This window comes from Silene latifolia, unplaced genomic scaffold (assembly GCF_048544455.1).
Source record: "Silene latifolia isolate original U9 population unplaced genomic scaffold, ASM4854445v1 scaffold_429, whole genome shotgun sequence".
Taxonomy (NCBI): domain Eukaryota; kingdom Viridiplantae; phylum Streptophyta; class Magnoliopsida; order Caryophyllales; family Caryophyllaceae; genus Silene; species Silene latifolia.
In genome coordinates this window covers 2564-74652 of record NW_027413350.1, presented here as the reverse complement: position 1 = coordinate 74652, position 72089 = coordinate 2564, and the positions used below count along the sequence as shown (strand labels likewise).

Genomic DNA, 72089 nt, shown 5'->3' with positions numbered 1-72089 from the left:
CGGGTAAAACCGAGTGCTATTCTCCTTCCTTTACTATAAATACTTTGCACTTTGGAACATTTAAAAGCAAGACCTTTAAGCATAATTTGATTTTATTTTTAACAGCAAAAACCGTGTGTTTCAAAACAAGAAAACCGTTTTGCAATTTTCGAAAAAGGTTGTGTGTTTATAAACTTGTGCATTCGTTCTTTCGTTATCGTTATAAGATAATAATGCTTAATTGATTTCGTACTCGTTCATTAACGTAAACTTTTAGAAGAATCATTAGTGCTTTCTTATTAGCATAAGTTAGTCACTCGAGTATTTAACGGTACTCACTTGAGTTACAACTAGGGTTAGTTGTACGAGTTGGGTTAGTAAATTTTTAATCCGTAGAAAGGTACTAAATTTATTAATCGAGAATAGTGGACGTAGGTTTCGATTTGTGAAACTGAACCACTTCAAAAATCGGTGTGTCTCTTTCTCTCTTTCGTTTATATTCGTTAATTAGTTAATTAGTTAATTAGTCAAAGTTTAATCAATAAACTTTAAATAATTAATTATACAATTACAATCGAAAAAGTAGGTTAAAGTTTTTAATCCTCAATTCACGCCCCCCCCCCCATCTTTAGTATTTCGGATCGATAGACCTAGATTGTGATGCTTCCTCGAGAATGTCATTTATCAACACGGATTGCTCATAGGTGATCTCTTTGTTGGCTAGAGCGGCTTCAAGGTGATCTACTTCCAATTCCCAATGCTTGTTTTTGGCCTCACTTTCTTCTAAGGCTTTCAATGCTTGCAAAGGATCTTTGATGAAAGTGGTACTCATATGGTCCTTACACAAAAATCTATAATATCCATCTTGCAAAGTACACTAAGAGAAAAAGGTGAGAAGTACCTTGAGGAAGTGCTCTCCCCCAAGGTAAAGAAAGACACAACTAAAAAGAATTAATGAAAATCAAATCAATTTAATACCGTCCCCGGCAACGGCGCCATTTTTGTTGTAGATTAAAATTGATGCGTGTCTATAATATGATGTTTTACATCTTTATTTCCATGCATTTTATGTCTATTATTAGTAGTTTATTCTACTATTTGCCCCTTTTCGTCGACTTCCGCCTTTTTATGTAATATTGCAGATTATTGCGGAATTGAGTAGATAATGAGCCAAATCCGTCCCAAAGTGTTTAGCATAGGATTTTACATGGAGTAGAGACTCGAGAAGTGAGCTTGGTGCGTGTTTCAAGGCCCTGGAGATAGCAAAAGCATGGGTGCGTACAAGTTACAAGAAGTTATCAAGCAAAGAATCGCTTCACATTACTGCAGCCTGCTTCAAATGGCTATATCTCAAGTGCTATAGCCTATAATCGAGAGATTCCAATTGAAGGTGAAAGCTTATCCTCTTAGCGTTCCAACGCCGCAAGAATCGCTTTATTCCGATAAGTAACGAATAAATGGCAGCTGTTTTAAGATCGGCGCGCTGCAGAATTCGTCAAAATGCACTACTGTACAGCACCCTTGGTCGATCGACTGACCTACTTGGTCGATCGACCAGAGCGCGAATTCCAGAAGCTACTATTCAGCTATGCCCATTCGATCGACTGGGTCTTGTGGTCGATCGACCAGTTTATGTTGCAGCGAGATTTGTTTGCGCGTGACTTAATAATTAGTCTTATCTTTTATTATTTTAGGAAATAATAATTAGCTCTTGAGTATAAATAAGAGACGAATTTAGACCTAGAGAAAAATTCCCCTTTGCTCAGTTTTGGGGTGATGTTACGTTGCTTATTTCGTTCGGCGTTGCTCTTTCTTTTCTTTCTAGATTCAATTGTAAACTTCTTCTTCCCTTAATCTTGTTCTTAATTTACTTCTTGTTCTTAATCTCTTCTTAATTACTGTTTTATTCTTAATTTCTTGTTCTCCTTTAATTAATTTATGCAATTAGTTTAGTTAATTCCTTTCGTTATGCTTTATTTAATTAATCGTTTCATTATTATTGTTATTAGATTTATCGTTATGCTTAGGTAATTCGTTGCCAGGATTAGGGGAATTGATGGAATATTGATTTTTGCTAATTAGGTTTAAGATCTGTTGATTAGATCATTTCTATGTTGTTCATCGTTGTTTTGATTACAATTAGTCGCTTGAGTTAACGTTATTCGACTGATTAGTTTCGTAAGCCTTGACCTGGATCTGACGATTGGGAAGGGTGAGACCTGCAGTGAACAATAGAATACTTTAGTAAGGGCGGAAGCTAGACTAATAGTGTTTTAGGGCGAATTGAGACCGTTAGGAGATATTCGTTGCCCCTTAGACTGATTTATGAGACTTATCTGTGACCTTAACTGCTTTTATCTGTTTCTTTTGATGACCTGAAATCCTACTTTCCTTCTCTTATTGTCAATCATTTATTTTATCTCCTTGCTTTAGTTAGTTTTAGTCCTTTATCTTATAAAACCCCCAACTGTGACAAATCCGACAGACCGAGTTAAGCAGATAGATAGCAACCTAGCCTCCCTGTGGAGATCGACCCTACTTACCGCTGACTTCTGTTAGTAGTACTTAGGTATTTTATTTTTGGTACTAAACGACGGTATCAAATTTTGGCGCCATTGCCGGGGAGGCGACGCATTTCTGTTTGCTTTTATTTAGTCTGTTTTTATGTCTTTTGCTTAGATACTCACCGTCATGACCATCTTCTCTTTCCCACAATTTGAACATGAACTGTTGCATATTTATTGGGATAGACTAACTTCTTTCATCTCTCAGTTTGGCTACTATTTATTGGGATAGACTAACCTTGTTTCTTTTAGGGGGGTAGGAGATGATCGCGAACAGTTTTTAAGAGTATTATACCCTTTTTGTATGTTGTGTTGGTATGTTTGTCGGGATGAGTTGGGTTAGTAACATGTTTTATGTTGAGTTTTGTTTTGGTTGTAGAGTCGGAAGTGTTGTGGGAGTACCTTTGTTTAGTAGTGGTTTGAACTTCGGGGACGAAGTTCTTTTTAAGGAGGGAAGACTATAATACTCCATATTTGTGAGTCTTTGGGTACTCTATCGAGTAGGCCCTACTCTGTCGAGTAAGGGTAAGTTGCGTTTTTAAATAGTTTCTGACCTGTTGGGTACTCGATCGAGTAACTAGGATACTCGATCGAGTAAGGGGGTACTCGATCGAGTACCTTAGATACTCGATCGAGTAGCCGGTTTACGGGGAGTTTTTCTCGGGTTTTGTTAATTATGCGATTAAGATATATAATCTTTTCCGTCATCATTCTAAACAATTTTGCAAAACCTAATTTACTGTCAAAGAGAGAAAGCAAGTACGTTCATCATCTTAATCTCATTGTTAGCAAATCCCGGAGTTTGGAAGGTCGGTTTTCATCGTTTGTTATACCGTTGAGATCCTTGCGTCGAGGGTAAGATCTATGTACCCTTTTTGTTGTCTTTCCTTTAAGTTGGTTAAACCCTAATCTAGGGATTTGGGGGTTTTTGAGTAGTTTGTGATTTGGTAGCGTTTGTATGTTGTGTGATAGGAGGAGGTTTCGTAGAAGAAGCTTTTTGATATAGCTGTAGAGACCGTCTGATAGTTGTGCTTTCCAGGTAGGATTTCCTACTCAGTATTAGTCCCATAATGGGATGATTGTTGATGTGTTGAGATTGATTGTTTGATATAGTAATTGAATTGTGACAGCTGTGATTGTGATTGTGATTAATTGTTCTCTGGTTCTCGAGATGCGTTCTCGGCTGAGTGGAGTCACTTGCGGGAGTGGCTTCACGCCCTAGTTCCGCCCTTCGTGGAACCCGCCACGGAAGGGGATGTGCACATTAATGGACAGGGTTATCGCTCGGTATGATTAGCGGGGCTTAGGTGGGAACGGCTCCGGTCCCCCACTGGCAGGGCTGGTCCAGTGGACAATCGGTGATTGAGATTGTTGGATTGGTGTGGATGTGTGTGTGTGTGTGACGGTTAAGCTGTCTGTTTATCTTATTGTTGGTATATTGAGTTGTGTGATTAGTCGACCCGGTTGTTGTTTTGTAAACATACGGTGATCTATTCGGGGATGGTGAGCAGAAATTGAGCAGGTTTGAGTTGAGTACGGGATAGGCTGGGAGGTGCCACCGTCGACGATAGAAGTCTTCCGCTTGTAGTCTTTTAGTTTTATGACATTTCAAGATTTCAAGACATCGTTTTAAGAACTTGTACCCGTATTTTGGGATTTGGTTTCAGTTGTACTTTTCACTAAAGTTATATCATTTAAGTTGTTTCGTTATTGTCTTATGAATATCATGCCTCGGGCAACCGAGATGGTAATATCTTCATACCTGGGTGGTCCTGGTAAGGCACTTGAAGTATGGGGGTGTTACAAATGGTATCAGAGCGACGATCCTGAAACCTGTAACCAATGAACCTGATGAACATAGGGAGTCAATTAAAATGAACCCAGGGTAAAGGTTGTAGGAGCTAATGCAAAGGCTTGGGAGACGTCCTAAAGTCGCGAACTTGCCCTACAATTTTGAACCGGTCACATGGGGGGTGTATGTCAAGGTCGTATGCGCTGTTTGGTTAGCTTGTGTATGAATGTGATGAAGTGTGTGTAATTGTTGGATGTTTGAAGTAGAAAGTTGAGAATGTGAAAGAAAGGTTGAAGATATATGTAGAACTGTTGTTGGAATGAGGAACATGATGGATGTTTACAATGTGGCGTTTAATAACATGATATAATGATTTCGTAGATCGTATGAAAAGATGCGTAGCATTATATGCTTAGTTATGTTATAACGTTGGTTTTATAAAGTTTTTAGCATGTTAGCATATAATATAGCATGCGGGTAGCGTTTCTGAGTTAGCATGACTCGATCGAGTGGGACTGACTTGATCGGGTGGGTTTTTGACGATTTTGAGTCCAGAATCGTGTTTTTGGGCACTCGATCGAGTAGGGGGTCACTCGATCTCGGTCGAGTATGTTAGAGATCAGAAGGTCTGTTTGGGGTCTGATGTTGGGGCACTCGATCGAGTATGGTGGGCACTCGATCGAGTAGCCTGTTACTCGATCGAGTATATTTGGGAACTCGATCGAGTAGGGTCTGGGCAGCTTGTTTTCTTGTTTTGAGGTTTTGACGCGTATGTTTATATCCACCCCTTTTTCTGTTATAGTTTCAAGATGCCGCCCAAGAAGAATGCGTTGTATGCGAGAGCTGAGCTTATGAACATAGATGACATCGTTAAGATGTTGGAGCATCAAGACGCTCTTACTAAGGCTTTAAAGACTGTGGGGAAAGATAAGGATAAGGATAAGGAGAAGGAGGTTGATCATTCTAAAATCAGCCTCTATATAGCGAGGTTTAACCCGAAAGAGTACAAGGGAGTTGGGGAGCCTAACCTTCTTGATAGCTGGCTTAGAGAGATGGAGAACATATTAGATTTGGTTCACTGTCCTGATGAGATGAGAGTGGAACATGCTGCGTTCTATCTGAGGGAGGCAGCTGGCAAGTGGTGGGATACGGTGAAAGTGAGTGCTAAGGAGTTATATGCGAACCAAGGTTTACCTGCTATACCTTGGGAAGAGTTTCGTAGGGTTATGAGAAAAGAGTTTGTACCGGAGCATGTGAGGAGTAAGTTGAGAGAAGAGTTTGACAGTTTTAAGATGACCGCTGAGATGTCTGTGGCCGAGTACTACAGGCAGTTCAATTAGAAGTTTAGGTATGCTGAGGATATGGGTTTGAACGAGGAGAATCTGGCGCTGAGGTTTGAGAGGGGGTTGACCCCTAAGATTATGGATAAGTTACCCGTGGGAGTCCTTACTGATGTTAAGGAAGCTTATGAGAGGGCTGGGAGAGCTGAGAGGTTGGTGGAGATGGCTCAGGAGAGGTTAGGTGGCGAGAAAAGAAAGTCTGAGAGCGAGGGTGGTGGCCAATCTAATCACAAGAAAGGCAACCACAATCGATCTAGAGGGTTTTCTTCCTCGGGTCGTGGTTCGATCTTTGGGGTTTCCTTTGGGCGTGGCCGGGAGGTGGTAGTGGTAGTTGGGGGAGTGACTGCTTCGATTGTGGTGGTGTAGGCCACAAGAGACATGAGTGCACAAGTGCACCGAACTTTCCGGAGACTGCGCAGCTACGCGAGCAATAGACCAGCTGGGTCGTGGTCAAACCGGGGAAGTCAGAGTTACCAGAGTGGAGGCAACCGCAACGGCGATAATTCTTATCAGAAACCACCGACGAACAACAACAACAATCAAGGGTCGGGTGCTAAGCCGACCACATCAGCCAGTATTGTCCAGGGAGGTGGACAGAAGACCAGTGAAAAGTTATTCATGATGGAGAAGAAAGCAGCTGAGGAGGATGCACATGTTATCACCGGTACTTTCCTTGTTAATGGTATTCATACCTTTGTTTTGTTTGATTCAGGGGCTTCTCAGTCGTTTGTATCTTCGAGTCATGTTAAACGGCTAGGTTTGAGGGTGTATGAGTCTGTTAGTGAGCAAGTTTTTATACCTTCGAGTGAGTCTTTATCTTGTGGGAGGTTATATAGGGATGTACTTATGATAGTTGGACAAGTTGATTTCCCTGTAGACTTTTTAGAGTTTCCTTTTGACGGTTTTGAGATGATAGTTGGGATGGATTGGCTGGGAAAGTATAAAGCTAAGATAGACTGCCATCAAAAGAAAGTGTCTTTAAGAGGTCCTAAGGGTGTTAGTGTGTCTTATCGTGGGTTTCTAGTCAAACCCAAAGTTAAGTTGATTCTTGCAAACTTGTCACCTTGAAGTCTTACCTGAGGAAGGGATGTCCTTTGATCTTGTGTCATGTGAGAGATGACCGGATAGAGAGTCCGACAGTTGATCAGATACCGGTGGTGGGAGAGTTTGCAGATGTTTTTCCAGAGGAGATTCCGGGGTTGCCACCGAAGAGGGAGATAGATTTCACCGTTGAGTTGAAACCGGGGACGGGGCCAATCTCTGAGGCACCGTACCGGATGGGTCCTAAAGAGATGGAGGAGCTCAGGAAGCAGTTAGATGATCTGATAGAGAAGGGATACATTAGACTGAGTGTATCGCCGTGGGGAGCGCCGGTTCTTTTCGTAATGAAGAAAGATGGGAGTTTGAGGTTGTGCATAGCTTACAGGGAGCTGAACCGAGTGACGGTGAAGAACAAGTATCCTTTGCCAAGGATAGATGACCTGTTTGATCAGTTGAGTGGTGCATCGGTCTTTTTCAAGATTGATTTGAGGTCGGGGTACCATCAGGTGAAGATTAGAGAGGTGGACATACCAAAGACAGCTTTCACGTCGAGATATGGCCATTTTGGGTATGTAGTGATGCCGTTTGGGTTATCTAATGCACCGGCTGTGTTTATGGATTTGATGAACAGAATCTTCAGACAGTTTTTGGACTAGTTTGTGGTGGTATTTATTGATGACATCTTAGTCTACTCTAAGACTAAGGAGGAGCATGAGGAGCATCTGAGGATCGTGTTGCAAACTTTGAGGGAGCATGAGTTGTATGCTAAGCTGTCCAAGTGTGAGTTCTGGTTAGAGAAAGTTGCTTTTCTGGGGCATGTGATCTCTAAGGCGGGAGCAGCTGTGGATCCGGCGAAGATTGAGGCAGTGACAAAGTGGGAAGCACCAAAGAATGTTGCTGAGATTAGGAGTTTCTTGGGTTTAGCTGGATACTACAGACGGTTCAGGAAAGATTTCTCCAAGATAGCTAGACCTATGACAGCGTTGATGAGAAAAGAGAACAAGTTTCATTGGGATGAGAGTTGTGAGATGGCGTTCCAAACATTAAAGGAGTGTATGACCACAGCTCCTATCTTAGCATTGCCTGAAAGGATAGAGAACTTTGAGGTTTATACAGATGCCTCAAAGAATGGGTTGGGATGTGTGTTGATGCAGAATGGTAAAGTGATTGCCTATGCTTCTAGGCAATTGAAGCCTTATGAGGAGAACTACCCTACTCATGATCTGGAGTTAGGTGCAGTGGTGTTTGCTCTCAAGATTTGGAGACATTACCTTTATGGAGCAATCTTTAAGGTATTTTCTGACCACAAGAGTCTCAAGTACATCTTCACTCAAAAGGAGTTGAACATGAGACAAAGGAGGTGGATGGAGTTGATTGGCGATTATGACATGGAAATTATCTACCATGAAGGGAAGGCCAATGTAGTTGCTGATGCTTTGAGTAGGAAGAGTGTACATTCTCTGTGTACAGCTCTATCTTTGATGAGGCTGAGAGATGAGGTAGCGAGGTTTGGGATACATATGATGCAGAAAGGAGATGCCATGGGTGATATGACAGTGCAGCTCGAGTTTTATGATGACATTCGAGGTAAACAGGTGTTGGATCCTAAGATAGTGGAGTGGAGAGCTGGAGTAGAGAAAGGGACAGTGTCTCGATTCTCTATTCATACAGACGGTAGTTTGAGGTTTGATGGTAGGTGGTGTGTCCCTAATGATGAGGAGTTGAAAAAGACTATCATGATAGAGGCACATTGTACACCGTATTCAGTACATCCAGGTGGTGACAAGCTATATAAAGATTTAAAGAACACGTTTTGGTGGCCTGGGATGAAGAAAGAAACAACAGAGTTTGTGGCTCGTTGTTTGACATGCCAGAGAGTAAAAGGGGAACAGCAACGACCACAAGGTAAGATTCAGTCTTTATCGATACCTGAGTGGAAGTGGGAATCCATTTCCATGGATTTTATCGTGGGTTTGCCAAAGAGTCAACAAGGTAACAACATAATTTGGGTAATAGTGGATCGACTGACCAAGTCAGCTCACTTTGTTCCAATGAAAGATACATGGACTAAAGCTTAATTGGCTATGGCCTATCGAAAGAACGTGCTTAAGTTACATGGAGTCCCTAAGGACATAGTGTCTGGCAGAGATGCGAGATTTATATCAAGGTTTTGGAAAGAGTTGCAGGAATCGTTGGGAACAGCTTTGAAGATGAGTACAAAGATTTCATCCTGCGACAGACGGACCGACCGAGAGAACAATCAAGACTCTTGAGGATATGTTGCGAGCTTGTGTGATGGATTTTGGTGGTAGCTGGGAACAGAGGCTGGACTTGATAGAATTTTCTTACAATAACAGCTATCACACTAGTATTGGTATGGCACCGTTTGAGGCTTTGTATGGGAGGAGATGTAGGAGTCCGATTTGTTGGGACGATAGTCTTTGAGGCAAAGGGTTTTAGGACCAGAGATGGTGCATGAGATGGTGGAACAGATTAAGATGATCGGGGAACGGATGAGAGCAAACTCGGGATAGGCAAAAGAGTTATGCAGATCTACATCGCCGGGACATAGAGTTTCAAGTTGGGGATAAGGTTCTTTTGAAAGTGTCTCCTATGCGTGGGGTTATGAGATTTGGGAAGAAAGGCAAGCTAAGTCAGAAGTTCATTGGGCCTTATGAGATCTTAGAGCGAGTTGGGGAAGTTGCATATCGTCTGGCTTTACCAGCTGCGCTAGAGAGAGTGCATAATGTGTTTCATGTATCGCAGCTGCGGAAGTATGTGAGTGACCCGTCACATGTGTTAGAGGCAGAGAGCTTAGAGCTAGATGAGTCCTTATCATATCTTGAGGTGCCTAAGCAGATTCTTGACCGAAAGGTTAGGAAGTCTAGGAGTGGTGAGACAGTTTTTCTTAAGATCCTTTGGTCTAACCACGAGACTGAGGAAGCTACATGGGAGCCAGAGGAAGCTATGAAAGAGCGTTACCCTTTTCTTTTTGATCAGGTATGTATGGTTATAGGGACGTAACCTTGTTTCTTTTAGGGGGGTAGGAGACGATCGCGAACAGTTTTTAAGAGTATTATACCCTTTTTGTATGTTGTGTTGGTATGTTTGTCGGGATGAGTTGGGTTAGTAACATGTTTTATGTTGAGTTTTGTTTTGGTTGTAGAGTCGGAAGTGTTGTGGGAGTACCTTTGTTTAGTAGTGGTTTGAACTTCGGGGACGAAGTTCTTTTTAAGGAGGGAAGACTGTAATACTCCATATTTGTGAGTCTTTGGGTACTCTATCGAGTAGGCCCTACTCTGTCGAGTAAGGGTAAGTTGCGTTTTTAAATAGTTTCTGACCTGTTGGGTACTCGATCGAGTAACTAGGATACTCGATCGAGTAAGGGGGTACTCGATCGAGTACCTTAGATACTCGATCGAGTAGCCGGTTTACGGGGAGTTTTTCTCGGGTTTTGTTAATTATGCGATTAAGATATATAATCTTTTCCGTCATCATTCTAAACACTTTTGCAAAACCTAATTTATCACAAAGAGAGAAAGCAAGTACGTTCATCATCTTAATCGCATTGTTAGCAAATCCCGGAGTTTGGAAGGTCGGTTTTCATCGTTTGTTATACCGTTGAGATCCTTGCGTCGAGGGTAAGATCTATGTACCCTTTTTGTTGTCTTTCCTTTAAGTTGGTTAAACCCTAATCTAGGGATTTGGGGGTTTTTGAGTAGTTTGTGATTTGGTAGCATTTGTATGTTGTGTGATAGGAGGAGGTTTCGTAGAAGAAGCTTTTGATACAAATTTGTAGAGACCGTCTGATAGTTGTGCTTTCCAGGTAGGATTTCCCACTCAGTATTAGTCCCATAATGGGATGATTGTTGATGTGTTGAGATTGATTGTTTGATATAGTAATTGAATTGTGACAGCTGTGATTGTGATTGTGATTGATTGTTCTCTGGTTCTCGAGATGTGTTCTCGGCTAAGTGGAGTCACTTGCGGGAGTGGCTTCACGCCCTAGTTTCGCCCTTCGTGGAACCCGCCACGGAAGGGGATGTGCACATTAATGGACAAGGTTATCGCTCGGTATGATGAGCGGGGCTTAGGTGGGAACGGCTGCGGTCCCCCGCTGGCAGGGCTGGTTCAGTGGACAGTCGGTGATTGAGATTGTTGGATTGGTGTGGATGTGTGTGTGTGACGGTTAAGCTGTCTGTTTATCTTATTGTTGGTATATTGAGTTGTGTGATTAGTACTGACCCCGGTTGTTGTTTTGTAAACCTACGGTGATCCATTCGGGGATGGTGAGCAGTAATTGAGCAGGATTGAGTTGAGTACTGGGATAGCTGGGAGGTGCCACCGTCTGACGATAGAAGTCTTCCGCTGTAGTCTTTTAGTTTTATGACATTTCGATATTTCAATGAGACGTCGGTTTTAAGAACTTGTACCCGTATTTTGGGATTTGGTTTCAGTTGTACTTTTCACTAAAGTTATATCATTTAAGTTGTTTCGTTATTGTCTTATGAATATCCTGCCTCGGGCAACCGAGATGGTAATATCTTTATACCTGGGTGGTCCTGGTAAGGCACTTGGAGTATGGGGGTGTTACATTTGCTCCTTCTTGAAGAGGATGAGAATGACATGCTACCTCATCCTATTTCCCTATCTGTTGATGAAACTGATTTTGTTGCAGCTGATGATTTAGAGATTCATCCTTTGACTGACGAGCCTATTTCTATGGGTATTAGTGATGAACATATTTCTGATATGCTTGAACTTTCTAATAATGAGCCTAATGAGCCTTATTTTGAGGCAAATGTGCAGGATTCATTTATTGACGTTTCTAATGTTTTTGATAATATTAGTGAATGTTCTGCACAAGGGTCCTTTACAAAGGATCCTTCAGAGGCTTTGATGTGTTTTGAGACATGTACAGGTGAACCTCCTATTTGGAAAGCTGAACTAGACGCTCCAGAGGCTGCAATATATGGGACAGAGCCCATAATGGAGGGAAACAAGAAGGCACATGAGTCAGCAAATGCTCCTAGTACAGTCAAGGTATTATATTCTTTTGCCATTGACTAAGACATTAGGAGTGTTAGACCTCCTGACCAATCTGAGGTAATTATTGACAATAATTTCATGAGAATTACTGGTATGGCGGTAGTGAACCATCTCGTATGGTTTATACTTTGTGTTTTGATGATCCACCCTCTCTCAGTTGGACGGAAAATCACGAGATTCCACCATAATTTTCATCAATAATTTGATAAGCTGAGACGGTCTTTAACTGTAATTTTATATGCTCCTTTAGTACTACGGTGCTACTTATGCTTTTGTGTAGCACATGCGCAGCTTGTTTGATCGATTCTTCGCGCTTTGTCCCGTTATGATTGGCCCTAATTAGGAGAAGTCGCTAAAGAGAAAAAAAAAAGGGGGTCGTATGGGACCTGTCTCGAAACCAAACTGCTACCCAAGAGGCAACCCGGATGTGATATTGTTTAGTTTTGCGAATAAGTTTTTTAGTTATTTCAAGAACTTGTTTGTTTAGCTTAGTTTTATTTCCGTCTTTAGACTTTACATTTGGGTTAGCGCAATTTTAGGCGCGTTATTATGTGCAATTGTAGGTATGTAGATCGAATTAACTCAATTCATTGAGTTAATTCGAAGAAAGCACTTATTCACGTCGAGTCTATCGATCGATCGATTTGGATGTGTGTCGATAGATCGCCCTTTGCGGCCACGAAGCTTATGTTCGATTCTGATTCGATCGACTGAGGTATGTGGTCGATCGACCGCTTCTTGCTGCTGTACCTATTCACGATCATTCCCCTGCTGTGTTTGATCGATTTGTGGAGCATGAAAGGGAGTTTTAGGGAGTTTTCTCTCTATCTTGTTTCTCTTTGCTACGTTATAGCTTTCTTCTGTTTAATTTATTTGCACATAATTACCGTTTCAATTTTGTTTCTCGGATAATGCGCGGTATTTTCTATCTTTTTCAGGTACTTATGGTAGCATTGATGGCTACTAAAACCTCCTAGCTCATGCTGGTTTGGGGAGGTTTCCTTGCGCTTAAATCTTGTGAGTTCCCGAGCTTCTTTCTTCATGTCTTATTTAGTTATTTATCGCAAATCCCATTTCCTTTGTTATTTATATACATGATTTTGTACAATGAAGACATTGTGTGATTTGGTGGGGAAGGGTTTTGCGTCGCATTTGCATCCGTTTTTATTGCATTTCTGTTGCACGTTTATTGCATTTCAGTTTGCATTGTTATTTCATTTCCCTTATATATACAAAAAAAAACAAAAAAAAAATTCAAAAATTCAAAAATATCACGTTTAATTTTGCATATTAGGTTGAGTCAGATTGGAGTATTCATTACTGATAGTTGTCATTTGCTTAAACCCTGCATTTTATCACATCTTTTAGCAAAAGTTTTTGCAATATCTCGAATTTCGTTTCAAAATTTGTTGAACAATTAGACTTGACTTAGAATTTTGGCAAACTACAAAACTTTCTAAGGAATTAGAGCTTTATAAACTGGTGTCATTCATGACCAGTTTAATTTAGGATTGTGAGTAGTTACTCCCTGCATATCGTGTAACATTAATTTGCACAAGTATGACATTTAATTTTTTTTTTGCCTGCATACATTCGGGTTAGTGGTTGGTATTGCATGTTTGGAGAATGCTTGCGAAAATCCCTTTTATTCATTTTACCCATTAGCATCACATTAGCCAAAAATTGCCAGTTGACCCTTTAACTACAATCCATAAACTAAGCCTACCCTTTGCTGAGCTAGTTTAGTAGTTTTAGTGGTATTCGTTGTATTGTATCAATTTTGGCTCGATTTGCACTCTATGAAATTGGTAATGAATGAAGGAGAAAAGAAAAAGAAAAATGAAAAAAAAATTGAAAAATAGTGACTGCCGAAAAAAAAAAACGGAAAAAATGAAAACAAAAGAAAAAGAAACGGCAAAGAAAAAAAAAAAGAAAAAAGTTTACTCCTATGTTTGCTTTATATTTTATGAGGAGTGTTATTTGTATTAGTGAAGTGTTTGCCTAATTCATTAAGGCATTTGAGCTTATTTCATTGAGTTAGAAGTGGATGTATTTATTCGGTTTGATAGGATGCTAGCTTGGCTATTTCCCTCTCATTCCCATATCGTTTTGCCTTTTCTTACCCATAGCCTCACTTATCCATATCTTTGCAAGTATTCGGCATGTAATGGACTTTGATTGGTTGGAATGTATGTGCACGGTAGCTAGAATTACTTATCATACTATATTGCATGAACGATTATGTCGGTCGTAGTTTAGGTGAGCGACTCTTATTTGCTTCTCTCTTACACATATTTTTGCTTACCATTTGCTTTGTTGAGAGAAGCGTGACCCGGGAGAGTCCAATTTTGAAAGTCTTGCAAGGTCAAAAGTTCAACATCTTTTTGGAATATGCATAAATTCGTTTGCTTTACATTGCGCTATTAGTAGTTGATTCATATGCATTAAATTGGTTTAAGTAGACGGTTTTTCAGTTTGTCCATGTTTTGCTCCTTTCTATCAAGATTTAGTTTTGCATTTAGTTTGCTTGGGGACAAGCAAAAGTTTGGTTTGGGGAAGTTTGATGCGTGTCTATAATATGATGTTTTACATCTTTATTTCCACGCATTTTATGTCTATTATTAGTAGTTTATTCTACTATTTGCCCCTTTTCGTCGACTTCCGCCTTTTTATGTAATATTGCAGATTATTGCGGAATTGAGTAGATAATGAGCCAAATCCGCCCCAAAGTGTTTGGCATAGGATTTTACATGGAGTAGAGACTCGAGAAGTGAGCTTGGCGCGTGTTTCAAGGCCCTCGAGATAGCAAAAGCATGGGTGCGTACAAGTTACAAGAAGTTATCAAGCAAAGAATCGCTTCACATTACTGCAGCCTGCTTCAAATGGCTATATCTCGAGTTCTAGAGCTGATAATCGAGTGATTCCAATTGAAGGTGAAAGCCTATCCTCTAAGATTTCCAACGCCGCAAGAATCGCTTTATTCCGATAAGTAACGAAGAAATGGCAGCTGTTTTAAGAACGGCGCGCGCTGCAGAATTCGTCAGAATGCACTACTGTACAACACCCTTAGTCGATCGACTGACCTACTTGGTCGATCGACCAGAGCGCGAATTCCAGAAGCTACTATTCAGCTATGCCCAGTCGATCGACTGGGTCTTGTGGTCGATCGACCAGTTTATGCTGCAGCGAGATTTGTTTGCGCGAGACTTAGTAATTAGTCTTATCTTTTATTATTTTAGGAAATAATAATTAGCTCTTGAGTATAAATAAGAGACGAATTTAGACCTAGAGAAAAATTCCCCTTTGCTCAGTTTTGGGGTGATGTTACTTTGCTTATTTCGTTCGGCGTTGCTCTTTCGTTTCTTTCTAGATTCAATTGTAAACTTCTTCTTCCCTTAATCTTGTTCTTAATTTACTTCTTGTTCTTAATCTCTTCTTAATTACTGTTTTATTCTTAATTTCTTGTTCTCCTTTAATTAATTTATGCAATTAGTTTAGTTAATTCCTTTCGTTATGCTTTATTTAATTAATCGTTTCATTATTATTGTTATTAGATTTATCGTTATGCTTAGGTAATTCGTTGCTAGGATTAGGGGAATTGATGGAATAACGATTTTTGCTAATTACGTTTAAGATCTGTTGATTAGATCGTTTCTATGTTGTTCACCGCTGTTTTGATTACAATTAGTCGCTTGAGTTAATGCTATTCGACTGATTAGTTTCGTAAGCCTTGACCTAGATCTGACGATTGGGAAGGGTGAGACCTGCAGTGAACAATAGAATACTTTAGTAAGGGCGGAAGCTAGACTAATAGTGTTTTAGGGCAAATTGAGACCGTTAGGAGATATTCGTTGCCCCTTAGACTGATTTTTGAGACTTATCTGTGACCTTAACTACTTTTATCTGTTTCTTTTGATGACCCGAAATCCTAGTTTCCTTCTCTTATTGTCAATCGTTTATTTTATCTCCTTGCTTTAGTTAGTTTTAGTCCTTTATCTTATAAAACCCCCAATTGTGACAAATCCGACAGACCGAGTTAAGCAGATAGATAACAACCTAGCCTCCCTGTGGTGACCGACCCTACTTACCGCTGACTTCTGTTAGTAGTACTTAGGTATTTTATTTTTGGTACTAAACGACGGTATCAAAACTCGTCGTCAAAAGCTACCAACCAAAACAATATTTATAACTTCACAAACTACTCTTAGTAAAGAGGCAAGTAAAGGTAGGATCCCAAGGGATGGGTATTGATGTAGGATTCTCAATTGTAAATAACTATATCTTAGGGTGTCACAAATTGGGTTGAGATGAAGTTGGTCTAAAGTAATTAACAAGATAAAAGTAAAGTAATGAAAACAAAGCAAGGTAATTAAAAGGAGATGTAAACAATTGATTAAAAGCACTAGAGTGTCATGGGTTCATAGGGGATTCATGGGAGTTGATCATACAAACATGTTGTCAACTAGATGCAAGCACGTATTGTTGTGACGGGGTCGAGTTAGTGTATATCTTACAATCCCTAAGAAGGTTTGGGTCCCGGGGCCGAATCGATTAGATTGTACAACACCTACAAGTCGACTTAATCCTTCTTATTCAACTTTATGCATGGTCTAATGAGGCTCGAGTTGGTTTATATGCTTACAAGCCTCATTGAAGAGATAGGTGATGGATCAAAAAATGCAAGGATAGTGAACTGCCTCTCCTAAAATGTGTCACCAACCACAGACCGAATGCATACAGGTATCAAGAAGACTTAATTCATGCTTATGCAAATTGATGTTACATGCCTTATAGAGAGTACTACTCACATCCTATATGAAACTGGTCATGAATGTCACCAGTTTATTAAGCTCTAACCTTAGAATGTAAATGTAGTTTGCCAATAAATGAGTCAAGTCTATTCGTTCAGACAAGAGAGAAACAAAAACTCGAAGATTATGAACATTACCATGCCAACAAAATGTCAAGAATATGCAAGGCAAGGGTAAAGACTCAAGGTAGCGTCAAAGTTCAATCGTTCCGACTCAAAATAAACGTGAATTTTCGAATTTTATGTGATTTTTCGAATTAAAACAACGATGCATGCGAAAATGAATAAACGTGCAAGCGGAAATGCAACAAAACATGCAGACACAGATATGGATGCATACCTCCCCAAACCAAACTGTACAATGCCCTCATTGTACCAAAAATAGCGAAATAAATGCAAACTAAGGAGAAAATAATAGCGGGAGTCAGAAAACTTACAAGACAGCGTAAGGAGGGACCTCCCCAAACCGACCATGAACTTGGGAGGTCACGTAAGGACTCCTAGCATTGCATCAGGCGAAAAATAGAAGCTGTACCATGCATGTACTCGATCGAGAGATTAAGAGTAGTTCGATCGAGTAGAAATGGTGCCAGAAGTGCTCGATCGAGAAGAAAAGGGGCTCGATCGAGGAAAGTGGTTTTGCAGGGTTTCGATCGAGAGCAGCAGATGCTCGATCGAGTGAAAATTTCAGCCAAAAGGTTCGATCGAGTAGAAATACCACTCGATCGAATCAAATCACCTGCAAAAACGTATAAAAGGAAGTACAAGACTAGGAGATGCATGATAGTTCAGCGTAGAAAGAGTTTTAAACACACAACATAAAAAGAAGAATAAGTTCATACAAAAGTACAATAAAACAGTCCGGGTTGCCTCCCGGATAGCGCAGGTTTAAGAGGTCCCGCAAGACCTTTCTGGCATCAATTAGCTGGCTCATCCGGATTGTCGAAGTACAATACTTCAACGCGGTTGTCTGCATTATTTGCCTCATGGTAATGCTTCACATATCGCTCATTCACCTTGAACCTATTTCCCTCGGAATTATCTAACTCAACGGACCCAAATTTAGTTACAGCTGTCACTGTATAAGGGCCACTTCATCTGGACTTCAGCTTGCCAGGAAATAAACGCAGTCGGGCATTAAACGGCAACACCTTCTGCCCGATATGAAATTCACGAGGTATGATCCGCTTGTCGTGCCATCTCTTCGTCTTCTCTTTGTAGATGCGTGAGCTATCATAGGCATTTAGCCTAAACTCCTCCAGTTCATCTAGCTGCAATAAACGATTCTGACCACACAACTTAGGATCAAAGTTAAGTTCAAGAATCGCCCACCAAGCCTTACATTCTAACTCAACAGGTAAATGGCAAGACTTCCCATAAACCAGCCGATATGGTGATGCACCAATCGGTGTTTTAAAGGAAGTCCTATAAGCCCATAATGTGTCTTCCAGTTTAAGACTTCAATCTTTCCGTGATTTAGAAACTACCTTAGCTAAGATCTCTTTAATCTCACGATTAGAGACCTCAACTTGACCACTAGTTTGGGGACGATACCCCAAACCACGCCGGTGTTGAACACCAATCTTAGACAAAATATAAGTTAGTTTCTTTTCCTTAAAATGCATTCCCCCATCACTAATGACGACCCTAGGGACACCAAATTGGGGAAATATAATTTTTTTAAACATTTTAATCACGGTCTTGGCATCACGATAGGGTGAAACAATTTCCTCTACCCACTTAGGCACATAATCTACAGCTACCAAGATATACCTATTACCTTTGCTAGACGGGAAGGGTCCTTGGAAATGTTCCAGACATCAAAAACCTCGACCTCTAGGATACCATTTTGTGACATCTCATGTCTCTTTGAAATGTTCCCAGACCGTTGGCTAGCATCACATGCTGAAACAAAAACTTTAGCATCGGTAAACAAAGTAGCCCAGTAAAAGCCAGATTGAAGTACCTTAGCCACGGTGCGCGATGGACCGTGGTGACCACCATAAGGAGATGAATGACAGCCCTCCAAGATTACATTGGTCTCCCACTATGGAATACACCGTCTGTAGAGACCGTCTGCACACTCCTTAAATAAATAAGGGTCATCCCAGAAGTACTGCTTAGCGTTATAAAGAAAACGCTTCCTCTGCTGATAAGAAAGGTCAGGTGGCAGCGTTCCACTAACAACGTAATTTCCTAAATCTGTATACCAAGGATCTTGGTTAATAATAGAAGACAGAACAGCAAATAAAGAATCATCAAGAAAAGAATCATCAATAGGTAAAGAGTCTTCTCCCTCTTGTTGTGACAGTCGCGACAGATGATCAGCTACTACGTTCTCAGCACCTTTCTTATCTTTTATATGCAAATCAAACTCCTAAAGGAGAAGTATCCATCTCAACCGCCATGGTTTAGCTTCCTTCTTAGAAAAAAGGTGTCGCAGCGCTGCATGGTCAGTAAAAACAGTAACTTCTGACCCTATCAAATAAGAACGAAATTTTTCTAACGCATATACCACAGCTAGCAGCTCTTTCTCAGTAGTGGTGTATTTCACTTGAGCCTCATCCAGAGTTCGGCTTGCATAGTAGATTGCATTCAAAGCTTTGTCTTTCCTTTGGCAAAGCACCGCTCTTAGTGCATAGTCACTAGCATCACACATAATCTCGAACGGCAAATTCCGAATGGGAGGTCAGTATAATCGGCGCCAAAATCAAGGCCTGCTTTAACTTTGTTAAAAGCATAAAGACACTCATCGGTAAATACAAAAGGGGCATCCTTAAGCAACAAATTGTATAAGTGGTTTAGCAATTTTTGAAAAGTCCTTGATAAACCGGCGATAAAAGCCAGCATGGCCAAGGAAACTCCTCACTCCCTTAACATTAATAGGAGGAGGTAATTGCTGAATCACTTGCACCTTTGCTTTGTCAACCTCAATACCCCTGTCAGAAACTAAGTGTCCTAAGACAACTCCCTCATTGACCATAAAGTGGCACTTCTCCCAATTAAGTACAAGATTAACCTCAATGCAAATACGAACACTTTATCAAGGTTAGACAGACAGTTAGCAAAATCACTTCCATAGACACTGAAATCGTCCATAAAGACTTCCATAATAGACTCAATACAGTTAGAAAATATCCCAATCATGCACCTTTTAAAGGTGGCAGGGGCATTACACAAACCAAAAGGCATTCTCGATAAGCAAAACCACCCTGTGGACAGGTAAAAGTAGTCTTTTCCTGATCATCCGGATGAATAGGGATTTGAAAGAACCCTGAGTACCCATCTAGATAACAGAAAAAATTATGAGAAGCTAACCTTTGTACCATTTGATCAATGAAAGGAAGAGTGATGTGGATGCGTGATGGTGTGGTTATGGTATGATGTCGTTGGGTCACGTCAAATCAAAACACAATTTATAGCTTCACAAACAACTCTTCAATTAGTAAAGAGGCAAGTAAAGGTCGGATCCCAAGGGACGGGAATTGAGATGAGATTTCTATTGAAACTAGTGGTGTCTTAGGGGTGTCACAATTTGGGTTGATGTAGAAGGTCACTAAACTAAAATAGCAATGGAAATAAACAAGCAAGATGAATTAAAAGGGTTGTAAACAATTGATAAAAAGCACTAGGGTGTCATGGGGTCATAGGGGAATCATGGGAATTGATCATACAAACATGTTCTCAAATTATAAGCAAGCAATTATTGTTGTGATGGATTGAGTTGAGTTATATCTTACCATCCTAGGAAAGTTTGGGTCCCGGAGCCGAATCGATTAGATTGTACAACACCTATAAGTCGACTTAATCTTCCCTACTCAACAACATGCATGGTCTAATGAGACTCGAGTTGGTTTATGTCTTACAAGTCTCATTGAAAAGATAGGTGATGGGTAAAAAATGCAAGGATTCATAGGCTCGCATTTCATCAAACATAACATGTGCATGAGTTGAGATCAAAACAAGCAAGCAAATAAATCATGAAAGCATATTATTTTAAGCATGAATCATTCCCCATGTTGGTTTCCCCTAATTACCCATTAACCCTAGCTAGGTGACTAGTCACTCATTATCATGTTGATCATGCTAGCAAGGTTGTCAATCATACCAACAAAATGAAACATGATGAACAAATGAAAGTAATTAACAATAATAAAGTAAAGATAAAAGAAGTACTTGATGCTTGATTGAGAGGTTGTCAATCTCCCAATAATAACCCAAATATTCTTCAATTACCCAAAATAAAGGATGAATAAAAGAGAGATTAAGGAAATAGAACTTGTATTAAAACTTGATTAATTGTTGATTACAAAACTAAAGAGAGATTTGATTGATATTAACTACTCTAAGAATTGATAAGAAGAACATGCTCTTCTAATTAGACTAATGGGGTATTTATAGTGGAAATTAGGTGGATGCATTAGGGTTAACTAAGGGCTAAACTAGTAATTACACTTTTTAGATTGAGCAGGGAGACGCCGGTATTTTTCGAAGGAAGGGCTTCTTTCTTTGTAGCTTGGAGAAGATGAAATTTCGCTGTACTGGAATCCGTGCGTTTTGGAGTTTGGACGGGCGGATTCAGGGCAGGGGAAGACGGGCGTCTTCAGGGGAATCCGGGCGTATTGTGTGGCTGCAGTACGGGCGTCTTTGAAGGAAGACGCACGGATTGTGCTTGTGGAGGACGGGCGGATTCAAGGCAATCCGCTCGGATGGTAGCTCAGCAATATTTCTTCTTCTTTTGTTCCCTTTTCTTCATAAAATCCTTGGGGATTTCCTCGGGGACTCAAGGATCCTTTCTCGCCATTTGCCCAACTACTATAATATGTACAAAGGCCTTCTAATCTTGTCTCTCCTTGATGCTTGGTCAATGGATTCGATCAATTTAGTCTCGTTTTTCCATGAAAATGCAAGATTCTTACTCCTTTCCTACCAAGGGATCAAAATCTCAAAGAATATGCAATACAAAGAACTAAAGATGATAAATGACCCAAATATGCACTAAAAAGCATGGGAACAAGGCTCATTCGGGGGCTAAATATGCACTAATTATGGTCACATCAAATATCCCCAAACCGAACCTTTGCTCGTCCCGAGTAAAGAGGTGATAAAGACTAGGACCATTATTTAAACTTACCTAATAACATAGCCGATATGAGACAATTAGCGGGTCTCACTCTGCCCCTTCAACTCACAACAAGACAACCATGAGGTAGGATGCCTTCTTGCAAGGCAAGGTGGGTCTTGCCAAAATGGCGACACATCCAAACATTAAGCACACAAAAATCAAATAATGGATGCATCTACAAAAGGAATAGCCACTTCCTCATCAAGCGGCGGAGGCACTAAAGAGGAACAAATTTAAGAGCATATAGTCCTTCACAAATACTAGTTCAATAAATTACTAAGGCTAAGAGAATGGCACTAAATCACCTCCAAATGGTGTTAAACTAGACTACTTTCGTCCTCAATTTCCAAATGCTTTCGTCAAGGGCGATCAGATGGTGGTGGAATGATGATCCCTATGATGCTAGTAGCATATGACATGACAAGTCTCGAATTCTCTACAAAAGTAAAGGTCATGGATCGTCCCAAGCTCGACAAAGTGGCTTGATATGACAAAAAGGCTTTTTGGGAATGAAATGCTCAAATCGTTATTAAACAAAGGGTGGATATGACTAGTATTCAAAAAAATTTACCTCATTCAACTTTCACATTTCAAAAATTTAAGATGGGGTTTGTCCCTTCCGGGCTAGTGTCCTTTACTTTCGCCAATCGCTTATTAGGCAACCGGTTAACCTCTAGACAATAGCTTTTCGGGGTGATAGTCACTGCCTCTCAGGCGGTCGAATTCACAACCGTGTGGGGGCCCAATTCAATGGATCCCTCTCCAAAGCACATCGAAGTGGTACGCCTCCATCAAAACAAGTAAATTTCTCAATATTTCAACATTTCATAACATTTGAGGTTTCCTTGGCATTAAATTACTTCCACATGACAAAATTTTCGAAATGAGCACTTCAAACTTATTAATAGAAAGTATTTTCGGGTTGCCTTACCACAAGGTCAATCAAGGTCACCTAGACTAGTTAACCAAGTCCACATCGCATCACGGGGTTGGATATGTGACTCACATGCAAACCCTTGACTAGGCTTTGGGTCATGGGTCAAAAGACACTAGTATGACACAATCTAGGGTGTTTTACAATCATTCTAGTAGGCAAAGTCTTAAGTTGAAAAAGTATTTGTAATGACTTAGTTGCTCTTGTCAAAGTTCTTAATTAGGCACTTTTCAAAAATTTTCATCTAAATGCAACTATATGCCATGATGCAACTATTATAAACATCCTAATACATGTGATTCTATCAACTAATATGACATATAAACTAAATGCAAGTCCTAAGTTCACATTGTTATACCGCATCAATCAAAATAAAGCCACATAGTCATTAACATAAAGAGGAAAAAGGAGATTGGAAAGATCATACCATGCGGTCTTCATGATCCTCATGTCTCGGATGTGGCGTAGTCGATCAATGTGAACAAGGATTGAACAAACACAATATATACAATAATATATACAAGACTATACTACAAAAGAAATAAACATGTTTTTGGTTTTTCAATTTTCAAATTTTTATGGATTTTCGAAATTTTTCAATTTTTTTGGATTTTTAAATAAAAGTTAAGTTAGAATTCCCCATCCCCACACTAATATGGGCATTGTCCTCAATGACCAAAATGATGGGAAATTATGCAAAGATGATGCATGATTTCCACATGACAAAATTTTCGAAATGAGCACTTTAAACTTACCACAAGGTCAATCAAGGTCACCTAGACAAGTTAACCAAGTCCACATCGCATCACGGGGTTGGATAGGTGACTCACATGCAAACCCTTGACTAGGCTTTGGGTCATGGGTCAAAAGACACTAGTATGACACAATCTAGGGTGTTTTACAACCATTCTAGTAGGCAAAGTCTTAAGTTCAAAAAGTATTTGTAATGACTTAGTTGCTCTTGTCAAAGTTCTTAATTAGGCACTTTTCAAAAATTTTCATCTAAATGCAACTATATGCCATGATGCAACTATTATAAACATCCTAATACAAGTGATTCTATCAACTAATATGACATATAAACTAAATGCAAGTCCTAAGTTCACATTGTTATACCGCATCAATCAAAATAAAGCCACATAGTCATTAACATAAAGAGGAAAAAGGAGATTGGAAAGATCATACCATGCGGTCTTCATGATCCTCATGTCTCGGATGTGGTGTAGTCGATCAATGTGAACAAGGATTGAACAAACACAATATATACAATAATATATACAAGACTATACTACAAAAGAAATAAACATGTTTTTGGTTTTTCAATTTTCAAATTTTTATGGATTTTCGAAATTTTTCAATTTTTTTGGATTTTTAAATAAAAGTTAAGTTAGAATTCCCCATCCCCACACTAATATGGGCATTGTCCTCAATGGCCAAAATGATGGGAAATTATGCAAAGATGATGCATGATTTCTACACTAAATGCAATCTACACTAATCTACACTACATGATGCATGGTTTTTTGTTTATGACGGAGAGGATAATTTAGATTACCTCCCATTGTGTATGCATTAACTTCCCCAAACCGAGTTAGACACTATTGCTAATGTCCTAAGGATGGGTGTAGTTCATGCACACACTATGCAATGCATGAAACTAATTTATCATTTTGGATTTTGAAAGTGGGAACAATAAAATGAGAACACCTCAATGGTACCGAGGTGTGAGTCCTCTATGGTGCTAGGACTACTCCATCAATGATCAAGATTAATAAAAATACAAGGTAACAAGACAAACTTTTTTTCATGAAACTTTGAAAAATAAAGAGAAGAGATGAGAAAACTTCACTTAAACTTAGGTGGGTGCCTCTCGCCCGCTCCACCTAGCTATGAAGTAATCCTCTAGAGATCGGCATCATCTCCCTCTACATCGCTATCCCATATCTCCTTTGAAGCATCACTCATACTTGGGTCCATGAATTCGTCTTCTTCACTTTCAAGCTCCACCGTGTCTCCTCCACAAGAATTTCCACTCCCCTCCTCTTGTCTCCCGTTCGCCCCTTCATTAGCCCTCTCCGAATTGGGGAAGAGCAAATCCAATTGAGCCCATGAGGGAAATGCTCCTTCCTCACTAATCCGTCCTCTTCGAACCATCTCGTGATATTGAGGATAGAGTGCATAGTAATTGTCCACGGAGGTTTCGTATTGACGGTAGTGTAAATCTTGTAAGATTCCCGTGACAAAGTCGTCACGGGGGAGGATGAAGGGGTTTGGATGGTTATACGGTTGATAGGGAAAAGGGTAGGGAGGTACTTTGATCTTCTCTTCTTGAGTTTGTTGTTCTTGTTGTTGTTGTGGTGGATTTTGAGGTGGTGGTGCTTGCCTTGTTTGACTCGGGATGAGGTAGGATGGAATTGGAGCTAAAGGTCCTCTTCTTGGGGAGATACGTGGTAGGTCGGCCATTGGAAGATAAATCGGATCGCTTCCTTTTGTTAACCACTTAATCCACTTATCGACCCCCTCAAGGGTTATCCAATGGTGGTGAATAAGAAGAAGATCTTCGTTTATCCTAGTGATTCCCAAGAGAGGAGTATACTCATTATTCTCGTTGAATCTCGGGTTGAAATGCTTTGCAAGCGTAGTAATGAGTCCTCCATTCACAATGTGTTTCATTCCATCATCGTCCCCATTTCTAAACCTTGCCCATTTCTGTAGCCATACTAGAGGTGCATTGAAGTGTACACATTTCTTCCTTGAATGTTGAGGTAGGATTCCATAAACACAAGGTCTAATTGGTTCACGATGGCCGGATCTCGGCGGGCAAGTAGAGTGCCCGAAAGAAATCGATATGTAAGCCTCAAGATCGTATTTTGGATATGAAAAGTGAGACATTCCTTGGTGTGAATGAAATCCCGGCCCGTCATGGCCCTCCACAAAGGTTCAACACTATACTTCTTTGGTTTCGATGTTCGGGTAGGCAAAACATCGAGCCCGAGTACATTTGCGAACTCTACAAGGGTCATCATCCTAGAAACATTCTCCAACCTAAATTCTATGCATATTGTTTTGTTCAAGGTTGTAATCTTCAAAAAACTCAAAAATTCAAGCACAAGAGATCGATAAGTTTGTTCATACATGCGAAAAAGGGTTGAGAGACCAAAAACTTCAAAGAGAGCTTCCACTTGGTGATAAATCCCAAGTTTCCTCAAGGTAGCATGACATAAAAACTTAGTGGGAAGAATATTCTTACTTAGAAGCCGGTGGAAGACTAATCTTTGTACATCATTGACAAATTCCACATTTGAGAAGTCATCAAGCCTTGTGAGATATACAATCTCTTCATGCTCCCTTCTTAATGTGTTGACATGGGAGGTAGAAGAACTTCCCCTCATCCTTGGTCTTCTCCCATTCCTAAAAGAGGATCTCCTTGGTGCCATTCTTTGATTATTGAGCTGGATTCTTTTGATTTGTGAAAGGATAAGGATGCTCCTTGTTGATTGAGTGTTGCCTTTAGAAACCCTAGAAAATTGGGGCTTTTTGATTTTGTGGGTTAAGAGAGTGATTTGGATATGTATGGGAGTCATAAGGAGGTGGGTTTTATAGTGCAAGTGGAAGGAAGAGTGATGTGTCACTAAATGTGTGGTGGGGTGTAATTCAATTAAGAAAAGTCGGGTCAAATCACCGTGGGAAGACGGGCGGATTCGAGCAGAAGACGCTCGGATTCATGCTTCTCGGGACGGGCGGATTCTGGGTAAGACGCCCGGATTCTGTCACAGCTAAATTTCCCAAAAAAAAAAATGACGCCACAAAGACGGGCGTCCCGAGCATGAGACGCTCGGATTCTTTTTATCGGGACGGGCGTATTTTTCTGAAGACGGGCGGATTCCTCTACAGCGATTTTTCTTGAAATGCACAGGTAGAAAGACGGGCATCTTTCTGCAAAGCCGGTCGGATTCTTCCGGACGGGCGTATTCCCTTCTGGGACGCTCGGATTCACCTGCAGTCCAAAAATCTTCAAATTCTCAGCGTAGCAGGACGGACGGATTCTCCTCAGAACGCCCGGATTCCGGCAAGACGGCCGGATTCCAGGGAACACGCACGTGTTCAAGCTGTGAATTCATCCTTTGACTTTCTTTCCTCTCTTAGATGCTTCCCCACACTTGAAAATTGGTTCCTTCCTTCATTCAAAATTCATTAGTAACCCTTCCTCACTTACGCTCATGAAAAGAGTTCATGCTAATTATTAAAGAAATGCAATAAAACAATAAATACAAGTTAGAGGGTTAGTATATTTACAAATGGTGGTTTAGGGAGGACTCCACCAAACTCTCCTTTTGATGGTCCTTTCAAGGGTGAGGAGGCCCGAGGTAGGTGACCTCGACCTCTCCAATAAACGCTCCCTCATAGTGTGGCTTCAACCTTTGACCATTTACCTGGAACTTGCTTCCATCTTCCGCCTTGAGTTCAAAATCTCCATATTTTCCAACTTCGGTTATCACATAGGGACCCATCCATCTAGAGTTCAACTTTCCCGGAAGAAGTCGGTAGCGGGAATTGAATAGAAGGACTTTGTCTCCTTTATGCAAGCCCTTTTGTCTAATTCTCTTATTATGAAGCAATTTCGTTCTTTCTATGTAAATCTTTGCATTCTCATAGGATTGTAGTCGGAATTCCTCCAACTCTTGAATTTGAATCATCCTCCTTTGCCCACTCAATTTGAGATCAAGATTAAGTGCTCGGATTGCCCAAAAAGCTTTGTACTCCAATTCGATTGGCAAATGACATGCTTTTCCATAAACAAGCTTTTAAGGGGAGGCTCCTATGGGAGTCTTATAGGCCGTCCTATAAGCCCAAAGAGCATCATCAAGCTTTGTGTTCCAATCTTTTCGGGTCTTGTTCACAACTTTCTTAAGGATTTGTTTGATCTCTCTTTTTGAAATCACAACTTGACCGCTTGTTTGAGGATGATATCCCAAGCCGGTTCTATGTTGAACACCATATTTGGTCAAAAGGGATGCAAGTTTCTTCTCATGGAAATGCGTTCCTCCATCACTTATAATTGCTCTAGGAACTCCAAATCTTGGGAAGGTTATCTTCTTGAAGAGTTTAGTGACCGTTTTTGCATCATCATTTGGGGTGGCAATTGCCTCCACCCACTTTGAGACGTAGTCTAGGGCCACAAGGATGTACTTATTCCCATTGGATGTTACAAAGGGACCTTGGTAGTCGATTCCCCAAACATCGAAGATCTCCACCTCTAGAATGCCCCTTTGTGGAATTTCGTTCCTCCAAGAGATATTTCCCGTTCTTTGACAAGCATCGCAGTGAATGATGAATTCTCTTGTGTCTTGAAACATTGTAGGCCAATAGAAGCCCGATTGAAGAATTTTTGCGACGGTCCTCCTTGCTCCATGGTGCCCACTGTAGGGGGATGAATGACATCCTTCCAAGATTCCTTGGACTTCCCATTGAGGGATGCATCTCCGGTAGAGCCCATCACTACACTCCTTGTAGAGGTTTGGATCGTCCCAAAAGTACCTCTTCACTTCGAATAGGAATCTCTTCCTTTGGTTGTGGTTCAAATTTGGAGGGAGTACACTTCCAACAATATAATTAGCATAATCGGCAAACCATGGGGTGATGTGCCTTTCAAGTTGTGTTTGAATGGCCATCAAAATATCGTCGGGAAATGAGTCATTGATCGGGGTTTCTCCATTTTCATCATGAAACCGGATCCTTGACTTATGATCCGCCACTACATTCTCGGCTCCTTTCTTGTCTCTTATTTCTAATTCAAATTCTTGAAGAAGCAAAATCCATCTTAACAATCTTGGTTTTGCCTCTTTTTTTATCAAGAGATGTCGGAGAGCACGGTGATCCGAAAATACAATCACCTTGGATCCAAGTAAGTAGGAACGGAATTTGTCCAAAGCATAGACAATGGCAAGAAGCTCCTTCTCGGTGGTATCATAGTTCACTTGGGAGGGATCAAGAGTCTTGCTTATATAATAGATGGCATGAAGAGCTCTTCCTACCCGTTGGCCAAGAACCGCTCCAACGGCGTAGTTGCTAGCATCACACATAATCTCGAATGGTAGTTCCTAATTTGGAGGTTGGATGATCGGTGCCGAGATTAGCGCTTCCTTAATTCTATTAAAAGCTTCAACACACTCATCAGTGAAAAGGAATTGGGCATCTTTAAGCAAAAGTTGAGTGAGAGGTTTCGCTATCTTTGAAAAATCCTTTATGAAACGGCGATAGAAACCCGAGTGACCGAGAAAACTTCTCACCCCTCTAACATTCACGGGAGGTGGTAGTTTCACTATCACCTCAACTTTAGCTTTATCGACCTCGATGCCCTTTTCCGAAATTAAATGACCCAAAACAATTCCTTCATTGACCATGAAGTGACACTTTTCCCAATTTAAAACAAGACTAACATCTTCACATTTTCGCAACACAAGAGAAAGATTATGCAAACATGAGTCAAAGTCCTTCCCATAAACACTAAAATCATCCATAAAAACTTCCATTATGGTCTCTAAGTAATCGGAGAAGACACTCATCATGCATCTTTGGAAAGTGGCGGGGGCATTACATAAACCAAAAGGCATCCTCCTATATGCAAAAGTACCATAAGGGCATGTGAAGGTGATCTTATGTTGGTCATCCGGGTGTATAGGGATTTGGAAGAATCCCGAATACCCGTCAAAGTAACAAAAGAATTTGTTGGAGGCTAACCTCTCAAGCATTTGGTCAATGAATGGTAGGGGGAAGTGATCCATTTTTGTTGCGGAGTTTAATTTTCGATAGTCAATGCACATACGCCAACCGGTGATCATTCTTGTGGGTATTAGTTCATTCTTTTCATTTGTCACTACCGTGGTGCTTCCTTTCTTAGGTACCACTTGGACGGGGCTAACCCACAAAGAATCCGATATGGGATATATGATTCCCGCATCAAGTAATTTCATAACTTCTCCTTTGACAACTTCTTGCATGTGGGGGTTCAATTTTCTTTGGGGTTGAATGGTAGGTTTATGGTCTTCCTCTAGATGAATTCTATCCATGCAAAAGTTGGGACTTATCCCCTTAAGGTCATCTAGACTATAACCTATAGCCTTTTCATGTTGTTTCAACAGATCAAGCAATTTCCCCAATTGGTTCTCATCAAGTCTATCATTAACAGTCACGGGTTTGGTCTTTGATTCATCAAGGTAAGCATATTTCAAATTTGGGGGAAGGGGTTTTAAAGTAGGAGTTTGTACCTCACTTTCCTCCTTTGGAGTTTCATTGAGAATTTGCTCCATCTCCATTAGACATTCCATTCTCATAGCATATTCAACTTGTTCTTCATTCTCATCAACCTCATCACATTCAAATTCAATGATGGGTTCCTCTTGCTCTTGAGCTTGTAAAATATCTTCTAGGATGGATTGCTCATCCTCTATGGGTTGACATGCTTCTACAAGGATGTTATGCACTAATTCGGATTGTGCATGAGTAAGTTCTTTGTTAGCTAGAGCGGCCTCAAAAAGATCCACCTCCAATTCCCAATACATATTTTTAGCCTCACTTGCTTCCAAGGCTTCCAATGCTTGCATGGGATCTTTGAAGAAAGGTATACTTAAGTGGTCCTCTACAAAACAATCTATAAAGTCCATCTTGCAAAATATCGAACAACTTGAAAATAATTAGAACAAACCTTGAGGAGTTTTACTTCCCCAAGGCAAAAAAAGACACAACTAATAACAATATAAGAAAATCTAAATCAAGCTAACACCGTCCCCGGCAACGGCGCCATTTTTGATGTGGATGCCTGATGGTGTGGTTATGGTATGATGTCGTTGGGTCACGTCCAATCAAAACACAATTTATAGCTTCACAAACAACTCTTCAATTAGTAAAGAGGCAAGTAAAGGTCGGATCCCAAGGGACGGGAATTGAGATGAGATTTCTATTGAAACTAGTGGTGTCTTAGGGGTGTCACAATTTGGGTTGATGTAGAAGGTCACTAAACTAAAATAGCAATGGAAATAAACAAGCAAGATGAATTAAAAGGGTTGTAAACAATTGATAAAAACCACTAGGGTGTCATGGGGTCATAGGGGAATCATGGGAATTGATCATACAAACATGTTCTCAAATTATAAGCAAGCAATTATTGTTGTGATGGATTGAGTTGGGTTATATCTTACAATCCTAGGAAAGTTTGGGTCCCGGAGCCGAATCGATTAGATTGTACAACACCTACAAGTCGACTTAATCTTCCCTACTCAACAACATGCATGGTCTAATGAGACTCGAGTTGGTTTATGTCTTACAAGTCTCATTGAAAAGATAGGTGATGGGTAAAAAATGCAAGGATTCATAGGCTCGCATTTCATCAAACATAACATGTGCATGAGTTGAGATCAAAACAAGCAAGCAAATAAATCATGAAAGCATATTAATTTAAGCATGAATCATTCCTCATGTTGGTTTCCCCTAATTACCCATTAACCCTAGCTAGGTGACTACTCACTCATTATCATGTTGATCATGCTAGCAAGGTTGTCAATCATACCAACAAAATGAAACATGATGAACAAATGATCCTTTCTCGCCATTTGATGCAAGCTAGGTGAAAATGCTTGGTCATTGGATCCTTTCTCGCCATTTGCCCAACTACTATAATATGTACAAAGGCCTTCTAATCTTGTCTCTCCTTGATGTTTGGTCATTGGATTCGATCAATTTAGTCTCGTTTTGCCATGAAAATGCAAGATTCTTACTCCTTTCCTACCAAGGGATCAAAATCTCAAAGAATATGCAAAATAAAGAACTAAAGATAATAAATGACCCAAATATGCACTAAAAAGCATGGGAACAAGGCTAATTCGGGGGCTAAATATGCGCTAATTATGGTCACATCAAAGGGGAAAGTGATCTTTCTTTGTGGCGGCGTTACGGTATGCAGTAATCTATACACATCCGCCAGCCAGTTACTATTCTAGTAGGTATCAACTCATTTTTTTCATTCTTAACCACGGTGGTCACTCCTTTCTTAGGAATTACCTGAACTGGACTCACCCATTTAGAATGACCAACATAATAGATAATACATGCATCAAGCAGCTTCATTACCTCAGCCATCACAACATCCTGCATCTTCTGGTTCAGCCGGCGCTGACCCTGTCTGCAAGGCTTGTGATCTTCCTCAAGCTCAATTCTGTGCATACAAATGTCGGGACTAATACCCTTGATGTCGTCCAAAGAATAATCCATAGCTTTCCTGTTTTTCTTAAGTACAGCTAACAAAGCGGTCAGCTGATCATCATCAAGTTTAGCACAAACAATGACTGGATATTGCTCTGTATCATCTAAGAAAGCATATTTAAGATGCGAAGGGAGAGGCTTACGCTCAGGTACCTTTACCTCTATGGTGCAGAGAGTACTAATCATTTATTCCACTCTCTCTCCTTCAGTGTCGGTGAGTTCACGCTCATCTAAAGCACCTTCAAGCAAATGCAACACAGCGTCATTGTTATCTGGGTTATCTGCACACTCATCCAAAAGCATTAGAGCTTCTAGTGGGTCCTTTATAAAAGAACCCGACCAGAAGTCATAGACAGACTCGTCAACAATATCAACAGAATAACAAGTATCCTCAATCATTGGCCGAGCAAGAGTACTAGGCAGACTAAAAGTGATCGCGTCATCCCCCACTACAAGAGTCAAACGCCCTTGTTTGACATCAATAATGGCCCCAGCTGTATATAAGAATGGTCTTTCTAGTATAATTGGGGTCCGGGTATCCTTAGCTATATCTAAAACAATAAAGTCCACTGGTATAAAGAACTTGCCTACTTTAACAGGAACGTCCTCTAAGATACCCAAGGGTCGTCTTACAGATCGATCAGCCATCTGTAATGTAATGTTATTTATTTTAAGGTGACCTATATTAAGCTTCTTGCAGATAGAAAAGGGCATGACACTGACACTGGCTCCTAAATCAAAGAGAGCCTTGTCTATTACTTCATTACCTATAGTACAGGTAATAGAGAAACTACCCGGGTCCTTCATTTTAGGCGGAGCTTTATTTAAAAGTAGATTACTAGACTCTTCTATAAATGCAACAGTCTCAAATTCACTAAGCTCTCTCGTACGCGTCACAATATCATTCATAAATTTAGCGTAAGTAGGTACCTGGGTAATAAGTTCGGTAAAAGGGACAGTTACCTGGAGGTTCTTGATCACGTCCACAAACTTACCGTACTGTCGCTCGACCTTAGCATCCTTCAGACGTACCGGATAGAGAACCCTGGTAGCAATGAGTGGGCCCGTGACTTTCCCTTTACCTTTAGCAGCACGTGACACCTCCGCAGTAGGGGAAGATGACACGGTAGCGGAATTAGAAGTTAAATTTGAAGTTCCGCTGGCTCTGGTACTTGATCGAGCAGTTTTCTCACTCGATCGAGTAGTTTTATCAGAAAAATCACTCGATCGAGGAATATGTACCTCTCGATCGAGTTCTTCAATTCGAGCTCCTTTCGATCGAGTCCCAGAATCACTCGATCGAATAACATTTCTTGCCAAGTTACTCGAACGAGAGGAACTAACTCCTCGATCGAAATCTTCGAATTGGGCACTTCTCGATCGAGTTGGCTTTATACTCGATCGAGCACTTTGAGAGGCTAAATCACTCGATCGAGCTGTAATTTCACTCGATCGAGCTGCAGGATGATATTCAACAGGGATATTGTCTATTAGCTCCCCCAACTCACTATGTGGGGTATCATCAGCTATCACAACCCCGTCTTCCTGCATTTTCGGTCCATCGTAAGTAAGACGGCTTCGGAGATTAATGGCATTGATTGGGTTACATGAGGGTGATTGATTCGCTTGTTCTTGCGCGAGCGAGAGACGCGCCAATTGCTCTTGCAATTCTACTATGGCATTATCACTTTTATCGGTCTTCTGGCCGAGCTGTAATGTCAAGTTCAGCACTAAGGACTTCAATTCTGTGAGCTCTCCATTTGTAGAAGGTGAATCAATCGGTTGAGGTATTGGTGTAAGAGGGCTAGAAATACTTTTTGTTGTCAAATCCTCATAAAGCTTAGAGAATGGCACTCCTTGCTTGAAGTTTTGATAAGCACGGATGCGCTCTTCATCCTCCATACAACCAATAGGGTCATGTCCCTCCGTACCGCATCTACCACAAACTATCTCATGCTCAGTAATAGCACAAACTTGTTCATGCATACCCGTAGTTTGTATAATTTCCGGACCTCCTAGCCCTCTACTAGGACTCTCCACCTCGGCTACTGTCAACTTATTTACATACCTACTTCCTCAAGGATTTCCATATTCTGCAACATGGATGGCCATTTCTTCAATAAGGTGCCACCCTTGATCATCCTCTACATTTTTCTGGAATCTCCCCTTGGCCGCATTATCGAGAATAGCTCTCTGGTCCGGATACAACCCATTCTAGAATTAGGTACATAAGAACCAGCGCTTGAAACCATGATGAGGTACATATCAGACGAGCTTCTTGAATCTAGTCCAAGCCCCGTTCAGGTCTTCAGTAGGTAGTTGCTCAATTGCAGTAATTTGAGCTCTCAACGCATTAGTGCGTTGTGGTGGGAAATATCATTTGTAAAAGGCTAAGTCAAGGGAATTCCAGTCAGTCACACCGGCAGCTTCCCTATCCAAATCTCTCAACCATTCCCGGGCATCATCAGTCAAGGAAAATGGGAAAAGGACTCCCTTAACTCTATCTTGCGTTACCCCAGCAACTAGAGGAATGGTGGAGCAAAGATTCTCAGAAATAGCTCTATATGCTTGCAAGGATCCTCTCCAGGCACCCCCCTGAAGAGATTTCTCTCAACCAGCTGTATATAAGAGGGGTGGATTCCAAAGGTCTCTGAATCAGTAGTGGGTACCAGGAAACCTTTAGGAAGGGAATCCACCGTAGGCTCTGAATGACTGGCTATATTCGGCATCCTAGCAGATAGAAACTACAGCAAGGCAGGTACGACAATGTTTTCTTCTCGAACAGATATCCTGCAAAACTAATTAAGAACTTGTAAAAATATGAGATCGATCTCAAGGAGTAAATTCCTTGAGACGAGAGACAAACTCAATAAAAGCAAAAAAATTACGCCACCTCCCCGGAAACGGCGCCAAAATTTGATACCGTCGTCAGGTACAAAAAATAAAACCTAGATACACTAACAGAAGCTAGCAGTAAGTAGGGTCGATCTCCACAGAGAGATGGGAAAATGTAAGCTTTAACTAAGTCCATCACGGTAACCGCTTTAAGGTTTGAATTGGTTGTTCTAATCTAATGAGATCAAAGGAAAGAGAAAAAGAAAGAGAGCTGGAATAAAGCAAGCAGGGAGAAAACAGCTAAGACAATCGGTTCACCATGATTCTCTAGCATTGCAATCTAAGGTCTCGGGTCAATGCAAGTGTAGTCTATGGAGCAATGAATATCTCCTTCTGGTCTCAATTTGCCCTAAAACACAAATAGCTTAGCTTCCGCCTTCACTAAAGTGCCCTAATGTTCGCTACAGGACTCGCCCTTTCCAATCTTCCGATCTAGGTCAAGGTTTACCGTAATTTATTAACTAATTGCGTCGACTCAATTAGACAAGAACAATTATATGTAGCGATTAACAACATAGACTAAGTTTGCATTAAACCTAATTACTCAATTTACACTTCCCTTAAAATCATGGCTCCCCTATGTCTCAGCAAGGGGAATTAGCTATGCATTATTATTGAAGGAACAACAATCACACACAAGCAATTAAGATTAAACATGATAACAAGAGCAAAGAAATATTAATGAAAACAAATATGGATTAAGGAAGAAGAAATAATAAAGAGCAATCAAGGATTAAGATTAAAGGAAGAATAAAAATACCAATTACAAGTTGTAAGATCTGAGTAAGGTTTCAAAGAAAGAGAGAATAGGAGAGAGAGAGGAGTGTGTTGTAGTCTAAGAGAAGAAGAAGTAGTCTATCGTACTACTTAACCTTGTTGGAGTTAGTGTCCTCCACAATAGTGCGTTAACATAATAAATCTCATTAATGGAATATCATCAGATATTTAATTATTTGATCCTCCTCAGTTGATTAACGTCAATCGACCACGGCTGGCTGACTAGAGTTTGACGTTATTGTCGTGAGACGGCGGTGATCAACTGACTCCTTTCGGTCACACCAATAGGAACGAACCCCAATAGACAACTAATTAATTGTATGAGATACAATTTATTTAGTCCCTTGATTTGTAGACTAAAAGGTTAGTCAATTATTTTAAGAGAGAATTCGAGTTGCAAACTCGAGGAACGGCAGTTATTATTTAATTATGTGATAATTGAATAATAAATTTTGGGAGACGGGTTTTAGTTAATTAATTTTTAATTCACTAAAATTGTACTAATTGATTAATGTGATTGATATTAGTACGTAAATAATATGTGTAGTGGTACACGTATATTTACGGAGTGATTTGGACGAATTAATTATGGAAGTATTTAAACATGAAACGATGTTTAAAATAAAATTACACGTATTTGTGCGACAAATAGAAGAACCAACATGGACCCGTAAATGGGCAAGCGGACCGTGTAATATTGAGTAGTGGATGATTAGGAACATAATCATTTCACCTTTTTTGTATACTACCATAAGTTATCTTATATAAGATTTTGCATGTGATGTAAGATAGAAATATAAGATAAATTCAACACTGATGCAAATATTGAGCCACAAGAAGAGCTGACCATCGACACCAGTGACAAAGCCGTGAATGTAATGGAGATAATCAAAGGAGAGTCAAAGGGTGTTGTCCTAATCAATTGGCTATTCAATTAAGTCAATTAAGAAGTCAAATTAAGATAGCTCATTAAGCCTATTTTAGCCGTTACTTGTTGTTTGAATAAGGTCAATTAATTTTGTTTTTATTAGCTTTAAATTCTCGTTTTAATTAGCTATGAATTCTAGTTTTAAATGCTAAATTGGCATCCTATGTAAGCTAATATTAGCATCCTAAATGGCTATATAAGCCATGTATTGTGGAAGGATTTAATCATCAATCAAGTTAAGAATTTCAAACAAAACCATTGTTTTTATTTGAGTATTTTCAAGTAAAACATAGAAGTTGTGTCTACAATTTCGAAAGGTTGATCTCAAGCGTCGTCTTGTGAAAAACCCGATTAACTCTATCAGTGTAGAGCGTTAATCTCTTTGTTAGACTATCGGTGTAGTTTAACATTGCCTATCCTCTCGTTCTTTGCATTAAAACAATACCAAAAACACAAAGAATTTAACCGAGATCGGTTGTACCTAGTACATTCGATATTGGTTGCTTGCTTCCGCTACAATTACGTTTTATACACCATAATTCGTATCATTAGTGGTATCAGAGCTTCGGCTCTTGATCTCCATTTATCGAGACGATCCTAGGCATTTCGGCTCGTCGAAATCTTATTCCGTCACAAAAAAAAAAAAAAAAAAAAAAAAAAAAAAAACTTTACTGTTCACGGGTACTGTTCATTCGAAAAAAAAAAAAAAATGGCAGGTGAACAATTTGACGACGAGTTTTATGACAAGCTTCAAGACTTGTTGCGTAATAGACCTACCGGGAGTCGAACCGGTGGAAAGGCGAAACAGGACGAGTTCAAGGTGTCGGAACTGCCCGAATTCGTTGGTGGTACCAACCCGGAGGATTATTTGGATTGGGAAAGGAAAATCGATCGCTTGTTCGATTTTAAAGATCTCAGTGATGAAAAGAGGTGCAAATATGCTATTTTGAGATTGAGCAAGGGTGCATCGCTTTGGTATGAGGGTTTGAAGGCCAAACGAGCACGGGTCGGCAAAGACAAAATTGCTTCCTAGGAGTCCCTTAAGCGCAAGCTCCGTAAACGGTATGTACCTACGACTCACAAAATGTCTACTTATCGAAAAATTGCTGAGCTTAGACAAGGGAAATTGAGCGTTGGGGAGTATATCGATGAATTTGAAAGTTTAGCTTTGATGGGGGAATTAGAGGAGATAGAAGAGCAGAAAATGGCTAGGTTTTTGCGGGGATTGAATTTTAATATTTCTAGTGCCGTAGAAATGTACCCATATGCGGATTTTGATGCATTGTGTAATTTATGTATTAAAGCCGAGGCCCAAGGAAAATTTAAGTCAGGGACTTCAAGTAGGGAATACAGTAGCCCTAACACCAATACCAAACCCGTTTTCTCCCCTAAAACTGTGTCGACCCCAAACTTTACCAATTCGACCAAAAACACACCTAAAGCCTCTGAGTCGGGGAAGGAGACCAGTTTGTCAAAAGTAATGTGTTTTAAGTGCCAAGGCTTTGGACACTTTGCTAGGGCTTGTCCGAATCAACGAATTGTGACCCTTAGAGAAGCGGTTAGTATTCGTGATGAACTGTGTAAGGAGGAGGAAGAACTTGGTGGCATTTTTAACTTGAATGAACCTGAAGTTGTTGAACATGTCGAGGATAATGTAGAAGAATATGAGCCTCCTATCTATGATACTTTGGTACTTAGAACTTTGCAAACTAAAATTGAGCCTTTGAATGGTGACCAAAGGGATCAAATCTTTCACACTAAGTGTCAAGTAAAGGATAAATGGTGTAGTGTCATTGTGGATGGGGGTAGTTGTACCAACGTAGCTTCGAATGAAATGGTGTCAAAACTGGGATTACTCACAACAAAACACCCTAAACCTTATGCCTTACATTGGTTAGATAATGGGAGTAGTATAAGTGTGACGAAACAGGTCCGTGTGGGGCTAACCATGGGGACTTATGTCGATGAGGTTTTGTGCGATGTCGTGCCTATGGATGCGTGCCACATACTGTTAGGACGTCCTTGGCAATTTGATAGGGATGTGGTGCATAGAGGGAGAGCAAATGAGTATGAATTGAGCTACAAAGGCAAGAGGATTGTGTTGAAACCGATGGCTTCAAACGAAATTTGTTCCATGGTTTCAAAACAGGGGAAAAGGCCTAGTCTCACGTTGTTTGCTACTGAGAACGAGGTGAAGAAGGCTATTGATAATGGTGAATCAGTTTACGTTTTGGTTGCAACAAAAGCTAAGCAAGGCAGTGTCGAAGCTCCTCTTAATCCGCAACTGGAGGCTATTTTGAATGAGTATAAAGACGTGTTTCCAAAGGAGTTACCCATTGGTTTACCACCTATTCGAGGATTTGAGCATCAAATTGATCTAATTCCGGGAGCCCCGTTGCCAAACAAGGCTGCCTATAGGTGTAATCCAGAGGAGACAAAAGAATTGCAACGACAAATTGAAGAGTTGATTAGCATGGGCTATGTACGAGAATCAATGAGTCCTTGTGCCATCCCGACTTTGTTGGTACCTAAAAAGGATGGTTCATGGAGGATGTGTATTGATAGTAGGGCGGTGAATAACATAACCATCAAATATCGCTTTCCAATCCCGAGGTTAGACGATATGCTTGATGAGTTGCATGGGTCGGTTATATTCTCAAAAATCGATCTAAGAAGTGGGTATCACCAAATCAGAATGCGAGAAGGCGATGAGTGGAAAACCGCATTTAAGACTAAACACGGCTTGTATGAGTGGATGGTTATGCCATTCGGGCTCACGAATGCACCTAGCACATTCATGAGGCTCATGAACGAGGTACTCAAGCCCTTTTTGGGTAAGTTCATTGTTGTTTATCTTGATGACATATTGGTTTATAGCAAGAGTGTTGATGAACATTTCGAGCACTTGAGGCAGATTTTTGAGACCCTAAGAGTACAAAAACTCTACGGCAAAAGAGAGAAGTGTGACTTCCTTGTTGAAAGTGTGGTATTTCTTGGATACATTGTTTCTAAGGATGGGGTATCGGTTGATCAAAACAAGGTCGAAGCTATCAAATCTTGGCCGAGTCCTACCACAGTTACGGAGGTGAGGTCTTTTCATGGGCTCGCTTCATTCTATCGAAGGTTCACACAGAATTTTAGCACTATAACAAGCCCTATTACCGAGTGTTTGAAGAAGGGTGCGTTTGTGTGGGGTGAACAAGCGCAAAAGGCATTTGAATTAATCAAATCGAAGCTTTGTGAAGCTCCTGTTTTGGCTTTACCCGATTTTACCCAACCATTTGAGGTCGAATATGATGCGAGTGGAGTTGGTATCGGTGCTGTTTTGATACAAAACAAACGGCCTATAGCATATTTCTCGGAAAAACTCGGAGGAGCTCGATTAAACTATTGCACCTATGACAAGGAGTTTTATGCCATTGTAAGAGCTCTTGATCATTGGAGTCATTATTTGCGTTCTAACCATTTTGTGTTGCATTCCGATCATGAGTCTTTAAAGCATATAAATGGGCCACAAAAATTGAATCCGAGGCATGCGAAATGGGTGGAGTTTCTGCAATCTTTTAACTTCTCTTCGAAATATAAAGATGGCAAGAGTAATGTGGTGGCGGATGCACTTTCGAGGAGGTATGCTTTAATTTCGATTCTTGAAACTCGTTTGCTTGGTTTTAAGACATTGAAAGACTATTATAAAGAGGATATAGATTTTGGTGATATATTTTCTAAATGTGGAAATGGAGCTTTCGAAAGGTATTCTATGCAGGACGGGTTTTTGTTCAAAGAGAATCGTCTTTGCATTCCAAGGCATTCGGTTCGGGAGTTACTAGTTCGTGAGGCTCATGGTGGTGGTTTGGCGGGTCACTTTGGCATTACGAAAACTCTGGAGGTCTTAAAAGAACATTTTCATTGGCCGAAAATGTTAGGAGATGTGCAAAAGATCGTTAGCAAATGTGTTACTTGCCGTATGGCTAAGAGTTCTTTCAAACCAGGAGCATATACTCCATTACCTACACCTAGTGGTCCTTGGTTGGACGTGAGCATGGATTTCATCGTAGCTTTGCCTCGCACGCAACGCGGTAAGGATGCTATTATGGTTGTTGTTGATAGGTTTTCCAAGATGGCACACTTCGTAGCTTGTAACAAAACGAATGATGCTAGTAACATAGCCGATTTGTACTTTCGTGAGATTGTACGTTTACACGGCGTTCCCAAGACTATCGTGTCCGATCGTGATTCCAAGTTCTTGAGTTATTTTTGGAACACATTATGGAGGAAATTGGGTACTAAGTTACTATTTAGTACTTCCCATCACCCTCAAACTGATGGGCAAACGGAGGTGACTAATAGGACTTTGGGTACTTTGTTGCGTGGGTTAGTAAGCAAGACACAAAAAGATTGGGACTTGAAGTTAGCTCCTGCCGAGTTTGCTTACAATCGATCCCCTACTTATGCTACTAGTCACTCACCATTCGAAATAGTTTATGGCGTGAATCCTTATTTGCCTTTGGTTTTGATTCCCATGCCTAAAGAAGAGTTGGTGCATAAGGATGCGGAGTCTAAGCTAAAATCGATGATCAAACTACATGAGCAAGTTCAAGAAAGGATCAAGGCCGTTAATGAAGCTTATAGACTACGGTCTAAAAACAAGAAACCTAGGGTGTTTAAAGAAGGTGATCTAGTTTGGGTCCATTTGAGGAAAGAAAGGTTTCCAAGCAAGCGCAAGAACAAACTAATGCCTAGGGCGGATGGCCCTTTCAAGATCATCTCAAGGATTAATGATAATGCTTATAAGGTTGAGTTACCGGGAGAGTATGGGGTACACGCTACATTCAATGTGGGCGATCTATCACCATATTTGGATGATGATGGTATTCAAGAATTGAGGTCAATTCCTTTCAAAGGGGGAGGGGATGATGCAAATATTGAGCCACAAGAAGAGCTGACCATCGACACCAGTGACAAAGCCGTGAATGTAATGGAGATAATCAAAGGAGAGTCAAAGGGTGTTGTCCTAATCAATTGGCTATTCAATTAAGTCAATTAAGAAGGCAAATTAAGATAGCTCATTAAGCCTATTTTAGCCGTTACTTGTTGTTTGAATAAGGTCAATTAATTTTGTTTTTATTAGCTTTAAATTCTCGTTTTAATTAGCTATGAATTCTAGTTTTAAATGCTAAATTGGCATCCTATGTAAGCTAATATTAGCATCCTAAATGGCTATATAAGCCATGTATTGTGGAAGGATTTAATCATCAATCAAGTTAAGAATTTCAAACAAAACCATTGTTTTTATTTGAGTATTTTCAAGTAAAACATAGAAGTTGTGTCTACAATTTCGAAAGGTTGATCTCAAGCGTCGTCTTGTGAAAAACCCGATTAACTCTATCGGTGTAGAGCGTTAATCTCTTTGTTAGACTATCGGTGTAGTTTAACATTGCCTATCCTCTCGTTCTTTGCATTAAAACAATACCAAAAACACAAAGAATTTAACCGAGATCGGTTGTACCTAGTACATTCGATATTGGTTGCTTGCTTCCGCTACAATTACGTTTTATACACCATAATTCGTATCAAACACTCTACCTCACCAACCCCACCCACCGTTTTTCCCCCATTATACACTCAAGATGTTTGTTTTATTTTATACACAACATCATTTGTACATCTTTGCATGTGTATATCTTCCTCTCTCTAAAAATAAGATTCATCACTACTAAGATTGTTAGTATACATATATTAATATTTACTAAGAGAATTAGTAAAAATTAAAATATTATCAAGGGTATAATATTAACAAGTTTCTAGTTAATTACTTATTATTTTTGGGTAAGTTCTTGGGTGCAACAAGAAGGAGATCTTCTCTTTGAAGATTTGTAAGGAGGATCATCCATTTGGTATAAGCTCAAGAACAAGTTATTAAGGTGAGCTAGTTTGTGCCCTTTTTACCACAAAATCAATGTAAGGAAATTGTTTTTCCTTATACTTTCATTTTTATGCTTTTATATTAGCATGCATGTTACATAGATCACCTAAATGATAAATTATGAGATAATTTAAATTTTATTAGAGAGTCTAATATGGATCTATGATCTTTCAAACCTAGCTTATATCCTAATTACAAAGCCCATCTCGTAATTAGGGATAAACACGCATAGAAAGGGAAACCTCTCGATCGAGTGAAATGAAACCACTCGATCGAGGACAAATCTTGAAGTTCCTCTCGATCGAGTAACACAGGAGTTCGATCGAGTACTTCTCAAATCAACCATTTCGATCGAGTAGATAAACAACTCGATCGAGCAACTCTTGATGGATAAAGCATTCGACCGACCAAATAACTGTTCCAGAATACTAAAAATTTTTGTTTCAATTTTTTGGGTAATTGTTCAATTATTTTGGATTTTTACTTAAATAATATGATTTTACCGATTAAATTAGCAAAATATCACCAAATCAAACTAATTATTTATCATAAAATTAGTGAGGACTAATTTTGAGGTTCAAAACAGTTTGGATAATTAGTTTGGACTTAAATGAGATTTAAGAGTTGATTATTGATTTTTACATGTTAAAAATCGATTAAATCCACAAAAACCGAGATGGATACCAACGAATGATTGATAGGGCGATTTTGGCATCATTTTACAGCATTTTAAGCATATTTATTTAATTTGAATGAATGATTGTCATTTATTTAAAGTATTTATCTTGTTGTACCTAGTATGGCCTAGTTTAATTTAATCGTTATTACCCGAAATGAATGGGAATATCGATTTGTTTGTAATTAAGTACGATCTCGTATCGTCGATTTGTAATTAATTAATAGTTTTATTTATTTTATTAATTAATGTATATTAGGAATAGCTATGTAATTCATTTGTAATAGTTATTCTTACCGGAGTTTCCAAAAGACGGATTACATCGAGACGGAGTCTATTTTTGGAAGGTGTTCCAAATCCCACAAGGAAGAGCCACTTATGGAATGAAGAGGCAAGGGACCAAGGAGTTGGTTTCCGAAATGTAATAGACTAGTTTTTATTAACTAGGTGGCCATACAAGGATTTATTCATATGCTTACATGTTTGCTTGTTTTATTTTCGCGCATGCCAAAATCGCCATTCACATGCATTTTTTTTCGCGGTTGTCAATTCACGTCATTTACATTCACCGAATTAATTCACTTATAAGGAATTTATGACTAAATTGACAAGATCTCTCACATAACTAAAATTGAGATTAACCTTACCAATTAGTAACACCTATGAATCTCTTGTTCATTAGAGCCACGCTCGCCCAAGCGGGGTGTTCTCTTTTTACCTTGGGTAAGTAGGGTGGTAAACGGTTATCACACGCTAAAATTGGTTGGACTCAACGGGATATAAGACGATCTTGTGTTCTGGGGCTAGTAGATGGATTTAAGGAAATTCATCGACCAAGGGTTCTAGAGGTAGAATTAGTCAACGTGACTTACCGAATTTACACAATTATGGGATGTTTTGCCCAAAAGATGCTCATTTTTGTTTAATATTTGGGTCTTGGAATCATTTATATAATTTAGTGGGAGATCATTATATAAATGCTAAAACTTGCTAAACATGTTTTTACAAGTAATTTTAAAACAATGAATGTTAATTTTTCCTTTTTGTTGTAGCATTTTAATTCGCAATGGCAACTTCATAAACTCCATCGACTACTTCACTAGGCAAAGATTCATGGCTAAGGTCCATAATGGACAAATGTATCTTAAAAGATGACGGTAGTAACTTTCTTGAGTGGGAATCCAACATCAAAAGTGCCGCGTTGTCCGACAATGTGCTCACTTACTTGACCGATGCTCCTCCTATCGAGCCCGGTGCAAGGGCTTCATCGGCGGTGCGGACCGCCTATGATGACCATGTGAGGATGTCGAATGATATCAAGAATGTGTTGATATGGTCGATGTCGCCAAAGCTCAAGCTATTATGCATTTCTTTAAATACGTACGAGATATTCACTCGTATGATCACTATGTTTTCACAAACACCTAAAGTCCGTCAATACGATGCGGTGGCACGCTTCTTTGAAGCTAAGCTTGAGAGGGGCCAAAATGTTGGTACCTATGTACTCAAAATGGTCGAATATGTTGACATCCTAGAGCGTCTAGGGTGTAAGATTCCTAAGACTCTTGTGGTGGATCGTATCCTCCACTCACTCCCCACCAAGCTTGCCCACTTTAGGGTAAACTACAACATGAATGACATGGATAAGAGTTACCATGAAATACATGCACTCCTCACCCAAGCGGAGAGGGATATGGAAGATAGTGGGAGTAAAAAGGGAGATGTTTTAACCATGAAGTTAAAGAACATGTCCCTTGGAGTCAAGAAAGGAAAAGGGAAGAAAAAGTCCCAATTCAAGAAATCGTCAAAGAAACATGACAAGGGAAATGGGAAGGCCGTTAAGAATGGCAATCCCAAGGCAAAAAGTGTCAAGCTCTCCGATGCCGAATGTTTACATTGTAATGGGAAAGGGCATTATAGGAGGAGTTGTCCCAAATACTTGGAGGATCTCAAGGAAGGGCGTGTGACGCCTATTGTTATGATTTCCTATCTTTATGTGATAGACGTTAATTATGCTTGTACTTCCACTTGGGTACTTGATACCGGATGTGGCTCTCACCTTTGTAATCATTTGCAGGGTTTAAGGGACGTGCAAGCACTAGCAAAAGGTGTTGTGGATTTCCGCATGGGCAATGGAGCTAGAGTAGCCGCCGTTTCCGTGGGGACCTATGTGCTCACTTTAGCTAGTGGTTTAGAGGTATATTTAAATAAGTGTTATTTTGTACCAACTTTAACTAAGAACATCATCTCCATTTCCGCGTTAGACGAGGAAGGCTTTTGTTTTATGATTAAGGACAAGTGTTGTACTTTTTCTTTTAATGATGTGGTTTATGGCAAGGCCATTTCAATTGGAGGCATTTATGTTTTAAATGATGTTAATGACGTTTATCATGTGGAAACTAAAAAGCTCAAAACGGGTGATCCAAACGAATCCTACCTTTGGCATTGTCGTTTAGGCCACATAAACGAAAGACGCATTAAGAGACTTGCTTCATCAAAAGAGCTCAAACCATTTGGTTTCGAATCTTATGATACATGCGAGTCTTGCCTTTTAGGCAAGATGACTCGTGCACCTTTTGCGGGAAAAGGGACACGAGCTAGTGAGGTTTTGGCTCTCATACATACGGATGTGTGTGGACCATTAACCATCACCGCTAGAGGAGGTTTTCACTACTTCATTACTTTTACTGATGACTTAAGTTGATATGGATATGTCTACTTAATGAAGAACAAGAGTGAAGCCTTTGATAAGTTCAAAGAGTTCCAAAATGAAGTAGAGAACCAATTGGATAAAAAGATTAAGACCCTACGGTCCGACCGTGGTGGTGAGTATCTAAATATTGAATTTGATTCACACCTAAAAGATTGTGGTATAGTATCACAATGGACTCCTCCTGGCACACCACAATTAAATGGTGTGGCCGAAAGGAGAAACCGAACTTTACTTGATATGGTTCGGTCCATGATGAGTCTAACTGAGCTTCCTAGTTCATTTTGGGGTTTTGCCCTCTTGTCTGCAGTATTTTCACTAAATCGAAGCCCGACTAAAGCGGCCGATAAGACTCCATATGAGATATGGACAGGGAAAGTCCCTCATTTGTCATTCATGCGTATTTGGGGTTGCGAAGCGTACGTTAAGATCAAGTCTGACAATAAGCTTGCACCCAGGTCTGACAAATGTCTTTTGTAGGATATCCAAGGGAAACACGTGGCTATTACTTCTACAATAAACACGAGAACAAAGTGTTGTTGGCTCGTGATGTTGTCTTCCTAGAAAAGGAATTTATTTCTAGGAGACAAAGTGGGAGAAAATTTGAACTTGAAGAAGTTCGAGAGCCACAAACCGAGAATGAGGTAGAGGAGAACGTGGAGGATAGCATTCCCTCTTCCTCTGAAACGATAATTGTTCCTAGAAAGTCAAGTAGGATTTCTAATCCACCTGATCGCTACCTTTGTAACATCAAAGAGGATGGTGTTTTGTTACTTTTTGAAAGTGATGAACCCACTACCTACAAATCGGTCATGTCTAGTCCCGACTCCTCGCTTTGGCTAGAAGCCATGCGGTCTGAAATGGATTCCATGTACGATAACCAAGTATGGGACTTGGTGGATTTACCTGAGGGAGTGCGACCCCTTCAGTGTAAATGGATATATAAAATTAAGCTCGGCGTGGATAAACATGTGGATGTTTACAAAGCTAGATTGGTGGCAAAAGGTTTCACCCAAGTTCATGGTTTACATTATGACGAAACATTCGCTCCAGTCGCTATGCTTAGGTCCATTAGGATAATATTAGCGGTTGCCGCATTTCATGATTATGAGATTTGGCAAATGGATGTCCAAACCGCCTTCTTGAATGGGATTCTAGAAGAGGTGTACATGATATAATCTGAAGGTTTTGTAGATACATCTAACTCTAAGAAGGTGTGTAAGCTCAAGAAGTCCATTTATGGTCTTAAGCAAGCATCTAGGAGTTGGAATCATCGCTTTGATCATGTTATTAAACAATACGGTTTCACTAGAAGTGTGGAAGAACCGTGTTTATACATGAAGTTTAGTGGGAGTAAGGTTGCATTCCTTGTCCTATATGTGGATGACATATTGCTCATTGGGAATGATGTTCCATCACTCACTTCCGTTAAGGAGTGGCTAGGGAAACACTTCCAAATGAAGGACTTGGGAGAGGCACAACGAATCTTGGGTATCCGGATCTATAGGGATAGGTCCAAGAGGATACTAGCATTGAGTCAAGAAGCTTATATTGACAAAGTTCTTGACCGGTTCAATATGAAAGACTTCAAGAGAGGATTTCTACCTATGGGCCAAGGGATTACTTTGAGCAAGTCACAGTCTCCCTCCACCCCTAAGGAAATTGAACACATGAAGACCGTCCCTTATGCTTCCGCTGTTGGGTCTATCATGTATGCTATGATTTGCACTTGTCCCAACGTTGCGTATGCCTTGAGCATGACAAGTCGTTATCAAGTCAAGCCTGGTGAAAGTCACTGGATAGCCGTAAAGTGTTGGAAATCATATTTTAAATATCACATGTTTTAGTTTAAAGTTTTAGTCATAAAAACTTAAGGATCTTATGCATGCAAACATAAATAAGATACGAGAATAAATCATTGTTCTTACTATATGATTTCGGTTTTATGGGCACCAACAATATCTCCTTCTTGTTAGTTCTTGAGCTTTCCAATAATGGATGAACAAGATTCAAGTTTAGAATCTATCCCAAAAGCATATACCCAAGGAAACCTCTTGATAACTAATATTATTATGATTTAGTAATACTATAAATCTTACTATAAAAATTGACACAAAAATATTTGTAATTGCTCTTGAATAAATCGGTTCAAGAGGGAGTAATTTTTGTGATTTTATTTCTCTAAGATTCTCACAAATAGTAGAGAGAATTATTTTTCTTGCACTAGAAAATGAGTTGAAGTTGTCAATGAAAATTGTAGAGGAAAAACTCTATAATTCCTCTTGTTAAAACCGGTTGGAGGAGTAAGAGTGCCCAAGGCATGGGCTAGTTTTTCTACCCAAGAATCATAGGCGTGCAAGGCTACAAGCAAGGTCTTGTCATTGTGTTTTCCCACTCAAAAATTAAAACACAATATACACCTTAAACTCCCTCCATATTTCGGCACTTTTAATATAAAATGGATGGTCCATTTTATTTTGTCATTTGTCAATTGTGACAAATGTGACATGTTACTTGTCATGTGAAATTGTAATGTATTTTTAACATATTAAAAATCAACATACTCATAAAATATGTCATTTACAAAATCGACTAGTAATTCGTAATTACTTGTGCCAAAACGGTTTATCAAATTATAAATTACAACGTCTTGCATTTATAATAAATTATTCATTCAATTTCAATTTCAAATTTTTTCGTAAACAATAATTTTATCTATGTAATAAAACAATTCAATTACTTAGACCGTATCTAATTTAATCGAATTACAATAAGACACGTTAACTTTACTCACAAAATCATCCGTCAATTTTAAGCAATTTAATTAACTCGTATCGGCATACGATTAATTAAATAATCAATTAAGAGTATTTCCCTATAGGTATGACCTAAGGGGATCAACTGATCACCACCGTCGCACGACAGTAATGTCAAACTCTAGTCAGTCAATCATTACCGATATGTGTGGACCAGTTGACTATAAAAATTACATCCCAAATGTATTCTTAAAATGAGATTTAAACATGTGATCATCATGATTAACAGTTGTGATCGCATTATTGTTGGAGGACAAATATTCCAACATAAAGAACATCCTTAAGTACTTGAGAAGGAATAAGGATTCGTTCTTAGTGTTTGGAGGAGAAACTGAGTTGCGTGTAAGAGGTTACACGGACGCAAGTTTCCAAACCGATCGGGATGACATGAAATCCCAATCCGGCTATGTGTTTATGCTAAATGGAGGAGCTGTTTGCTGGAAGAGCTTCAAGCAAAGCATTACCGCGGATTCTACAACAGAGGCTGAGTACCTTGCAGCGTCTGAGGCTGCGAAGCAAACTGTTTGGATTAGGCAATTCATGGAGGGACTAGGAGTGGTCCATTCCGCAAAGATCCTATCACTCTATATTGTGATAACAGTGGAACTATTTTTCAAGCCAAAGAGCCTAAGTCTAGTAACAAATCTAGACACATTGAAAGGAAATACCATGTAATTAGAGATTATGTGGAAAGGAAGGAAATTGACATTTGTAAGGTTGGGACAGATGCTAATATTGCTGATCCTTTAACCAAGCCTTTATCAAAGGCTAAGCATGATGGTCATGTCGTCGCTATGGGATTGAGACGAGTACCAGATTTTCTTTAGATTATGGATATGTAATAATTGGATAGTGTATCTCTTATTATATATATGATAATCACATTCATTGTTTTCGCATTCATTTCTTTTATGAATATTTTATTTAGTGTGACTAAATTTTTAATACCTTGTTTATCTGAATAAGTTGTGGAGACAATGTTAAACACTATTCAAGTGAATAAGATGAACAAAGTATTTTGTCCCTAGTCACTTAATGAGGTGACGTCTCGGAGTGACTAGATTGTAAGTCGATTGATGGTTGTTCAACACCATAAGGTCATATGTGATGACTGGTCGATTACATAGGCAGAGTGTGTGACACTTTGCCGGACAGTGACCATTTAGAGAGTCCATAAGTTCTATTATAGACGCCTGGTCATGGCGGGGATCTCTAAGATGTTCTAATGATTCGATTCTTTTGACTGGAGACTATTATCTAAGCAAGTGCAATTTCCGAGTGACTTTGGTTTTTGTCCTAGGTCGTGCCGCGAAAGGAGGCCAAAAGGACATTTACTAGGTCATGGTGAGTCAGACAGTGCAATAGGATAGATAGGCCGGGCATACAGAATTGTCCACCCACGTTGGGTAACTATATCTCAAGGCCACTCGAGGAGTTAATGACTACAAATGCGTGGCCACGCTCGGAAGTAATCTGTGAGAGATTTTTCCGGTCAGGTAGTCACACTCCCGATCGAGAAAACCACTCGCGATATGTTCGTGTGCAAGTGCGACCTGAAAGACACCTTGCATTGAGTGGGAGATTAAAACGGACAAGAGAATTAGTAGCGCACACCTTGTGTCGGACAAGTAGGAGATTGTTGGAGTTAGTGTCCTCCACAATAGTGCGTTAACCTAATAAATCTCATTAATGGAATATCATTAGATATTTAATTATTTGATCCTCGTCAGTTGATTAACGTAAATCGATAACGGTTGGCTGACTAGAGTTTGACGTTATTGTCGTGAGACGGCGGTGATCAACTGACCCCTTTCGGTCACACCTATAGGAACGAACCCCAATAGACAACTAATTAATTGTATGAGATATAATTTATTTAGTCCCTTGATTTGTAGACTAAAAGGTTAGTCAATTATTTTAAGAGAGATTCGAGTTGCGAACTCGAGGAACGGCAGTTATTATTTAATTATGTGATAATTGAATAATAAATTTTGGGAGACAGGTTTTAGTTAATTAATTGTTAATTCACTAAAATTGTACTAATTGATTAATGTGATTGATATTAGTACGTAAATAATATGTGTAGTGGTACACGTATATTTACGGAGTGATTTGGACGAATTAATTATGGAAGTATTTAAACATGAAACGATGTTTAAAATAAAATTACACGTATTTATGCGACAAATATAAGAACCAACATGGACCCGTAAATGGGCAAGTGGACCTTGTAATATTGAGTAGTGGATGATTAGGAACATAATCATTTCACCTTTTTTGTATACTACCATAAGTTATCTTATATAAGATTTTGCATGTGATGTAAGATAAAAATATAAGATAAATTCAACACTCTACCTCACCAACCCCACCCACCGGTTTTTCCCCCCTTATACACTCAAGATGTTTGTTTTATTTTACACACAACAGCATTTGTACATCTTTGCATGTGTATATCTTACTCTCTCTAAAAATAAGATTCTTCACTACTAAGATTGTTAGTATACATATATTAATATTTACTAAGAGAGTTAGTAAAAATTAAAATATTATCAAGGGTATAATATTAACAAGTTTCTAGTTAATTACTTGTTATTATTTTTGGGTAAGTTCTTGGGTGCAACAAGAAGGAGATCTTCTCTTTGAAGATTTGTAAGGAGGATCATCCATTTGGTATAAGCTCAAGAACAAGCTAGTAAGGTGAACTAGTTTGTGCCCTTTTTACCACAAAATCAATGTAAGAAAATTGTTTTTTCTTATACTTTCATTTTTATGCTTTCATATTAGCATGCATGTTACATAGATCACCTAAATGATAAATTATGAGATAATTTAAATTTTATTAGAGAGTCTAATATGGATCTATGATCTTTCAAACCTAGCTTATATCCTAATTACAAAGCCCATCTCGTAATTAGGGAAAAACACGCATAGAAAGGGAAACCTCTCGATCGAGTGAAATGAAACCACTCGATCGAGGACAAATCTTGAAGTTCCTCTCGATCGAGTAACATAGGAGTTCGATCGAGGACTTCTCAAATCAGCCATTTCGATCGAGTAGATAAACAACTGGACCGAGCAACTGTTGATGGATAAAGCATTCGATCGACCAAATAACTGGCCGATCGAGCTATATTAGCGCATATGGACTCCTTGGCACCTTCCGAGATCGCCATGCGTCTTTAAGCGATGGATTCCGTGCTCCGATTCCTTATTCTCCAAAATGCATGCGAATGAGACAAGTTTAGGCTCGATTTTGCTCCTTCCTAGTCCGTTACCTGCAATTTACACAAGACAAACCAAAGTAGTCTATTCGGGGGCATTTGTAGCTATTCACCACATAAATAACACAGAAATGCGTGTAAAAATAAGGTAAAACCATATATAAAATACACGCATCAGTATTAATGTTTTAGACACTTCCAACTCAACTAAAGATATCTATAATATACAATCCAAAAGACTCATAACTAGTGATCCAAATGATTTGTACATTTGGCTTTTTCGATTATAAATGAGAAACGCATTAAAGGGCTAGTGTCGGCTAGATTTATTGGACCATTTGATTTTCAATCATATGAAATATGCAAATCTTGTCTCCTTTGCAAAATGGATTCATACTCATTTAATGGTAAAGGGACACGAGCAAGTGATTTGTTGGGACTAGTACATGCCGATGTATGTGTTCCAATGAGCATCACCGCAAGGGGAACTTATGACTACTTCATCACTTTTACCGATGATTTAAGTAGATATGGATATGTTTATTAATCAAATATAAAGTGAAGCATTTGAGAAATTTAAAGAATTTCTAAATGACGTAGAGAACCAATTGAAAAAGGTACTAAAGCATTACGATCCAATCGTAGTGGCAAAGATCTTAGTAATGAATTTGATTTATCAAATATGGATTATGACCTTGTGTCACTATCCATAAGATCAAACTAATATGAGTCGGTTTGAGTTATCGAACTCAATTTTGGGAATTTGCAATCCAAAACGGACACGTTATTAAAAACGAAGGGTCAACCAGGAGATACCAAAAATAGCAAGTCTATTTAACATATGACATGGATCAGACATGCATATTACATGAATCAAGCTGCCAATAATAGAGCTGGTTATGTGCTAACACGCAGTCTAGACAAACTTTATTACTTCATCATATATGCTTTTGACTCACACAGCTATATCTTAAGAAGATAGATGTATTTCTAAGAGATAGAGTGGGAGTAGATCGTCACAAACATGTCTTATAGTAATGTGTTACTTTTTGAAAGTAATGGAACTATAATCTATTGAGATAGAGTGGTAGTAAAGCACACGTGTCTTATTGTTAATATGTTACTTTTCGAAAGTAAAGGTATAATGACCTTGTCCCAAATCGAATGTTTTACATACAAGTCATAGCATTACAATCAAAAAAAATTGTCACTCAAGAGTAATTTAGCTTAAGGTGATGGTCTCCTTAAAGTGAATAGAGCTTTAGAGTACCTAAGTGCATAGATTGACATGAAGATGTTAATCAAGATAAATCATGTTACGAATTGTCATATTTCACTTTGTTGAAGAATGGCAAATGATAATAAAAATTCGCTTTTCTAAAATGGGAATTTAGAGAAGGATGTGTATGGAACACAAAATCTTAGATAAAGATCTAGGAATCCTAACGTATTATGCAAGGGTTTATTAAGTGATCATAGAATGGTCTTAAGCAATCATCAAAGGATTATACTTTTCGTTCATGTGATAATTGAGAATGTTTTCATTCACATTGTTGATGAATCATATTTACAAATGACGTTAAGTGGGAGCCAGAATTATTTTTCCATGTCTTATATGTTGATAACATATTACTTATTGACAATAATGTACCAATGCTCTCTTCCGTGAAAAAGTGATCGGGAGACTAGGAAAAGGTGCGATGTATTTTAGATTTCCGAAACTATGTGTTAAATTTAAGAGAATATTGGCATAGAGTTGAGAGTCTTATGATGATAAGATATTTCATATCTGTTTAACATCAACAAAGTTGAGTAGGTTATTCATATTGATGAAAGTGGAATTGCTATGATAGAGTCATAGTCGTTCACTGAACCTATTAAGTTGTTGATCACATGAAATCGATTGCTAATGTTTCCGCCATTAGAACGATTATGTATGCCATTATATGCACATGCCGTGATGAATCATATGCTTGGAGCATAATAAGCCAATAACAATTTAATTTGAATGAATGTTTTTGAAAGCCTTAAAGAACATCCTTTAAGATTCTTTAGTAGAATTGAGGATTTGTTCTTATGTTTGGATGATATACTAAGTTGTGTGTTGAAAGGTTACACAAACTTTAGTTTCCAAACCTATAAGGATTTATCGAAATCCTAGGCTGATCTTATTGACTTAGGAGTAAGAGACTAGAGAAATATTTTAGTTTCAACCATTGCAAGTTCTACAAACAGAATCTAAGTACATTATGATAAAATGGTCAACGTAGGGAATGAGAGTAAATCCCTCTACCAAAGACTTTATCACAAGTTATGTGATAACAGTGGGAGCATCTTCCAAGTACAAGAGCCCAAGTCTTGTAAGAAGACTAGACATATACTTAGATAAATTCATGTTATTAGAAATAACATTGAATAGAACGAAATAGCAATTCATGAAGTTGGAATGTTTGGATACATGGTATATCCACTTGCCAAGCTTTTATTGCATTTCAACTAGTGTAAAAGATACACTGTAGATAATAAGATATGAAGTAGTAATAGTATATTGACTATTCATATATGATTATCGCATTTATGGTTTGAGTTTCTTTAAACTCATTTATTACTTTGTTAAATCCAAATGGATTATTGAGACAATATTGAACCCCATTAAAGTGAACTGGATTAACATAGTATTCGCCCCTGGTTACTTAAAGGAGGTGACGTCTCAAAGTGACTAGAGTGTGACGCGATTGATGGCAAGTTCAAGTTCCATAGGGTCATATGGGATGACTAGTCGATCACATAGGCAGACTATATGAGACACTGTCGGGCAGTGACCGCTTATAGAGTTCTGGTAATTCATAAAGCCTGGTCGTGGCAAGAGCTACTATAGTATTCTTATGAGTCAATTCTTTTGACTAGAGACTATTCACCCAAGTTGGCACATTTTTCTGAATGGCTTTGATTTATACTCTACGACTGTCGTAACTGAAGTCAAATGAGTATATTTTGGGTCATGATGATCTGTGGCTATATGAAGGGAATAGTGCGATAGAAATTGTCCAACCCCCTTGTCAGGGTTGTTGAAAATCTCAGGGCCACTCGAGGAGTAGTGAATTGAAAATGCGTGGCCACGCTCGGAAGGTATCTACAGTAGATAATTCCGGTCAGACAGTTACTCTCCAGATCGAGGAAACCACTCAAGATATGATCAAATACAAGTACGACCTGCGAGACACCTTGCATTGAGTGGGAGATTGTAATAGGACAAGAGAATTGGTGACGCACACTTGTCTCGGACAAGTGGGAGATTGTTGGAGTGTGTGTCCTCAACAATAGTGCGATCACATGTTTAAATCTCAAATTAATAATACGTAAGGGATGATTCATTTATATAGTCAAATGATCAACATTAATCAGTAATGATTGGCTAACTAGAGTTTGACATTACTGTCGTTTGACGGTGGTGATCAGTTGATCCCTTAAGGTCACACATATAGGACAATTCCCTTAATAGACAAATGGATTAATTTTATGACGATACAAGTTAATCAATTCCTTAAAATTAAACAATTCATTTGTGAGAGAGAATATTTATATCTTATTGTAATTTGATTAAATAAGATTTATTTTAGTAATTGATATACTTTATTACTAAAATTGATTATTGTTTGTGAAACAATTAAGTTTAGAATGAATGATTAATTATAATTATAATATGTTGTGAATTATAATTATATGACCTATTTTATTTATGTGATCAAGAATCACTAGTCAATTTGTTGTATGTAAATTAATTAATTTATAAAATGATATTTATTTGATAAATATGCATTAAATTAATTAATAACATGTAACATATTACATGTGACATATTGTGTGATAAATGACAAATTGACAAAATAAAATGGAAGTCCATTTTATACATATGGACCGAAATATTAAGGGTGGAAGGTGTTAGTGGGTGAATTATTTTATGTGATAAAATATGTATAATCAAACCTACACTACAGTAGCTTACACACCTACACATTTGGAAAAGAGTAAAAGCAAAAGGACATGCCAAGCTTTGGCATTTAGCCATTGCCTTACCCGGCCACCTCCTCTTTAATTATGAGAATTTTGTTCTCATTTTTACTCTACACTTCCACATGAATTCATCTTATATTCTCTCCACTACTTCTCTCTAAAACAAGCTTTTAGAAATAGAAATTTGTTCATCTAATATTATCAAAATATTAGATTACTAGTGTAGTAATAGTGATAATATTAGAATCTTTTTTAAGGAATAATAATACACTAATCTAGTTAATTAGTATATTATTTTAAGGTATTTGTTTTGGGTGCAATCAAAGGAGGATCTCTACATTGGGATTTTGGAGGATCATCCATTACATTTAAGCTCAAGAACAAATAAGGAAGGTGACCTTATTTGAGCCCGTTATTTCGAGCCATATAACAATGTAAGGGACATTGTTTTTCCCATTTAATCACTTATTTAATTATGCATCCACTAGATCTAATGAACTCACATTAATATGTTAATTAGTTCACTATTAGAAGAGTCTAATAATAGGTATATGAACCTTTCAAAGAATTCTTGGGTTTGTATTCGGAAATTGACAACTCTCCACCATTAATCAAAGGGTTTCTTCCATTTTTCCTCCATTTCCTTTGCTCAATTCAAGTTATTTATATTTGGATCTCTTGGGTATATATTTGAAGACTATGTGACAAGTTTCCATATTTATTCAAGGATTCTTCTTTATTTATGTTCATCTTTACTCTCTAAGTTGGTATAATAACTTTTTCCCTTTTGTTTAATTATTGTTTATTTTTTTTTTTTAGGAAAAACCATTACGGTTTAATTCATTCCACGCAAATCAGAAGATGCAACATCGACAAAGTTCAACGGATAGTCACTCATCCAAAAGCGCCTACCAACATGCCAAGGCATAGCATGAGACACTAGATGGGCAAGCCTATTAAAATTCCTACTAACATATGTAAATAAAACCGAATCAAAACTAGCACTAATATTCAAAATATCATCGTAAATGAGACAAAGTTCACTTCTTACACGTAGCTTTTTCTTCAAATCTTCGACCACTCCAAGACAGTCGCTTTCAATCGTAATACTCCGCATTCCCATCCTTCTTGCTTCCTTGAGTCCCAGTAGTATCGCTTCAGCTTCTATCACTGATACCTCCCTACACTCTACCTCCTGAACCGCCACGGCCCACACCAGACCTCCCTCACTATCCCGACGACATGCCCCAAGCCCCACCCCAACTCCCTCCATAACACCCGCATCCACATTCACCTTCCACTCCCCACTATATGGTTTAATCCAACCCCCAACCCGTGCTTCCTCTCCTCCTTTATATCGCACCCCTTATCACCATCCGACGAAAGACTTCATCTCCCATATTAAATCTTTACGCCTCCTTATAACACTCTCCTTTAACCACCTCTCCCTTTCAAAAACCATCTTATTCCGCTTTTCCCATATCACCGAACAAATTGTCATGAATTTCACCCTTTCACGCTCCTCCATTTCCCTCGACATATCTTCCACCCACTCCCTCACCCGCACAATCCCGATGTTCCTATCCACCTCTATACTCATAGCCTCCCATATCTCATCCCCCCACCCACAGCCCCTAACAACATGGAGACAAGTCTCCATATTGCTTGGGCACCTAGGACAAGAACCATCAGCCAAACCCAGTCGAGCTGCAATATTTGCCTTAGTCGGGAGAGCATCATTACATAATTGCCACATAAAAGCCTTGATTCTTGGAATTACTGGTACACGCCAAATTGCCTTCCACAACCACCTATCCCTCGTAAAATCTGACTGTTCACCCTCCACTTCACTTTTCTCGAACAACAATCGATAACCCGACTTCAGCGTATACTCAGCATTCTTCTCATGATCCCAACACCAATCATCCGCCCTAGGCAACTCACTCAACCGTATTTGCATAACACGTTTCGCTTCAAAAGGTAGAAAAAATGTCTCCACCTTATTTCTATCCCATCTCACTTCACCTTCCACCATCAACTCTGAGACCCGCAAATTCGCAGCGACCTCTCCCCTAGGCGACAATACACGCCTGGTCTCAGTTCCCGGGATCCACGGGTCTAACCACACCCTTATACTTTCACCATTCCCTATGCACCGTCTTAACCCCAAATCCAGTACTGTTTTTGCCTCGCAAACGCTCCCCCATGTGTAGCTCGGATTACTACCCAAGGCAGCTTCCATGAAAGAACAGGACTAAATATTTACCTTTCAGAACCCTCGACATCAAACTATCTTCCCCACTCACAAGTCTCCACGCCTGTTTTGCCAACAATGCTAAATTGAACTTGGCAAAATCACGAAAACCCATTCCCCCTTCGCCTTTGCCCGGAACATAGAGCTTCAAGCCACCCACGGTGTTTTCCGCTTTCCATTATTAGTAGCCCACCAAAATTTAGAAACAATAGACCTTAATTCATCACAAAAATGTGACGGTAGTTTAAAAATACTCATCGCATAAGTAGGGATAGATTGGGCAACAGCCTTTATCAGAACATCCCTACCCGCTTTGCTAAATAACTTACCGCGCCATCCTTGCAACTTATTATTTAATTTGTCTCTTATTATTTTAGTGAGTACTTGTTTAGAGTGACCAATGAACGTCGGTAAACCAAGATACTTACCTTGTTCGCTGACCACTTGAACACCCAAGACAACTGCAACCAGCTCCTTTCTTCGTGTCCTCGTGCCCCTACTGAAAGAGACCGTCGTTTTCTCCTTACTCACCAACTGACCTGAGGCTTCCTCATAGCTAGTCAGAATATTAAGCACCTCTCGTGCCTGATTCTCATTTGCCTTCACAAAAATAATACTATCATCCGCGAAAAATAAATGGCAAATAATTGGGGCCTGAGGAGCAATTTGAATACCATGTAAAACAGTGACCTCCACTTTGCGACGGATCAAACTAGATAGAACCTCGGCACAAATAATAAATAAATATGGCGAGAAGGGATCTCCCTGGCGAAGTTCTCTCTCAGGGACAGAAACATTCGAAGGAGACCCGTTAATGAGCACCTCAAAAGACACCGACTCAACACAACTCATCACATTATAAACCCAACCTCCATCAAACCCAATCACAACCAAAACCCGCCTCAGAAAAACCCATTCAACATGGTCATATGCTTTAGCCATATCTAACTTCAAAGCCATATGCCCTCCACCACCTCTCGAATTCTTCATGTAATAGAACATCTCAAAAGCAATCATAATATTATCAGAGATCATTCTACCTGGCGTAAAAGCACTTTGATTCTCCGAAACCAGCCTCGCTAAGAACAATTTCAGATGGTTTTCAAGGACTTTTGAGATGAGCTTATATAAAACATTACATAAACTAATTGGCCGGTAATCCACAAATTTGTCAGGGGCTTTCTTTTTTGGGATTAAAACAATATGAGTACTATTAAGCGCAGCTGGAAACTCACCTCCGTTCAAAATGCCCAATACCATCCTAGTAACCGAAAGACCCACAATATGCCATTAAGTCTGATAAAATAACTCATTCATCCCATCCGGACCTAGCGCCTTCAGCGGATGCATCTGATTAAGAGCCTCTACCACCTCATCCCCCTTATACTCGGCCCTAAAGCACACATTCATCTCCTCTGTTACTCGGCCCCGAACATCCTCCAAAATATCATCGGACACACTCGGGTGCGACGACTGAAAAAGCTTTCTAAAGAAATCCACTGCCGCTGCTTTCACATCTTTCTCCCCTCCCGTACCCTTCCATATCTTATTTTTTTGTTTTCTCTGCCCACCCTTACGATGAAAGTACTTAGTATTTCGATCACCATCCTTTAACCATAGAGCCCTTGACCTTTGTCGCCAGAAAGTTTCTTCTTGTCGAAGTAGATTATTAATATCCTTCACAACACTCTTCCTCTCTTTCACATTGTCCACCGTCCTAACACTCTCATTCAACTTTGACAAATGTCTCCTTTTTCGGTTCAAGTCCCGTAGAATTTTTCCAATGCTAACCCCCTTCCATTTCTGTAGCTCCCTCGCACACCATGATATTGTGTCCAATACATTCCAAATCATTCTCCTCCCAGGCATGTTTGATCGTATCTTCACAACCTTCCTCCCCCACCCATATTTGCTCAAAACGGAAATGGCGCCTCTTCCCATCATCCATCTCACCCCGTCCATCCAAAATTACTTTAACAGGAGAATGATCAGACCACTCACGATCCATATGAATAAGTTTAGAATATGGATAAAGCTCCATCCATCATTCCGTCTTCATTGCTCGATCCAACCTGCATTGTCTATTATTATCCCCAGCTTGCCCATTATCAAAAGTAAATTCATATCCCTCAAACCTCATACCACTAAGTCCATACACATCCACGGCTTCCCTAAAATTATTCATCTACCACTGTGCCCGATTTCCCCCACTCATCTCATTAGCAAAAAAAATCTCATTAAAATCACCCACACATAACCAAGGCAACTGAGACTCATCAGCAGCAAGGGACCAGAGTAATTGTCATGAAAGATGTCTATCTTGCACCGCCGGCCATCCATAAAAACCCGTCACTCTCCACAAATTATTATCTAATTCCATATTAAAATCCATAAAATGAACAGAAGCAGACCTGAAAACTATATTAACTTCCTTTCTCTAGAGAAAAGCAAGACCGCCAGACTGACCCACACTATCAACAACTACACTACAATAATCATCGAAATAGGAAGTAAAGTTCTTCATATCTACACTACTCAACTTTGTTTCACATAAGAAAATCAAAGTTGGGGCCTCCCTTCGAATCAGATTTTGAAGTCCGCCTACTGCATCGGGGTTGCCCAGCCCCCTGCAGTTAAGGCTCAAAAGACTCATTGGGCCGGGCGGGGTTGAGCACCGTCACGCTCGTGAACACACACCAATAGTAGTATAAGAACACTTTGTAACCAAACCCACCTCCAACTAATCATTATCTCGTCCTCGTTTCTATCCTGTCATCGAAACACATCCCATTTCCTCGCCTATTTCTCCTACCTTCACCAAACCACGGTTCTGTCTTCGCCATTTAGCCCCCCACCTTCCCCTGCACACATTCCCTCCCCGACACAACTTCCATACACTCCGCAAAAGCATCCGTTCCTGACCCACACTCTAACACACTCCTCTCCTCCCTTAGAAAATCACCCCTCCGTGGCCCTTGACTTGTTTCTTTCTCCACCATTCGACTCCCCTCCACTTCATCGGTCATTCCTCCAACCCTCAACCCATCCTGCGTGACTATGACACAGGCTGACCCTGCCACCACATTATCGATCAATGCTTCACCATCTCTCTCAACAACCTGTAATTCCCTTTACTTCCATCACCGTATTACTCCTGCCCTTCTTCGTCCCTTTAAGTGATAAAGCAATAGATTGCAATTTGTCAATTATACGACTAATATTCTCCTCCTCCCCTTTATTCATCTCCTCCTCACCCCTCTTAGGCAACACCTTCCCCGGACCTTCCCTAACCAAAGAGATTGTCTTCGTGATTTTTCGTGGCGGAGCACGCAAATAATCACCGTATATTAACTCACCCTCTTCGAAAGGGCCATCCTTGTAATCTTTTTCCCCGTGCCCTAGCAAACCACAACCATAGCAAAAACGTAGGTATGCGTTCAAGTTGAACAGCAAACTCAAGAACATGCCCATCCTTCATTCTACTACATACGCACTTCCTAAGCGGCTTTTGAACATCATGCAAAATCCTAATCCGTATAGCCTGCTCTAATTCAGGCATTGGAGTCGGTTCCACAATCACAAACTGCCTCAATTGTTCACCCAGTCGTCGAATATTCATCTCATGAGCACGACCCATCAATGGTAGGTCAAAAATTCACACCCAAACAGGGACATGGAACAACGATGTTTCAGTTAACTTACCAGCCACACAAGGATTGTTGAAACACCATATAAAAATATCAAAGTGCCATGGTTGCCCCTCCATGACTCGAAGCTTATTCTTCTCATCCGCAAACCGAAACAAAAATACATTATTTTTTGCATCAACCACGTTTCCAGTAATCGACCCCTTAGGGTTCGATTAGTTCGACATAGTCTCGATTACAGCCTCACAATTAATCGTCCGATGCGACCATATCTTTCCAACTAGCATCAGCCGAGGAGCCTCCTCCACCCCAGCCATACCCTCAACCTCCCTCTCAAACATCTCAGTACCACCCCCTGCCCTCTGGATACAAAGGCTATTTCCCTGCTCTGCGCGAAGAACTTTGCCCTAACTTCATACTCAACTGGAATAAAAAACGGAACCAACCTAACCCTAATTAATATTGCAAAGTAACGAAAGTAAAACCAAAGAAATCACAACTAAAGTAACGTGAGAAGCACAGAAATCCGAGAAAAGATAGAAAACCCCAATTAGAAGGAGAAAAAACGAAAACTTGTTAGACAAGATATCTCCTACGAAACCCTAGAGAGACAGGAGAGAAAGTTTTTTTAAAAGACTGATTGTTTAATTATTGTTTATTTCTTTAACTCATTCACCATGTTTAACCTTGTAAGTATGATTGATACCCTTATTCGCATGTTTACCATGATCATGAGTGAGTAGTCTTCTAGCTAGGGTTAATCGGGGATTAGGGGAATTAATCATGGGGGTATATAGATCCATACATAATTTAATATGTTTTCATAAGATTGCTTGCTTGTTGTAGTTTCAACGTACGCACATGTTATGCTTGATGCATTGCTTGATTAACAAGCTAGCATGAATCTCTTATCTATTCAACAAGACTTGTAAGATATAAACTAACTCAAGGCTTGTTTGACCATGCATATAGTTGAATAGAAAGAAACTAAGTCGACTTGTAGGTGTTGTAAAGTCTTGACCGACTCGGCTCCGGGACCCAAATCTTCCTAGGAATTGTAAGACATAAACTAACTCGATTCCACTACAATAATAATTTGCTTGCATCTATGTAAACTTGTTTGTATGATCTTCACCATGACTCCCCTATAAACCCATGACACCCTAATGCCTTTTATCAATTGTCTACATTCCCATTTACTTTACTTGCTTTATTTTTCTATTCACTTCCTTTTACTTGTCTAGTAGTTAGATAACTATCTTAACCCAAATCAATTGTGACACTAGCATAAATTGAGATAGATAGACTTAGAACCCAAAGCACACCGTCCCGTGAACCGACCTCGATTTAACCACATAGTAGTTGTTTTATGAGATTATAAATGTGTTTAATTAGGCGGACGACGACACGCTCATCAAAATGGCACCGTAGTCGGGGACGGTGTTTTGTGATTAAGTTCTTGTTTGTTTATCTATTTTAATTTTGCTCTAACCTTGAGGAACTTGTTCCTCAAGGTTGTTCTTACCATTTTCGTGTAGTTTCCGTGTCTATAATTGTTTCCTTGTCTTAGCAATGATGATGGCACAAAGCTTCCAACAAGAAGGGTATGGACAAAGTGGAGCATATGGGTATGACATGTATGAATGGAGACGGTTTGTTGAGCAAGAAAAAACACAACTACCCTACAACTTCTACAATAGAAACCCAAATTATCCCACAAACATCCCACATCAAAGCCCCTGCATCCAATATCCACAACACCCACCCTCCCAAAACCAACTTTACTATAAATGCCAAATGTCATCCTACGATTAACACCCATATGACCAATCTCCCATGTACCCAAAACAAGAAGATGAGCATAAGTTTGATATACAAGATGTGATTCTCCAAATGTTAAGAGACCAACAAAATTTCTTCACACAAGTGCTAGAAGAGAACTAAGTTAGGGACATTGTCCTCAAAAACATTGTTACTATTTTAGCAGGAATTCTCACGGAGATAATGTCCTGCCAGGGAAGAATTTGCAGGGTAATCTAACTCAAAACAAATAGCCTGACTAGTATGACATAAGGAATAAAGGAATAAATGCAAAAATAAGACCCGCAGACTTATACGGGAAAAACCCCGGAATAAGGGAAAAACCACGGGCACCAAGCCGAAAGGATTATCACTATGACTTTTGATACCGTGATGTGGGAATATGTATGTCGGGGAAATATATTGAACTACTGCTTAGTAGTAATGCTAAATTTAGTGTTGAATATAAGTATGAAAGTAGAGTGAGAGTAAGTAAGTGTGTGTAAGCAAGTGATCCTCTTCTTTTCTTCTTCTCTTCTATTTATAGTAGCTTTGCAACGGGTCCTTCAAGGTAGTTTAGGGTTTCTTGTAAAATAAGACTCGTGCCCTATTTACCCGGGGGTGGTTGGTTGACTTTTATAACCTTCCAGCTCTTATTCTTGCTTAGTAAAATTCTCTATGCTTTCGTGGGGAATGTTGAATGGGTCTTCCTTGATTGTAGGAACTGTTTTCCTAAGTCTTGACCGTGCTTTAATTGTTGCCTGCCTTGTCCCGATAATGCGACTTTGTGGCTAATGTGATATTCCTTCGAGGCCAGGCCTAAGCGGATGCCTGTCCTGTCTTTCCCTCTGGTTGGTGCCCGATCAAAGCGTTCTAATTTCTTTATATGAGATGACTTTCATTCAGGCTTGGCTTTAGGTATTGCACGATTCGTATCGATGAGGCGGGGGTAATTGGGCCCAACAATTGCCCCTTATCTTCTTATTCCCAATAGATCCGGTCGAATAAGGAGATAAAAATTCGCCAGCAAAAGTGTATAAGATTATTTTATCAGAAAGAGTTTGAGTTTGCTTCATCTTCTATAACGGGTAATCTCCATAAATGAGGTAGGTTCATTATACCCTAGGAGAGTCATGATTAGGTTTGTCCACTTGTGCTATCTGTTTGTGTTTTTGCGGCTATAAATATCTTTGCAACGTTTGCTTTGCTTTCATATTCTCATTCTCTAAAATCTTCTTTCTTTATCTATAATTCCTTTTGTGAATTTGCCTTCTCTCAAAAATCAATCTTCAATTCAAACTAAAAATGGGAGGAAGAAGAAAGACAATCTGCGTCCAAGGTCAGCCGAGGTCGAAAAGGTTCATGTGGTTGTTGATGTTCTGAAATCATTCCCGGAAGATGAAGTCGTGGAAGTTCTTGCTCCTCCGGAAATTATGTCCATGACGCATGTGAGTCACTTTTGCCCTTGTGAAGTCTTTATCTGCTTCCTTTCCTGAGGCTAATCAATTGAAGCCTTCTTTTGAGAACTATTTGAAAGGTAGGGGTCTTCTCCTACTTTGAGGTCAAGTTTGGATTCCTGAGAATGGTCCACTCAGGGCTAATTGGTGTAGTCCTGGCTAGTTTTGCATTTTTGAGTGGGAGTTCAAAGGAGGCAGTCAGCTTCCACTTTCTCCGTTTGTGGTTAAAGTTCTCATGGCCGTTAGGGTTCCTCCTTTCCAAGTCATTCCAATGGTTTGGAAAATTGTTCATTCTATTGAACAACTGTGTGCCAAGCATAAGCTGGTGATTACCTTTGAAGATTTTAAGAATGTTTACCATTTGAAGAGCAATTCTCTTTGGACGTTTCAATCTTCAAGTCAGGTCAAAGATGGCTCATCTGATCACCAACTTTGATTCAGGTGATGACAAGGGTTGGGCACGGACCTATATGTTTATCGGTGATTCCATTGCCCGACTTGGATTATCTCGGCTATCTGCCGTTGAGGAGGTAATTTCTTTTTCCCCGCATTCAATTTTGGTTAGAAATAGCTTATTAATTTTTGAAAATAGGCTTACTTGGATTGTCCTTATAGTGGTGATTGGGCTAATAATCCCGATCTTTGAGGATCGGTGACCGGATTCTTTGCTTTCATGGCCCCGCTCGATGAGGAGAGGGCGTGGCTCGCCTGCAGGGACAAGCGCATATGCCTCGTTTCAAGAAGGCTAAGTTGAGCACCTATAAAGTTGTTAAGGGTGCCAAAGCTTGGGGCTTCTTCGTCGGGCGATAAGTTTGTTGCCTTTGCTTTGTGAATTGTTTTTTCTGAACATATGTTAGTATTATTGATATAGGGTCTTGTCGTGTAGCTACTAGAGCTTCTGCCAGGATTGCTAGCTTTGGGTTGTCTTTGGTGAAGGCAGGCGTTTCCCGGATCACAGGGGAGAAATCACGGAGCAGTGAGGCTACAGGGAGTGATAGCACATTACAGGTCCAAGCGCCTACCCAAAAAACTCAATTGGTGTCTCCCCTAAAGGTTGTGGTTGATGAGCCTAGTCATGCTGAAAAGAGGAAGAGGGCTGATGATACTTCAAAGGGAGTTGATGAGGTTATGGGGGGTTAGGCCCAGGCTTGACGAGGTCCAATTTGCCAAGGAATAGATCCAGCCGATTATTTCTTGGTTGATGATCCCTTGTAAGTATCAGCCGGAGTCGTCTGCTAGTGCTTTGGTTGCTATTTACCATTTCAGGACTATGATGCTAACCCGTTACTATCTTGCAGAGGTGGTGATTCTGCTTTTCCTTAATTTTGTTTTGGTTGTGTGTTTTTGTTTTGTTTTGCCTGATTGGTGGTCTTTTTGTAGAATGTGAATGATATGTTAAGAGGTGCCGGTTGGAGTCCGCAAATGGTGTCAAGGATACTTTTGGACCGGAGGTGCAATGCCCGATGAAGGATGTTGCATCCCGAAACAGATTTGGAGGTGGCTAAAGCGGAGAATGAATATTTGAGGAAAGACAAATGAGGCGAGGAAAGCGCGGTTGGTTGTGGAGACATCAAAGGTGGGTTCTGCTCGGAATGTCATGGAAGTCTATCCGGACTGCTTAACATTGTTCGGGGAGTTATAGGGTGAGAAGAAGGCTATGCAGGATCGATTGAAGGTGTATGAGGAGCTAGTCTGAGAGGGATTTGGTGCAAGGTAGATATAAGGATGTTGCCTTGTGTTTCTTTGGTAAGGGTCGTGTAGATGGCATGAATGAGCCCATTGAAGTCAGGCCATACTGGAACCCTTATCAGGAGATGGCTGACCTTAACGCCACTTATCCTGACCTCTGCAAATTGCATGCTGATGACGAGGTTGATTCTCCCCCATCCAAGGAAAAAAGCGGTGAGCCTGATGATGAAAAGGGTGATGAAGAGGAGCAGGAGCCATGATGTGACTCATATTTGCGCACATTTAGTCCCCTAATTGAGCCTATTTTGCATACTATTATAAAATTCCATAGCCATTTTGTCCGTCAAATGCTTTCTATTTTGCTTTCCTAGTGCATTTCATACGTTTTGTAGGAAAGGAGACAACTAGGCGGAAATTCCCGTCTCTTGAGCTTATTTGGAAGGACATTGACGATCTTGGTAGAACGACTGTAGAAGAAGAGGCAAGAACTAAAGACCAACGTTGCAAGAATAAGAAGTATGCGAGAGGAAGCATTCTGAACAACAATCCGGGCCAAAGCAGAAGTCGTCATCCAAGTACCCAAGAGTCCGAGCGCCCCGACCTTCGCCGCTCGTCCAACTCGCCTTGCTACAATCCGCTCGTCCCACCCTTGAATACGAGCGTCCCTCGGCGTCTTCATCAAGGATGCGCATCTCCCCAAAATACTTGCATTTCCCTACTTAGAACTTAGAATTGTTAATTACTAATTTAGCCTTAGTTAACCTAATGAGGCACTACTATAAATACCCCATTTTGATGATAATCAAAGGGGGCTTCCACATTAGAAAATCCTCTTAGAATAGAATAGGAGTAGATTAGATTAGATTACTCTTTAATCTTTCGACAAATTTCACATTAATCTCTCCTTAATTATTGTTCAAGTTTATTACTTTTGGGTAATTGAAGATTATTGGGTTATTATTGGAGGATTGACAACCCTTCATCAATCAATCAAGTTCTCTTCTTTTATTCTTTGCTTTATTATTTGGATCATCTCAAGTTTGGTATAATTTCTTTAGTCTTTACCCTTTTATTGTTTATTTCCTTAAGCTCTTATCATGTTTATACTTGTTGTAATGATTGACACCATTAATGACATGTTTTCCATGATAATGAGTGAGTAGTTTCCTTTAGCTAGGATTAATGGGTAATTAAGGGAAACCAACATGGGGAATAATCATGCTTAATCTAATATGTTTTCATAATAAATTTGCTTGCTTGTTGTGATGTCAACCTATGCACATGTTATGTTTGATGAAATGCTAAGCCTATGAATCCTTGCATTTACAACCATCTCTTATCTATTCAACTTGACTTGTAAGATATAAACCAACTCGAGTCTTGTTAGACCATGCTTAGAAGTGATTAGGAGGAAAGTAAGTCGACTTGTAGGTGTTGTACAATCTAATCGATTCGGCTCCGGGGCCCAACTCTTCCTAAGAACCGTAAGACATAAACCAACTCGGTTCCTTTACAACATTAATCCTTTGCAACCTTGTGAACATGTTTGTATGGTCAATTCTCATGAATCCCTTATGAACCCATGATATCCTAGCATTTTTAATCATTTGTTTGCATCCTTCATTTAATTGCTTATTTACTTTATTGTTTCCATTAGTCTAGAACACAACTACAAACCCAAAAAAATTGTGACACTAGCATAAATTGAGATAGATAGACTTAGAACCCAAAGCACACCGTCCCATGGATCGACCTTAACTTAACCACTAACTAGTTGTTTGTTGAGAATATAAATGTGTTTGATTGGATGTGTGACGACCAACTCTTGTCCATCAAAATGGCGCCGTTGCCGGGGATGTTGCTATGTGATTAAGTTCTTACTTGTTTGTCTATTTTGATTTTGCTTTCACCTTGAGGAACTTGTTCCTCAAGGATTGTTCTTACCGTTTTTGTGTAGTTTCCATGCTTGTAGTTGTTTCCTTGTCTTAGCTATAATGGCTCAAGACTTGACATATGGAGTATGTGGTAGATTCTTTTAGTATGACTATGGGTATGAGGAGTTTGAGAAGCAAGTCAACACAAACCTACCTTACTATTCATACAATGAAAATCCTAACTACTACCCCAAGTTTTCTCACCAAAATCCCCACATTCAATATAAACAACAACCACCCACCCAATACCCACTTCATAATGAATTTCAATTGCCACAATACAACCACTTTCACACCCACCCACAACAAGAAGATGAACCCATTCAAAATGTGATTCTCCAAATGATGGGAGATCAACAAAACTTCTTCAAACAAATGCTAGAGGAGAGCCAAAATAGGGACAATGTTCTTCAAGACATTGTTACCCAAGGTAAGGAGTTGGAGATTCAAATTGCCCAAATGAAAGAATCCCAAGCAATCACTCCCCACCATTCTTTGGACATTGATCATGAATGTGAATTTGAAGTAGTAACCGTTGATATGGAAAATGAGAAGTGGTAAGAGCCAACCTCTTTGAGCTCTTGTGAATATGAAAGTGTGGTATTTGAAGAGGAAGATATGAGGTTGAGTAAGCCAAATACTCTTAACCTTTGTGAGTATGAGGGTGTATCCTTTGATGTGAACATTAAGGTGTTCGAGAAAGAGTTAATGAAGAGGAGTGAAGCCCCTATCTATGATTCTTATGAAGATATCGATGATGACAAGCCTATGGAAGAAGCTTATGCGGTATATGTGTCTTACAATGAAGAAGAGGAATGGAGTTGTGAGATTGCCTTATTTGAGGAGCCCATCCTTGAGAAGGTTGAGGTATGCTTCCATGAAAAAGATGAATTCCTCTTTCCTATTGACCATGAAGACCTTTTCGCACCCACCATAGAACCTATGATTGTTGGAGATGATGTGGAAGACCTTCTCTAAAAAGCCAAATCACCATATAAAGGGTACTTGGTGGAAAAGCTCAAGAAAAAACTTGCAGATGAACTTACTTGTGGAGATTTGGCACCCACAATTTCAACTCCAAAGGTACCCCGTCATCAATGCCGTGAGAATTCTCCTTCTACTCTTGAAGGATTGATAAACTCAAATGCTATCATCATCACCAAAATCGAAGAAAATGGTATTGAGAGGAAGTCTCCGGACAACGATGAACCATACTTCCTACCTTACGCTAACAAGAATCATGGGCTAATCGGTTTGAAGCATCGCAATTATTCAAGTGCCAAGAAAAGGGAGAAAACAAGAATGAATGACAAAATTCCTTGGCCAAGCTTCGTCTTGAAGTTAAGCAAACTATACTCATGCTTATTTGGAGCTTGTTCACAAGCTTTCGATCTCCTTCTAAGAGCCTTGAGCTCTATGGACAAGAATTTCTACAATTTGAACTAGTTTGGTGGAGTCCTATCTCAAACCACCATTTGTAAGATATTCCTTGAACCCTTGCCTTGTATAAAATTGTACATTTTAGAAATTTTATCTATAATTTCTTGCATGAGAGTAGTGAGAGAGAGTTCCCTTACATTTTTATTGAGCAAAATTTCAGGAAAAGATAAGGAGGAATGACAAAAGGGTGCAAGGGTACGATCTTGAAAAGAAAAGAAAGAAAAGTTTGAAAAGCGAGCAACGCTCGTCGAGGCAGACGCGCCCCTCCCGGCCGTCCTCGAATCTTTTTGGCGTCGACTTGAAATCCGAGCGGATTATCAAGGAAGGCGCCCGTCCAGAAAGACACCCGTCTTATCGGTTGGACACTCGTCTGTAAGACACCTAAAGAAAATTTCGACTTGGCTAGAATCCGAGCGTATTCGAAGAAGACGATCGTCTCACTTCACCGCCGTCCGAAGCTCCTGACGCTGCTTTTTTCTTCTTCCCACCAAGCAGATCCCCGGAATGAAATCCGAGCGGATTTTTGCTAAGACGCTTGGACCAAATGCAGCAAGACGCCCGTCCCGACCATAAAGACGCCGATTCCTTCTCTCTCTACCTCGACTAATCCGCCGAGCCCGACCCTCGCCCACTCGTCCCACCCCTCTTTTCTATAAAAATACCCACACCATCACTAATTTCCTCATCTTATCTAAACCTAATGCACTCATCTTCATCTCCAAACACTCCCTTCACAACAAAAACCAACCAAACCCTAACTTTCCCAAATCAAAAATGATGAACCTCAAGGGAAAAGGCAAGAAGTTTGTTGAAGCCGCTACCAAGAAACGCAAGGGCTCATCTTCTTCATCCCCTCAACAAATGATGGTACCAAGAAGCTTTCATCCCGTGATAAGAGGAGGGGTGGAGCAACTTGAGTACTTTCCGGAGGTACTCTTCACATCCGATGACCACCGCGCTAAGTTCGTCAAGTTGCTAGGTAAGCATTACGAACCGACTCATTTTACTGATACTAGGGTGTTAGAAATCCTAGGTATAAGGTACCAAACCGAAATGTTCTTTGACGGTTTGGGGATTGGGAAATTATTCCATGCCCATGAAGAGACGTACCTTAGCCTTACCTTGGAATTTTTTAGTAGCCTTCGTATTGTTTTGAACACAAGGAACAATGTTGGTATGGAGTTCCACAGTAACCTTGACCATAGTCTATCACTTAACCAATTTGCTCAAATTTTTGGTCTTGTTGTACCAACAAACAACATTAACAAACCCTCCGACTTTGATGTGGACCTAGTATGGAAGGCTATATCCGGGAGGGATTTCATTCACCAAAAACAATGCTACACCTTTGCTATTCAACACCCGGTGATTCGGATCATCGAAACGTTTCGTAGCCGGTACCATTAATGGGAGATATGAGCAAGATAGGTGCACTCTCCTTGATTTGACATTCCTTGAGTCCTATCTAAATGTCCGGGGGATAAGGAGGTACAACTTCAATACCCCCCTTGAGATGCTTACGAGATTCTATAATTTCTCTCAAGGGAACTCCAAACTTAAGACCTTCGTGATGGGAGGTCTAATTACTATCTTGGCAAACTACCTTTGTCCCGGGTTCAACACCCATGGGACTTATACACCTCTTGAGGGTAGTACTTTGATTTATGAGGACGCCGTCTTCAACCACCACCGGTGGTGTGCCGACACTCAAAATGGGAGTGTAGAATGGTTCACAAAAGGGTGTTCCTCTATTGTTCTTTCGGGTGGAATATACCCTGTGCCGACCCAGTTGAGCCCGTATTCGCCTAGGCCGAGCTACCTTCTCGACATCCAAATCCTCGCCAACCCCCCTCAAAGAGAAGAAGTACCCCGCCAACCTCCAAAACCTCGTGGGATACCGACAAGGCCCATTGCCCCGCCATCCTATGTGCCTATCCCACCATACCCTACTCTCATATGCCATTCACACCACAAATCCCCAATGCTCCTGGATATGCATGACTTGCTGAACCT

At 39.8% G+C, this 72089-nt stretch overlaps 3 protein-coding genes across 3 annotated transcripts; all 3 read right to left on the bottom strand.

Annotated features, from left to right (window-relative positions):
- Positions 1-56690: 56690 nt before the first annotated feature.
- Positions 56691-57128, bottom strand: LOC141639534 (uncharacterized). Its single transcript, XM_074448641.1, has one exon. The coding sequence runs from the start codon at positions 57126-57128 to the stop codon at positions 56691-56693; it is 438 nt and encodes a 145-aa protein (XP_074304742.1).
- Positions 57129-57224: 96 nt separating this feature from the next.
- Positions 57225-59369, bottom strand: LOC141639533 (uncharacterized). The gene is made up of 2 exons (XM_074448640.1): positions 58538-59369; positions 57225-58090 (listed from the first exon to the last, which is right to left on the bottom strand). Exons 1-2 carry the CDS (start codon positions 59367-59369, stop codon positions 57225-57227), a joined length of 1698 nt encoding a protein of 565 aa, XP_074304741.1.
- Positions 59370-59399: 30 nt separating this feature from the next.
- LOC141639532 (uncharacterized) lies at positions 59400-59978 on the bottom strand. The gene has a single exon (XM_074448639.1). The coding sequence runs from the start codon at positions 59976-59978 to the stop codon at positions 59400-59402; it is 579 nt and encodes a 192-aa protein (XP_074304740.1).
- Between the last annotated feature and the right edge of the window lie 12111 nt (positions 59979-72089).

What these genes read in the sequence shown, in the direction of transcription:
- LOC141639534 (XM_074448641.1), bottom strand. Translation starts at nt 57,128, where the DNA reads ATGGAGGGAGTTGGGGTGGGGCTTGGGGCATGTCGTCGGGATAGTGAG.
- LOC141639533 (XM_074448640.1), bottom strand. Translation starts at nt 59,369, where the DNA reads ATGGTATTGGGCATTTTGAACGGAGGTGAGTTTCCAGCTGCGCTTAAT. An exon ending in TCAAGTGGTCAGCGAACAAG is followed by an intron (nt 58,091 to 58,537) that starts GTAAGTATCTTG and finishes CTTTCATGGAAG; the next exon opens with CTGCCTTGGGTAGTAATCCG.
- LOC141639532 (XM_074448639.1), bottom strand. Translation starts at nt 59,978, where the DNA reads ATGCCTGGGAGGAGAATGATTTGGAATGTATTGGACACAATATCATGG.